The sequence below is a fragment of the Salmo trutta genome, unplaced genomic scaffold (genome assembly GCF_901001165.1).
Source record: "Salmo trutta unplaced genomic scaffold, fSalTru1.1, whole genome shotgun sequence".
In the NCBI taxonomy this organism is placed as follows: Eukaryota; Metazoa; Chordata; class Actinopteri; order Salmoniformes; family Salmonidae; genus Salmo; species Salmo trutta.
This window is the reverse complement of record NW_021822480.1, coordinates 501340-573428: the sequence shown is the minus strand read 5'-3', so window position 1 is coordinate 573428 and position 72089 is coordinate 501340. Positions and strand designations below refer to the sequence as shown.

General features: G+C 45.5%; 2 protein-coding genes and 1 long non-coding RNA gene across 3 annotated transcripts in view; all 3 read left to right on the top strand.

The window, feature by feature from the left end:
* Positions 1–3449, top strand: part of LOC115182392 (transmembrane protein 196-like) — a 4226-nt gene extending 777 nt beyond the window's left edge. Inside the window, exons 1-4 of the mRNA XM_029744017.1 lie at positions 1–28; positions 113–169; positions 1603–1857; positions 2457–3449. The exon at positions 1–28 is cut by the window's left edge and continues 777 nt beyond it. Of these exons, the coding sequence (XP_029599877.1) occupies positions 1–28; positions 113–169; positions 1603–1857; positions 2457–2543 (427 nt within the window). The 3' untranslated portion in view covers positions 2544–3449. The remainder of the gene's footprint in view (positions 29–112; positions 170–1602; positions 1858–2456) is intronic.
* A 30097-nt stretch (positions 3450–33546) lies between these two features.
* Positions 33547–35176, top strand: LOC115182388 (twist-related protein 2-like). Its single transcript, XM_029744005.1, has 2 exons — positions 33547–34258; positions 34595–35176. The coding sequence occupies exon 1, from the start codon at positions 33725–33727 to the stop codon at positions 34226–34228; it is 504 nt and encodes a 167-aa protein (XP_029599865.1). The 5' UTR covers positions 33547–33724; the 3' UTR covers positions 34229–34258; positions 34595–35176.
* A 3139-nt stretch (positions 35177–38315) lies between these two features.
* On the top strand, positions 38316–59025 carry LOC115182393 (uncharacterized). The gene is made up of 2 exons (XR_003873731.1): positions 38316–38761; positions 58264–59025. It is a non-coding gene; the product is annotated as an uncharacterized LOC115182393 (long non-coding RNA).
* The last annotated feature ends 13064 nt before the right edge of the window (positions 59026–72089 follow it).

Sequence of the window (72089 nt, the reverse complement as noted above, 5' to 3'; positions counted from 1 at the left end):
TGCCTCTCCTATATGGAGCGGAATTTGTGTAAGTCAAATAATTCGCTTTTGCAGTATTATTACCTCTATGGTTAATAGGAATGGGAGGGTATAACTTTTTATTTCCCCCCAGTTTCTCATCTGTGGACTATGTGGGATGGTGTGTGCAAAGAAGAGGTCAGGATTGATTGTAAGTTGATTTTATTATGATGTATTTAACGTGGGTACACTTTTAGAAAAACAAGTGCTATCTAGAACCTAAAAGGGTTATTTGGCTGTCCGCATAGGAGAACCATTTGACCGTTTGAAGAACCCTTTTTGGTTTCAGGTACAACCCCTTTGGTTCCAGGTATAACCCTTTCCACAGAGAGTTCTACCTGGAACCCAACATGTTTCTCCTATGAGGACAGCCACAGAACCATTTTTGGAACCTTTTTTTCGAAGTGCTTTTTTTCTAAGAATGTACAGTGCATGCAGTGCATTGTTGGTGTTAGAGCTTGCAAGAAAGTCATTTCATTGTACTTATGCTTGTGACTTTAAGACCCGCAACTTGAAACACACCTAGGGCCAGTGGTGTAAAATACTTAGGTAAAAATACTTGAAGGTACTACTAAAGTAGTTTTTTGGGGTATCTGTATACTTTACTATTTATATTTTTGACTACATTTACTTCACTACATTCCTAAAGAAAATGTCATTTTTACTTCTATTCATTTTCCCTAACACCCAAAGTACTTTTTACATTTTGAATGCTTAGCAGGATAGAAACATTTTCAAATTCATGCACTTATCAAGAGAACATCCCTGGTCATCCCCAGTGCCTCTGATCAGTTAGACTCACTAAACACACATACTGCGTTTGTAATGTCTGAGTGTTGGAGTGTGCCCCTGACTTTCTGTAAATAAAAGAAAAACAAGAAAATTGTGCGGTCTGGCTTGCCTAATATAAGGAATTTGAAATGATTTATACTTTTACTTTTGATACTTAAGTATATTTAAAACCAAATACTTTTAGACTTTTACTCAAGTAGTATTTTACTGGGTGACTTTCACTTTTACTTGAGTCATTTTCTAATAAGGTATCTTTACTTTTACTCAAGTTTGACATTTGGGTACTTTTTCCACCACTGCCTAGGGCCAGCTCCAGGCATAAGTAACATCACTTAGGGCCCCAGGCCGCTAGAGAACTCAGTCAGGATCTCAACTTACTGTTCACAGTTAACGTTACAATAGTAGAATACACAAGGTGCAAGTTCACCATTTGGTTGTGCATCAGCAGTTTTGCTCTTGTTTTGTCAGTCACTGACAGTCACTCAATTAGTCACGTCAGCGAAACATTTTTAGATTGGTAAATTAGTCTAGCCAGCCATCTAAACTTGTAGTAATAATGCCTGCATACCAACCAGGCATGCAGGGCACGTGCCCAGTGGCCCTGACCTGCAGGGGGGCCCCCATTGTTTTGTTAGTCACTCTCACTCAGATATCATTTACATGGCATAAGTCATGGCAAAATGTGTAGAACTGTAGGAAATTAACTTTAAAACTGCAAAACTGTCTCTCTACCCCATGGCAAAAAGTGTAGAATTGCAAAAAAATGTGCTTTAAAACTGTCTCTCTCTTCAGATGATCCTATTTTCAGCCTGCTGTATCTGTGGGTTGATCAGTGGGATCCTAAACTTCCAGTTTGTGCGTGTGGTGGCAAAGCGTCCTGATGCCTTGCCGTCCCTCTACCTGGCCATCATGGTGATGGCCTGCCTGGGCATCGGAGTGTCCATCCTGTTTACCTGGCTCACCTGTCGTCTGGCCAGCAGCGAACAGCAGAGGATGTACCTGGAGAGAGAGCTGTCCCTGCACCACTCCCATGAGATGAATGAAAAGGTGAGCTCAGATAAAACATGAACGGAAAAGTCAATAATAATCTAGAATTGGACAGAGTGAATGGTCTGTCATTTCTGTCACTATGTATTTCTAAAGCAGTGGTTGCCTACTCCGGTCCTCCAGTACCCACAACACTACACATTATTATTGTAGCCCGACAAGCACACCTCATTCAACTTGTCTACTAACTATCAGGCCCTCAATGAGTTGAATGGGGCATGTTTGTCCGGGGCTACAACAAACATGTGTCCTGATGTTGGTACTGGAGGACTGGAGTTGGGAACCACTGTTCTGAAGAGGGATATGAACGCACCACAGGAGGTTGGTGGAACCTTACTTGGGGAGGACGGGCTCATGGTAATGACTGGAGCAGAATGAGTGGAATGTTATCAAATGCATCAAACTCATGTTTTCCATGTGCTTGATGCCATTCCATCTACTCCGTTCCAGACATTATTATGAGCCGTCCTCCTCTCAGCAGCCTCCACTGAAGTGAACCTATTTTTATTCGCTCTGCATAAGAGTGTCTGCGAACTATAATGATGAAAAGTCCTAATTGAGAAGCTCATATAACCCTGCTGTACTACTGTTTATTCCAGGAGTTGGCTGAGAGATCTGAGAGAGCAGCCAGCATTCCCCAGATCTCCTTCAATGGAAAGTCCTCACCTCCATTGTCATTAGGCTGAAGCCCAGCTGTGTTACTGTATTCAAAGCAACATGGAGACAATGTTGGTTCCATACAACACCAACGGTTGCAGGGCACGTGATCTCTTGCAATTAACTGATACACAAAGGAATCAACTGAAGTTACGGCAACACTATGAGAAGGCGCTGTGAGATTTGACAAACGGCTTACCAGTGACGATGTAGGCTGAATGATGCACCTGGATAGTCCCCAGACATGGCTTTGGGGGACATGGAAACAGCAGATAGAGGGGACAAAGCTATGGCACATCCAAAGGCTCAAAAAGAACAACTAAACCACTTGAGATTGTCAGTGTTGAGACGGTGAAAGACATAACTGCTTCAGGGTTTGACTGGTCATAGAGATCATGTCATACAGTGGAAGTGGTTTCCAGTACTATTATTTATTTTAATGATTATTTATTATTTAAATATATGTTTGTTTATTCATAAGCATGCAAATATAATAACATCCCATCTGTGATAGGTTTTTACAATTTAGAGCATTATAATGAATTAAAGGTTTAATGATGGTGATGGATGATGACTACGATGGATGATGATGATGATGATGACTACAGTGGATGATGATGTTGATGGTGATGATGTTGATGGCTTTATTGTATCCATTAGGAAATTCATTCTATATGAATTAGTATATTTGGCAGCAGACCACCACCAGTAGGAGGCAGTAGTGATAGTTATATTCCCCACTAGAGGGAGCACTCCATCTTTTTAACTTATATTCTTACCAAACGGCACCCTATTACCTACATAGTGCACTACTTTTGACCAGAGCCCTGTGGTCAATAGTAGTGCACTATATAGGGAATTGGGACTCAGATGTTGAATCTTGTAGTAGAACATTTGAACAGCATAATAAATATGGAAGGTTATGGATAAATGAGCAGAGTGTTGCAGACAGATTGAAATTGCAGTCCTACTTCCTGTGTATCCCTGAGCAAAGCCCTTAACCTGAAAATATCCAGTCCTATTTATGGAAATGTTGTCCAGAGAAGATAAGCACAGCATGGAAGGACAAGGAAAAACATTCCATGAATTTACATTTATGTATTCTCTTACCGACTCCCTCATCCCTTGCAAAGTAAGAATACAGATTATGGGTTACATCCCAAATGGCACGCTATTCCCTACACAGTGCATTACTTTTGACCAGGGCCCATAGGGAGGGTGCCATTTGGAACACAGTGAGACTATATCCCAGGGAGCTGTGAGAACCACCAGAACTTCCTGTAAAGTGAAACCTGGTCCTTCCATGGCCACCCCTCCTCTCATAGGGACATTGGACAGGGTGAGACCTCCCAAACAAAGCTCCCCTCAAGGTCCTCACCCAGTTATTTGTACCATAAATCTGTTGCCACGGTGAACTACGTGGGGGTGTGGGAGACTGACTGCTAGGTTTTTACTCTTTCCCCTTTTTGGTGAAAAACCAAAATGCTGTTTCACCTGGCTCTAGTCCTGACTGGCTGACTGACCAACTGACTGACTGGCTGACTGACTGACTGTTTCACCTGGCTCTAGTCCTGACTGGCTGACTGACCAACTGACTGACTGGCTGACTGACTGACTGTTTCACCTGGCTCTAGTCCTGACTGGCTGACTGACCAACTGACTGACTGGCTGACTGACTGACTGTTTCGCCTGGCTCTAGTCCTGACTGGCTGACTGACCAACTGACTGACTGTTTCACCTGGCTCTAGTCCTGACTGGCTGACTGACCAACTGACTGACTGTTTCACCTGGCTCTAGTCCTGACTGGCTGACTGACCAACTGACTGACTGTTTCACCTGGCTCTAGTTCTGACTGGCTGACTGACTGACTGTTTCACCTGGCTCTAGTCCTGACTGGCTGACTGACCGACTGACTGACTGGCTGACTGACTGACTGTTTCACCTGGCTCTAGTCCTGACTGACTGACTGACCAACTGACTGACTGTTTCACCTGGCTCTAGTCCTGACTGGCTGACTGACCAACTGACTGACTGTTTCACCTGGCTCTAGTTCTGACTGGCTGACTGACTGACTGTTTCACCTGGCTCTAGTCCTGACTGACTGACTGTTTCACCTGGCTCTAGTCCCAGCCAGATAACTGACTGACTGTTTCACCTGGCTCTAGTCAAAAGCCAGATAACTAACTGACTGTTTCACCTGGCTCTAGGGCTGACTGTTTCGCCTGGCTCTAGTCCTGACCAGCTAACTGACTGGCTGATTGGTTGACTGGCTGACTGACGACTGACTAGCTGGCTGACTGGCTGACTAACTGACTGGCTGACTGACTAACTTACTGACTGGCTGACTGACTAAATAACTGACTGACTGACTAACCTGGCTGACCGACTGGCTGGCTAACTAACTGACTGGCTGGCTGACTGGCTAACTGACTGACAGACTAACTGACTGGCTGACTGGCTGACTGTTTGACCTGGCTCTAGTTCTGACTGGCTGACTGACTGACTGTTTCACCTGGCTCTAGTCCTGACTGGCTGACTGTTTCACCTGGCTCTACTCCCAGCCAGCCAGCTAACTGACTGACTGGTTGACTGGCTAACTAACTGACTGACTGGCTGACTGTTTCACCTGGCTCTACTCCCAGCCAGCTAACCGACTGACTGACCGACTGGCTGGCTGACTAACTGACCGGCTGACTGACTGGCTGAGTGACTGGCTGACTAATTGACTAACAGACTGGCTGACTGGCTGCCTGACTGGCTGCCTGACTGGCTGCCTGACTGGCTGCCTGACTGGCTGCCTGACTGGCTGCCTGACTGGCTGCCTGACTGGCTGCCTGACTGGCTGACTAACTGTCTGACTGACTGACTAACTGACTGGCTGACTGCCAATAATAACTTCTTCTATTATTCATTGGTATTTGTTTTTCCTTCATGAGAGACTTTAGGGGAAGAGCTCAGACCGACATATGCCATCTTTGATGTTTTCAGGGAATGATGAGTGAGTACTACAGTGATGGATCAGTGGATGTGTTCCAATGACACCCTATTCCCTTTATAGTGCTCTACTTGTGACCAGGACCCATAGGGCATATATAGGGAGCCATTTGAGATGCACACGATGTTGCCCCGGTGGAGAGGTCCATACTGTACTGTCTGTCTGTCTGCCTATGTGTCTGTCTGTTTCTGTCTGTCTGTGTGTCTGTCTGTTTCTGTCTGTCTGTCTGTCTGCCTATCTGTCTGTCTGTTTCTGTCTGTTTCTGTCTGTCTGCCTATGTGTCTGTCTGTCTGCCTGTGTGTCTGTCTGTTTCTGTCTGTCTGTCTGTTTCTGTCTGTCTGCCTATGTGTCTGTCTGTCTGCCTGTGTGTCTGTCTGTTTCTGTCTGTCTGCCTATGTGTCTGTCTGTTTCTGCCTGTCTGTCTGTCTGTCTGCCTATGTGTCTGTCTGTTTCTGTCTGTCTGCCTGTGTGTCTGTTTCTGTCTGTCTGTCTGCCTGTTTCTGTTTGTCTGCCTCTGTGTCTGTCTGTCTGCCTGTGTCTGTCTGACTCTGTCTATCTGTCTGTCTGACTATGTTTCTGTGTGTATGCCTGCCTGCCTGCCTGCCTGCCTGCCTGCCTGCCTGCCTCAGAAGGGAGTGTCTGATGATATATGACTGAAGGTTAATCCTGGAGCCACAGAAAGAGCCAGCCCCCACAATATTTGGGAGGTGATTTGTACACAGAGCAGACTGAGATAGAGTCCCAAATGGCACCCTATTCCCTACATAGTGCATGGTGCCCTATGGGTCCTGGTCAAAAGTAGTGCACTAAAAAGGGAATAGGGTGTCATTTGGGATGCATGCTGAGTGTGTGTGTGTGTGTGAGTGTTGTTCTTTCTGCACTGAATATCAATGTAGATTTTTTTTAGGTGAACAACAGACATCCCACAGGTTCAGCCACAAGTGTTCTGTGATCATACAGGTCTCATTTTACACTCCGTGCTTGACTTGGACTGAAATACGGGCCGCTACTCATTTTGGGTGCTGGTAGCGTTTATATTTAGGTGCAATACTTCTGAGGTAATATTCAACAGGAGGAAGAGGAACACAAGCAGAATAACATTAGAGGTGCCTGTACTCAGTTCCAGTGAGTTTCTGCCATAATCAAGTACTGTTTACACCTGATATTTACTTCTATCATCACTTATATACTGTACTGGACGTATATGTGGTATCATGTTGATTACATAACTCATGTTTTTTTGTCCTTTGGTTAATATTGTACTATCGACTGTAGTATTCTTTCAGTCGTGTGTGAGCGAACAGAAGATTTTGGACTGGGAATTAGACTGCAGTACACTGTCAATCCAAGGGGTGGCACTATCCTATTGTGAGTAAAACTATTTCCATCCAACATCCCCATACATCACAAGCTGCCCTTAATATACACAGCTGACCTGTGCTGTTTCCATTGTATACCACAGGGATTGATTGAGAAAGAGTCTATCCCATCATGACTTGTAGTCCAAGAAAAGGGCAGGGATTATTCATAAAGTAAAGGGCATGTACAGTACCAGTAAAACGTTTGGACACACCTACTCATTCCAGTGTCTTACCTTTATTTTTACAGAATCCTGTATTAACCAAGAAAGGGTTAAACAAATCCAAAATATATTTTAAATTTGAGAATCTTCACCCTTTGCCTTAATGAGAGCTTTGCACACGCTCTTGGCATTCTCTCAACCAGCTTCATGGAATTCATTTAAAATAACAGGTGTGCCTTGTTAAAAGTTAATTTGTGGAATTTCTTTCCTTAATGTGTTTGAGCCAATCAGTTGTGTTGTGACAAGGTAGGGGGGTATACAGAAGATAGCTCTATTTGGTAAAAGACCAAGTTCATATTATGGCAAGAACAGCTCAAATTAGCAAAGAGAAATGACAGTCCATCCTTAAATCAAATCAAATCAAAGTGTATTTGTCACGTGCGCCGAATACAACAGGTGTAGACCTTACAGTGAAATGCTTACTTACAGGCTCTAACCAATAGTGCAAAAAAGGTATTTGGTGAACAATAGGTAGGTAAAGAAATAAAACAACAGTAAAAAGGCAGGCTATATACAGTAGCGAGGCTATAAAAGTAGCAAGGCTACATAAAGACACCGGTTAGTCAGGCTGGTTGAGGTAGTATGTACATGTAGAAATGGTTAAAGTGACTATGCATATATGATGAACAGAGAGTAGCAGTAGCGTAAAAGAGGGATTGGCGGTGGTGGGTGGGACTCAATACAGATAGCCCGGTTAGCCAGTGTGCAGGAGCACTGGTTGGTCGGCCCAATTGAGGTAGTATGTACATGAATGTATAGTTAAAGTGACTATGCATATATGATAAACAGAGAGTAGCAGCAGCGTAAAAAGAGGGGTTGGGGGGGCACACAGTGCATATATATCCGGGTAGCCATTTGATTACCTGTTCAGGAGTCTTATGGCTTGGGGGTAAAAACTGTTGAGAAGCCTTTTTATCGTAGACTTGGCACTCCGGTACCGCTTGCCATGCGGTAGTAGAGAGAACATTCTATGACTGGGGTGGCTGGGCTCTTTGACAATTTCTAGGGCCTTCCTCTGACACCGGCTGGTGTAGAGGTCCTGGATGGCAGGCAGCTTAGCCCCAGTGATGTACTGGGCCGTACGCACTACCCTCTGTAGTGCCTTGCGGTCAGAGGCCGAGCAATTGCCGTACCAGGCAGTGATGCAACCAGTCAGGATGCTCTTGATATTGCAGCTATAGAACCTTTTGAGGATCTCAGGACCCATGCCAAGTCTTTTTAGTTTCCTGAGGGAGAATAGGCTTTGTCGTGCCCTCTTCACGACTGTCTTGGTGTGTTTGGACCATTCTAGTTTGTTGTTGATGTGGACACCAAGGAACTTGAAGCTCTCAACCTGCTCCACTACAGCCCCGTCAATGAGAATGGGGGCGTGCTCGGTCCTCCTTTTCCTGTAGTCTACAATCATCTCTTTAGTCTTGGTTACGTTGAGGGATAGGCTGTTATTCTGGCACCACCCAGCCAGGTCTCTGACCTCCTCCCTATAGGCTGTCACGTCGTTGTCGGTGATCAGGCCTACCACTGTTGTGTCATCTGCAAACTTAATAATGGTGTTGGAGTTGTGCCTGGCCATGCAGTCGTGGGTAAACAGGGAGTACAGGAGGGGACTGAGCACGCACCCCTGGGGAGCTCCAGTGTTGAGGATCAGCGTGGCAGATGTGTTGCTACCTAGCCTCACCACCTGGGGACAGCCCGTCAGGAAGTCCAGGATCCAGTTGCAGAGGGAGGTGTTTAGTCCCAGGAACCTTAGCTTAGTGATGCGCTTTGAGGGTACTATGGTGTTGAACGCTGAGCTGTAGTCAATGAATAGCATTCTCACATAAGTGTTCCTTTTGTCCAGGTGGGAAAGGGCAGTGTGGAGTGCAATAGAGATTGCATCATCGGTGGATCTGTTTCGGAGGTATGCAAATTGGAGTGGGTCTAGGGTTTCTGGGATAATGGTGTTGATGTGGGCCATTACCAACCTTTCAAAGCACTTCATGGCTACAGACGTTAGTGCTACGGGTCTGTAGTCATTTAGGCAGGTTGCCTTTGTGTTCTTGGGCACAGGGACTATGGTGGTCTGCTTGAAACATGTTGGTATTACAGACTCAATCAGGGACATGTTGAAAATGTCAGTGAAGACACCTGCCAGTTGGTCAGCACATGCCCGGAGCACACGTCCTGGTAATCCGTCTGGCCCCGCAGCCTTGTGTATGTTGACCTGTTTAAAGGTCTTACTCACGTCGGCTACGGAGAGCGTGATCACACAGTCGTCTGGAACAGCTGATGTTCTCATGCATGCCTCAGTGTTGCTTTCCTCGAAGCGAGCATAGAAGTGATTTAGCTTGTCTGGTAGGCTCGTGTCACTGGGCAGCTCGTGGCTGTGTTTCCCTTTGTAGTCTGTAATAGTTTGCAAGCCCTGCCACATAAGATGAGTGTCGGAGCCGGTGTAGTATGATTCAACCTTAGCCCTGTATTGACACTTTGCCTGTTTGATGGTTTGTCGCATGGCATAGCAGGATTTCTTGTAAGCTTCCGGGTTAGAGTCACGCACCTTGAAAGCGGCAGCTCTACCCTTTAGCTCAGTGCGAATGTTGCCTGTAATCCATGGCTTCTGGTTGGGGTATGTACGTACAGTCACTGTGGGGACGACGTCCTCGATGCACTTTTGATAAAGCCAATGACTGATGTGGTGTACTCCTCAATGCCATCTGAAGAATCCCGGAACATGTTCCAGTCTGTGATTGCAAAACAGTCCTGTAGTTTAGCATCTGCTTCATCTGACCACTTTTTTATAGACCGAGTCACTGGTGCTTCCTGCTTACATTTTTGCTTGTAAGCAGGAATCAGGAGGATAGAGTTGTGGTCGGATTTACCAAATGGAGGGCGAGGGAGAGCTTTGTACGCGTCTCTGTGTGTGGAGTACAGGTGATCTAGAATTTTTTTCCCTCTGGTTGCACATTTAACATTTGATGGAAATTTGGTAGAACTGATTTAAATTTACCTGCATTAAAGTCTCCGGCCACTAGGAGCGCCGCCTCTGGGTGAGTGGTTTCCTGTTTGCTTATTTCCTTATAGAGCTGACTGAGTGCTGAGTGCTATCTTAGTGCCAGCATTTGTCTGTGGTGGTAAATAAACAGCCACGAAAAGTATAGCTGAAAACTCTCTAGGCAAGTAGTGTGGCCTGCAATTTATCACAATATACTCTACTTCAGGTGAGCAAAATCTAGAGACTTCCTTAGATTTCGTGCACCAACTGTTGTTTACAAATATGCACAGACCGGCCCCCCTCGTCTTACCGGAGTGTGCTGTTCTATCTTGCCGGTGCAGCGTATATCCTGCTAGCTGAATATCCATGTCGTCATTCAGCCACGATTCCGTGAAACATAGGATATTACAGTTTTTGATGTCCCATTGGTAGGATATTCATAATCGTACCTTGTCTAGCCTGTTTGGGATAGGCGGGACACCTCGACAACATCCGGTGAAATGGCAGAGCGCCAAATTCAAATGAAATTACTATAAATATTAAACTTTCATGAAAGCACAAGTGTAATACATCAAAATAAAGCTTAACTTGTTGTTAATCCAGCCGCCATGTCAGATTTCAAAAAGGCTTTACGGCGAAAGCAAACCATGTGACTATCTGAGGACAGAGCCCAGCACACAAATGCATAACAAATCATTTTCAACCAGGGAGTTGCGACACGATAGTCAGAAATAGCGATATAATATATGCCTTACCTTTGAATATTTTCTTCTGTTGGCACTCCAAAAGGTCCCAGTTACATTACAAATGGTCCTTTTGTTCGATAAAGTCCTTCTTTATATCCATAAAAACTCAGTTTAGCTGGCGCGCTTCAGTCAATAATCCACTCGGTTTCCCCCCTTCAAAATGCATACAAAATGAATCCCAAACGTTACCAAGAAACTTATCCAAACAAGTCAATCAACATTTATAATCAAACCTTAGGTACCCTAATATGCAAATAAACTATACAATTTAAGAGGGAGAGTCGTTATTGTCTTTACCGGAGAAAAATACCAAAGAATGCGCTCTCATTCACACGCTTGGAAACACTACAGCCAAAATGGGAGCCACCTAGAAAAACTACAATTTCTGGCTCATTTTTCCAAAAACCAGCCTGAAACGCTTTCTAAAGACTTTTTACATCTAGTGGAAGCCATAGGAACTGAAATCGGGCAAGATTTCGCCCTATTATAAAAGTGGCAGCCATTGAAATCAGTGGTAGGATTAATTTTTTTGGGGGGGCGGATGGTTTGTCCTCGGGGTTTCACCTGCCATTTCAGTTCTGTTATACTCACAGACACTATTTTAACAGTTTTAGAAACTTTAGAGTGTTTTCCATCCAAATCTATCAAGTATATGCATATCCTAGCTTCTGGACCTGAGTAGCAGGCAGTTTACTTTGGGCATGCTTATCATCCGGACATCAAAATACCGCCCCCTATCCCAAAGAAGCTAGTTTATTGTCCAATGATTGCACGTTGGCGAGTAGTATTGACGATAACAACAGCTTTCCCACTCGCCTTTTTCGGGTCCTGACCAGGCATCCGGCTCTTTGTCCTCTGTAACTGTGTCGCTTCCTCTTGCAAATAACGGGGATGTTGGCCCTGTCGGGTGTTTGAAGAATGTCCTGTGCGTCTTGCTTGTTGAAGAAAAAATCTTTGTCTAGTCCGAGGTGAGTGATTGCTGTCTTGATATCCAGAAGCTCTTTTTTTTGCCGTAAGATACGGTTGCAGAAACATTATGTGCAAAATAAGTTACAAATTACTTTAAGACATGAAGGATAAGTCAATCAGGAAAGTGTAAAGAACTTTGAAAGTTTCTTCAAGTGCAGTCACATAAACCGTCAAGCACAATGATGAAACTGGCTCTCATGAGGACCGCCATAGGAAAAGAAGACCCAGAGTTACCTCTGCTGCAGAGGATAGAGTTAACTGCACTTCAGAAATTGCAGCCCAAATAAATGCTTCACAGAGTTCAAGTAACAGACACATCTCAACATCAACTGTTCAGAGGAGACTGCGTGAATCAGGCCTTCATGGTCGAATTGCTGCAAAGAAACCACTACTAAAGGACACCAATAAGAAGAAGATACTTGGTTGGGCCAAGAAACACAAGCAATGGACATTAGACCGGTGGAAATCTGTCCTTTGGTCTGATAAGTCCACATTTTAGATTTTTGGTTCCAATCTCCGTTTCTTTGTGAGACACAGAGTAGGTGAACGGATTATCTCTGCATATGTGGTTCCCACGTCAAGCATGGAGGAGGAGGTGTGATGTGTGGAGGTGCTTTTAATGACACACTTAAACAGCATGGCTACCACAATATTATGCAGTGATATGCCATCCCATCTGGTTTGCGCTTATCATTTGTTTTTCAACAGGCCAATGACCCAACACAGCTCCAGGCTGTGTAAGGGCTATTTGACCAAGAAGGAGAGTGATGGAGTGCTGCATCAGATGACCTGGCCTCCACAATCACCTGACCTCAACCCATTTGAGATGGTTTGGGATTAGTTGGACCACAGAGTGAAGGAAAAGCAGCCACAAAGTGCTCAGCATATGTGGGAACTCCTTCAAAACCTTTGGAAAAGCATTCCAGGTGAAGCTGGTTGAGAGAATGCCAAGAGTGTGTAGCGCTGTCATCAAGGCAATGGGTGGCTACTTTGAAGAATCTAAAATGCAAAATATGTTTTGATTTGTTTAACACTTTTTTGGTTACTACATGATTCCATATGTGTTATTTCATAGTTTTGATGTCTTCACTATTATTCTACAATGTAGAAAATAGTAAAAATTAAGAAAAACCCTTGAATGACTAGGTGACTGGTGTACTGTATGTTGTGGTATCAAAAGACGAGGAACTGATTGAAACATGCACTTTGTGTTCCTGTATATTCAGTCTGAATGAGCTCTTTATGTCTGTGTTGATAAAAAGGGGTTAAAGGCATGAGAACAGTATACCGTGTCTAATACCATGTTATTTTGGATTGTCCTTTGCTATTATTTTCTCTGTTTTCCTTTCTCTCCTAGTAATCCACTGCCTCTCCATTTGCTCGCTGTAAGAAGTTTTAATCTGCAAACTCATAGAGATTAATGGTTCTTTATAATCTTTTGGAATTTGTGGGTTTACTAGAGTCTAGACAAAAGTAAATGTTCACTTCAGCCAACCTGAAAAGAAGAACGTTGCCAGAGGGTGTAGTTCTGGTTTAAAGGGGCAATCTGGGATTGGTACATCCGTATTTCAACTTTTACATTAATGATGTATAGTCTTTGCTTTTGTATGAATCTGAGATTTTCCATTTAAGGGGTCTCTCTTATGAGTCCATTAACAGCCTGTAACTAACACCTCAAAAATTTAACAAACAAAAAAATGGACCTCCAAAACCCCTATCTATCCAATAACACACCCATAACATTGCAAGAAGACAGGATTCTGAGGTGTTCTGGGTTGTGTCTCAAATGGCACCCTATTCCCAATATAGTGTACTACTTTTGACAAGAGCCTTATGGGCCCTAGTCAAAAGTAGTGCACTATATAAGGAATAGGGTTCTTTGGGCCCTGGACAAAAGTAGTGCATTATATAGAGAATAGGGTGCCATGTGGGACACAGACCTGTTGTATACAGAGGGGTTCTGCTTGTTAGTATGTGTAACCAGAGTCCTTGGCCTCTCGAAGCCTGATTACCGTCTTTGAGCTTGAGTTTCAAAGGCTGACGTGTCTAAGAGACGTCCACAAATCACAGTTCTGAACAGAAGCATTCTTCTGTCCTCTGGGGTATACAGGGCTTCGTCTGGTTCCCCTCTGTGATATATGCTGAGGCCAAGAAGTCATGTAGCTATTAATTTATTAGCCCCTTGATTTATGTACACTATAAAAACACTGGTAGTGTCTGCCCCATCCCTCCATCCCTCCATCCCCCATCCCTCCATCCCTCTATTCCTCCATCCCTCTATCCATCCCCCATCCCCATCCCTCCATCCCTCCATCCCCCATCCCTCTATCCATCTATCCCCCATCCCTCCATCCCTCCATCCCCCATCCCTCCATCCCTCCATCCCCCATCCCTCTATACCTCCATCCCCCATCCCTCTATCCATCCCTCTATCCATCCCCCATCCCTCTATCCCTCTATCCATCTATCCCCCATCCCTCCATCCCTCCATCCCTCTATACCTCCATCCCCCATCCCTCGATCCATCCCTCTATCCCTCCATCCCTCTATTCCTCCATCCCCCATCCCTCTATCCCTCTATCCCTCCATCCCTCTATCCCTCCATCCCTCTATTCCTCCATCCCCCATCCCTCTATCCATCCCCCATCCCTCCATCCCTCTATCCCTCCATCACTCTATCCCTCTATCCCTCCATCCCTCTATTCCTCCATCCCCCATCCCTCTATCCATCCCCATCCCTCTATCCATCCCCATCCCTCTATCCATCCCTCCATCCCTCTATCCCTCTATTCCTCCATCCCCCATCCCTCTATCCATCCCCCATCCCTCTATCCCTCTATTCCTCCATCCCCCATCCCTCTATCCATCCCCCATCCCTCTATCCATCCCCCATCCCTCTATCCATCCCTCCATCCCTCCATCCCTCTATTCCTCCATCCCCCATCCCTCTATCCATCCCCATCCCTCTATCCATCCCTCCATCCCTCTATCCCTCTATTCCTCCATCCCCCATCCCTCTATCCATCCCCATCCCTCTATCCATCCCCATCCCTCTATCCATCCCTCCATCCCTCTATCCCTCTATTCCTCCATCCCCCATCCCTCTATCCATCCCCCATCCCTCCATCCCTCTCTCCATTCCTCTATCCCACCATCCCTCTCTCTATCCCTCATCCCTCTCTATCCCTCATCCCCCATCCCTCTCCCTCCATCCCTCTATCCCTCCATCCCTCTCTCTCCATCCCTCATCCCTCTCTCCATCCCTCTATCCCTCCATCCTCCATCCCCCATCGCTCTATCCATCCCTCTATCCATCCCCCATCCCTCTATCCCTCTATCCATCTATCCCCCATCCCTCCATCCCTCCATCCCTCTATACCTCCATCCCCCATCCCTCGATCCATCCCTCTATCCCTCCATCCCTCTATTCCTCCATCCCCCATCCCTCTATCCCTCTATCCCTCCATCCCTCTATCCCTCCATCCCTCTATTCCTCCATCCCCCATCCCTCTATCCATCCCCCATCCCTCCATCCCTCTATCCCTCCATCACTCTATCCCTCTATCCCTCCATCCCTCTATTCCTCCATCCCCCATCCCTCTATCCATCCCCATCCCTCTATCCATCCCCATCCCTCTATCCATCCCTCCATCCCTCTATCCCTCTATTCCTCCATCCCCCATCCCTCTATCCATCCCCCATCCCTCTATCCCTCTATTCCTCCATCCCCCATCCCTCTATCCATCCCCCATCCCTCTATCCATCCCCCATCCCTCTATCCATCCCTCCATCCCTCCATCCCTCTATTCCTCCATCCCCCATCCCTCTATCCATCCCCATCCCTCTATCCATCCCTCCATCCCTCTATCCCTCTATTCCTCCATCCCCCATCCCTCTATCCATCCCCATCCCTCTATCCATCCCCATCCCTCTATCCATCCCTCCATCCCTCTATCCCTCTATTCCTCCATCCCCCATCCCTCTATCCATCCCCCATCCCTCCATCCCTCTCTCCATTCCTCTATCCCACCATCCCTCTCTCTATCCCTCATCCCTCTCTCTCCATCCCTCATCCCTCTCTCCATCCCTCTATCCCTCCATCCTCCATCCCCCATCCCTCTATCCCTCCCCCATCCCCCATCCCTCTATCCCCCATCCCCCATCCCTCTCTCTATCCCTCTATCTCTCTATCCCTCCATCCCTCTCCCTCCATCCCTCTATCCTGCTCTCTCCATCCCTCCATCCCTCTATCCCTCTCTCTCCATCCCTCCATCCCTCTCTCTCCATCCCTCTCTCCTCCATCCCTCAATCTCTCCATCCCTCCCCACTCCTCCTCGGAGTACTCTAATAATTTGGTGACAGACGACGTGAAGGTAGAGAAAGTTCAACAATTAGACCAAATGAAAACAGTTCATGTATCACTCTGGTAGTTGAGTACTGTGGAAGGTAATGGATGAATGTTGAGACCAGCGCATGGAAGCAGACCTCTGACAGAGCAGAGTATAACACATGTACTGTGAACTATGTGTCTCTCAAATGGAACCCTATTCCTTATTTAGGGCACTACTTTTGACCAGGGCCTATTGGGATCTGAAGTGCACTTTATAGAGGATAGAGAGCCATTTGGAATGCAGCCTGTAGATGGTGTTTTTCTACAGTCATGGTTTCATTGAGTCACTTGTTGATCTGTCCTGAAACCAGCCTCTCTGACCCTAATCAGTCAGCTGTTATACACCAAAGACAGACCAGGAACGATTAAGAGAACATTTCAATTCCCTTAGTGTAACACGTAAATAAATGAGCGTTCCTACAGTGCCATAAAATTACAAAAAAGATTTGCCACTTATAATAATGAGTATTACTAATAATGAGTATTTCTAATAATGAGTATTATTAATTATGTGTATTACTAATAATGAGTACTACTACTAATGAGTACTACTAATAATGAGTATTACTAATAATGAGTATTACTAACAATGAGTATTTCTAATAGTGAGTATTTCAAATAGTGAGTATTACTAATTGTGAGTATTACTAATTGTGAGTATTACTAATTGTGAGTATTTCTAATAATGAGTATTTCTAATAATGAGTTTTTATAATAATCGGTATTACTAATAATGAGTATTTATAATAATGAGTATTACTAATAATGAGCATTACTAACAATGAGTATTACTAACAGTGAGTATTACTAATCATTGTTATTACTAACAATGAGTATTAATAATAATGAGTATTAGCAATAATGAGTATTTCTAATAATAAGTATTACCAATAATGAGTATTACTAATAATGAGTATTACTAATAATGAGTATTACTAATAATGAGTATTACTAATAGTGAGTATTATTATAATGAGTATTACTAATAATGAGTATTACTAATAATAAGAATTCATTATAATGAGTATTACTACACCACTGTGTACAAGACTTAGAACATACATTAGTATAAGAGGTGGTCATACGTTTGACAAGTTAGAGGTACTGTAAACAATATTGCGAAGGGAGCAGTGTCCCCCGCCCCCCAACCAACACCGCTGGGAATGGTGAAAATCTGCTGCTCCAGCTCTGCTGCTCCAGCTCTGCTGCTCCAGCTCTGCTGCTCCAGCTCTGTGACTCACTACAGGGAGAGGAAACGTGAAGTGTTTGGAAGTCTGTTTGTGAGTAATCGTTGTGGTTTGCTGGGTCATATCCACATCCTTGGACACTTCACTGTGCTTCTCTCACTCTCACTTTTTCCACCAGCCAGCCACCTACACACCACTTAAAGAGATTCCCTCACAGCATAGCCCTTTGATAAGGCGGAGGAGAGTCTAACAGCAGCCTCTAGACCAGAGGGCCACATCAGGATTTTGAAATTCAATGGAAGGCCGCACAGATTTTTTCCTTCACAGATTTGTTTGTCAAAATCGTGTTTGTCAAAAACCAGGAAAAAAAGGCAGTTATGTGATAATATATATGTCCAAAATAAGAATTTTCACACAAAAAACTCAACTGAATGAAAAAATGGGCTCGCGGGCCAGACAGGTTTTGCTGAGGTATCAACCTCGACTCTCTGTTCCCCTGTTAATGTTAGAACCAGAGGGATGGTTAGCTGGAGGAAGAGGAGGAGGAGGAGGGCAACGGTTCAATACTACTGACACAGCATGGATATATGGACACTGATGATTCAGGTCATAATGACGAGGACAGTAGACTAATGTATGTTTTGTCAGGTCATAATGATGAGGACAGTAGACTAATGTATGTTTTGTCAGGTCATAATGATGAGGACAGTAGACTAATGTATCTTTTCTTAGGTCATAATGATGAGGACAGTAGACTAATGTATGTTTTGTCTGGTCATAATGATGAGGACAGTAGACTAATGTACGTTTTGTCAGGTCATAATGATGAGGACAGTAGACTAATGTATGTTTTGTTAGGTCATAATGATGAGGACAGTAGACTAATGTATGTTTTGTCAGGTCATAATGATGAGGACAGTAGACTAATGTATGTTTTGTTAGGTCATAATGATGAGGACAGTAGACTAATGTATGTTTTGTTAGGTCATAATGATGAGGACAGTAGACTAATGTATGTTTTGTTAGGTCATAATGATGAGGACAGTAGACTAATGTATGTTTTGTCAGGTCATAATGATGAGGACAGTAGACTAATGTATGTTTTGTTAGGTCATAATGATGAGGACAGTAGACTAATGTATGTTTTGTTAGGTCATAATGATGAGGACAGTAGACTAATGTATGTTTTGTTAGGTCATAATGATGAGGACAGTAGACTAATGTACGTTTTGTCAGGTCATAATGATGAGGACTGTAGACTAATGTATGTTTTGTCAGGTCATAATGATGAGGACTGTAGACTAATGTATGTTTTGTTCGGTCATATTAATGCTTTGGAGTGGAAAGAGTGGATTATGTCTTTCACCAGTGCAGTGTATATACATAGTGGAACTGGAACCCACAGAAGGCAGAGTTTTCACAGTCCCTGCCCCAAATGGCACCCTATTCCCTTTAATGTGCACTTTTTTAGACTAGAGCAGCCTTACAGTATCCAGAGGGCTCTGGTCAAAAGTAGTACACGATATAGGGAATGGGACTACAATTTGCTCTTCTACTACTGCAGTCTGGAGCCACTCATTCTTCTTTACCTTCCCTGACCTCCAGAGTGGCCGTACAGGACCAGATGGTCTGCAGAGCCAGGGGCTGCAGGTGTCCACGTTTCACTAGAACACTGCTCTAATGTGTTCACCAGACACAGACCTTCACACTGCTCTGTGTTCCCCAGACCTCCACCCTGTTCTGTGTTCACCAGACCTCCACCCTGTTCTGTGTTCACCAGACCTCCACCCTGCTCTGTGTTCTCCAGACACAGACCTTCACACTGCTCTGTGTTCACCAGATCTCCACCCTGTTCTGTGTTCCCCACACCTCCACCCTGTTCTGTGTTCACCAGACCTCCACCCTGCTCTGTGTTCCCCAGACCTCCACCCTGTTCTGTGTTCACCAGATCTCCACCCTGTTCTGTGTTCACTAAACCCAGACCTCCACACTGGTCCGTGTTCACCAGACCTCCACCCTGTTCTGTGTTCACCAGACCTTCACCCTGTTCTGTGTTCACCAGACCTCTACACTGCTCTGTGTTCACCAGATCTCCACCCTGTTCTGTCTTCCCCAGACACAGACCTTCACACTGCTCTGTGTTCACCAGACCTCCACCCTGTTCTGTGTTCCCCAGACCTTCACACTGCTCTGTGTTCACTAGACCCAGACCTTCACACTGCTCTGTGTTCACCAGACCCAGACCTCCACACTGCTCTGTGTTCACCAGACCTCCACACTGCTCTGTGTTCACTAGACCCAGACCTCCACACTGGTCTGTGTTCACCAGACCCAGACCTTCACACTGCTCTGTGTTCACCAGACCCAGACCTTCACACTGCTCTGTGTTCACCAGACCCAGACCTCCACACTGCTCTGTGTTCACCAGACCCAGACCTCCACACTGCTCTGTGTTCACTAGACCCAGACCGTCACACTGCTCTGTGTTCACCAGACCCAGACCTTCACACTGCTCTGTGTTCACTAGACCCAGACCGTCACACTGCTCTGTGTTCACTATACCCAGACCTTCACACTGCTCTGTGTTCACTAGACCCAGACCTCCACACTGCTCTGTGTTCACCAGACCCAGACCTTCACACTGCTCTGTGTTCACTAGACTCAGACCTTCACACTGCTCTGTGTTCACTAGACCCAGACCTCCACTACTGTTTGATAATAGACGTAAGGACATAGTACATAGCTGGTGATGCACTTTGTTGGTTTGAAGGAGCATCTAAGAGTCCATGAAAAGCAGTATATAAAACCCATGTGTTGTTATTAAAACCTAATGGCCAGAGTTGTTGCTTCTTGAGTGGCCATGGCTTGAGGATCATGTCAAATGATGTGTACAGGTACAGAATCAATGTAATTCCTCTATTCATACTGTAAATGTGAAACAGTCTACATGTTAGCTGACTGTGTCCTTGTCCACAAATGCACCCTATTCCCTATGTAGTTCATTACTTTGGACAATGGCTCTGGCCTTGTGTACTAAATAGGGAACAGGGTGCATCCTGTATGACACACCTTAGAGATGCTGTCTAAGCTGGGTGGTCAGACAGGATCACTGGACCACTAGAGAGGCTGTCTAAGCTGGGTGGTCAGACAGGATCACTGGACCACTAGAGAGGCTGTCTAAGCTGGGTGGTCAGACAGGATCACTGGACCACTAGAGAGGCTGTCTAAGCTGGGTGGTCAGACAGGATCACTGGACCACTAGAGAGGCTGTCTAAGCTGGGTGGTCAGACAGGATCACTGGACCACAAGACCGCGACTCCACAGTCACCACATTAACGTGTTCCAATCAACAGCTCCTTAGAAACACATTGTGAAATGGACTTCATGAGTGTGAACTGAGGAGAGTGAAGATAAATCCCACATAGCGCTGTCCCTCGACTCCTCGCCGGTCACTAACGTCTGTCAGTCAACAGAGGGAGAATAAGGTAAGAGTGCCTCCCAAATGACACCCTATTCCCGGAATAAAGCTCCATTTGGGACGCCCTCGACAGGATGAGGGGGTCTGCGTTCCAAAAACAACACGGTGGGAGAGGAGAGAAGAGAAGAGAAGAGAGGAGAGGAGAGGAGAGGAGAGGAGAGGAGAGGAGAGGAGAGGAGAGGAGAGGAAGCCCATTGTGTCATGACAGATTGGTCTAACTTGGGGAGGAGGAGGTCACCTCTGACAAGTTTGGAAGAGCCGAGAGGAGATGAGAGGGGAGGGGAACTGGATTTTAGTTGGAGATGGAAACTTAGTCTGCGTACCAAATGGCGTCCTATTTACTACTATTAGTGCACTGTGTAAGGAATAGGGAATAGGACACTGTAGAGGATAGGGAATAGAGCACTATGTAGGGAATAGGGTGCCATTTGTGACACAGAGTGAAGATCACAGCAGCAGTTCAGGGGAGAAGTGGTGGTGTCACCGTCTCACATAATTAAGATGGACTGCTAGGATACATTTTTGGGATCTCTTTGATATTTCCCATGGTGTAAATGGTTCTATTTCTCATGGTGTAAATGGTTCTATTTCTCATGGTGTAAATGGTTCTATTTCCCATGGTGTAAATGGTTCTATTTCTCATGGTGTAAATGGTTCTATTTCTCATGGTGTAAATGGTTCTATTTCTCATGGTGTAAATGGTTCTATTTCTCATGGTGTAAATGGTTCTATTTCTCATGGTGTGAATGGTTCTATTTCTCATGGTGTAAATGGTTATATTTCCCATGGTGTAAATGGTTCTATTCCTCATGGTGTAAATGGTTCTATTTCTCATGGTGTAAATGGTTCTATTTCCCATGGTGTAAATGGTTCTATTTCTCATGGTGTAAATGGTTCTATTTCCCATGGTGTAAATGGTTCTATTTCCCATGGTGTAAATGGTTCTATTTCTCATGGTGTAAATGGTTCTATTTCTCATGGTGTAAATGGTTCTATTTCTCATGGTGTAAATGGTTCTATTTCCCATGGTGTAAATGGTTCTATTCCTCATGGTGTAAATGGTTCTATTTCTCATGGTGTAAATGGTTCTATTTCCCATGGTGTAAATGGTTCTATTTCTCATGGTGTAAATGGTTCTATTTCCCATGGTGTAAATGGTTCTATTTCCCATGGTGTAAATGGTTCTATTTCTCATGGTGTAAATGGTTCTATTTCTCATGGTGTAAATGGTTCTATTTCTCATGGTGTAAATGGTTCTATTTCTCATGGTGTAAATGGTTCTATTTCTCATGGTGTAAATGGTTCTATTTCCCATGGTGTAAATGGTTCTATTTCTCATGGTGTAAATGGTTCTATTTCTCATGGTGTAAATGGTTCTATTTCTCATGGTGTAAATGGTTCTATTTCTCATGGTGTGAATAGTTCTATTTCTCATGGTGTTTATGGTTGTTGGCTGAGAGCCACCTCACCCTCCTCAGATATACAGGAGGATGACTCCTCTCACTTAACTCCACATAATTCACAATACTTATCATGTTGACCTGAAAAACCAGGGAGGAATTCTCTCTCTCTTTGTGTGTGTCTGTCTGCTGACTGTCTGTCAATTCAATTCAATGGAAGGGCTTTATTGGCATGGGAAACATATGTTAACATTGCCATAGCATGTGAGGTAGATAACAAAAGTGAAATAAACAATACAAATTAACATTAAACATTACACTCACAAAAGTAAAAATACATAGACATTTCAAATGTCATATTATGTCCAAATAGTTCACTGTGTGCAAATAGTCTGTCTGTCTGTCTGTCTGTCTGTCTGTCTGTCTGTCTGTCTGTCTGTCTGTCTGTCTGTCTGTCTGTCTGTCTGTCTGTCTGTCTGTCTGTCTGTCTGTCTGTCTGTCTGTCTCTCTCTTCTTGTAGGAGCAGAACTACAGGTTAGGTGGGACACCATAATGTCTCTGAGTGGTGGGTCGGCCTCGGTCCCTCTCTTGTTTTTGGCCAAGAGCACCCCCTGCCCCCCCATGCATCCCCCTACCCATCTGTATCCCCCTGTCCACCATTCATCCTGGACTGCAGCTGCAGACACTCTGTGTGACCTCCTCTCCTCTCACAGAGCTCACATTGAGATACTCTTGAGTCCTCACCTCACAGTACTAGACAACAAATGAAATATGTAGTTCTTAAATGTAAAGCTTTATGGTACGGTAGCTATATGTTATGTTGCTATGGCTACAGCCTGCTATTACATGACATCATAACCAATATTGATGTAATGATTTCCTGCCCTGAAGTGACTGCTACAGAAACATCTAGCTACTTCACTCAAATAAGGTTTTCAGTCATCGCACAGTAAATAATCAGTAGCTCCTGTTGTGGTCTAAAATAGTTATCTGTAGTGAGTCTGTTTCCCTCCGTGGGTCAGTGCCTTGGCCTCCTGCAGGAGCCAGAGGATGGGAGGATGGCAAGGTGTGTGGGGTCTGCCTGGTGGCAGGCAGAGTGCTTCATGGGTAGCAGAAGGCTGAGCAGGATGGTTCAGTGGTCGAGAGGCCCTTGTTCTCTTAGAATGTTTCCCAAATGGCACCCTATTCCCTATGTAGTGCACTACTTTTGATCATGTTGGAAACTCACCACATTCACATTCCCATTCATCACATGCTATGGTCGAAAATATGAATGTTTCCAATGTTACCAAGCAAGTTTAGAGCAGGTGCAAGAATGGTTCATTGTTAACTCCTCACAATTGCCAGAAGGCACAAATAGTGACTATACTGCCTCGCTGTGTGTCCATGATGTAACGTGTAGCCCTAACCCGATCTGCCTTGTTTTCTCAAGCCATGTTTACTTTGTTGGGGAAAACATATAAACAAAGATTTCGAGGAAGAGGGTCATGTGCCCCTTCAAATCTATTGTCTCTGTGGAGAGAATCACTCAGGAATAATAAACATGGGCTGGAGAGGCAGCTTCAAACACCCCTAGGGGAAAGCCTTTGTGTGTGTGTGTGTGTGTGTGTGTGTGTGTGTGTGTGTGTGTGTGTGTGTGTGTGTGTGTGTGTGTGTGTGTGTGTGTGTGTGTGTGCGTGCATGTGTGAAATTCAAAATGTGTGTGCGTGACAGCGTGCATGACAGTCGGTATGTGTGTGAATTCCAAAGTGTGTGTACATGCATGTGCTTCAACATCTGCATTGCTGTTTGGGGTTTAAGGCTGGGTTTCTGTATAGCACTTTGTGACATCTGCTGATGTAAAAAAAAGGCTTTATAAAATAATTTCCTAAATAATTTGTGTGTGAGTGAATTCCAAAAATGTGTTTGTGTGAATTCCACAAGTGTGTGTGTGTGTGTGCGTGCGTGCGTGAGTGACTGTGCGTGTGTGTGTGTGTGTGTGTGTGTGTTCCAAAGTAAAAAGGGGAAAGCATACCGTGGGGATCCCAGCTCTTCCCAGACCTCCCCTCACCTCTGGCTTCCAAGCTGTGAAAACATGCTAGAGGATTGTTGGGGTTCGGTGGCCAATAAGGTGTTGATGTATGGTAGAGCTGTCTGAGATCCCAGTGAGCCATTATAAGCACAGGCTGCTGTCGATAGAGACTAGACATCTTCCTACTGCTCTACACAGATATGGTAGAGTCTATTCTACCAAAATCTATAAACCATGCAGATATGGTAGTCTATTCTACCAAGATCTACAAACCATACAGATATGGTAGAGTCTATTCTACCAAGATATATATAAACCATTGAGTAGATTCTAGTCTACCAAGATTTACAAACCGTACAGGTTCAGAGTAGATTCTAGTCTACCAAGATCTACTAACCATACAGGCATAGAGTAGATTCTAGTCTACCAAGATCTACAAACCATACAGGTTTAGAGTAGATTCTAGTCGACCAAGATCTACAAACCATACAGGCATAGAGTAGATTCTAGTCTACCAAGATCTACAAACCATACAGGTATAGTGTAGATTCTAGTCTACAAAGATCTACTAACCATACAGGCATAGAGTAGATTCTAGTCTACCAAGATCTACAAACCATACAGGTTTAGAGTAGATTCTAGTCGACCAAGATCTACAAACCATACAGGCATAGAGTAGATTCTAGTCTACCAAGATCTACAAACCATACAGGTATAGTGTAGATTCTATTCTACCAAGATCTACCAACCATAGAGTAGATTCTAGTCTACCAAGATCTACTAACCATACAGGTATAGTGTAGATTCTATTCTACCAAGATCTACCAACCATAGAGTAGATTCTAGTCTACCAAGATCTACTAACCATACAGGTACTATGCCATATGACTGATTGGTGACTGACTAGGTTGAGGTGTCTCTTTGTGTCCAATGCAGTAGGTACTCTGAGCCATGCCAGATCTGAGGGTCTTTTTCTTGGGCAGTCTGTCTGGGACTTCTTTAGAGTTCTGCTAAAGCGATACATAGCCAACCAAAATGATTAGCCTCTCCCAGCATCAAAGCCCTGTGTTTTTAAAAGGCTTCTTTAACAGCTTACTTCAGGAGCTCTGGCCCCGGCTCACATCCAGACTGGTTATAAAAGCCTTCATCTTCGCCTCGCTCCAATCTAAACCCCACATCCTCTCCTCTCTCCCCCGACCGACTGCCAGACTGGCCGCTATCAAACACCCAGATATGATGTCTGAGTTTCTCCTCGGAACGCCACGTTTTGAGACTATTGAGGTCATTTGGTTGAATGAATTTGAGGTGGAAAACTGCTGTCATCCAACACAAGAGCCTGACCTTGTTAGTCGGCGAGGCCCGAGGGGACTTTATCCTCCAAGCTCTGCCTGCCTCTTTGAAGACAAGGACCCTGTCTTTTCTCAACGCTAGCAGCTGATCCATCTTCCCTCTCTGGCGTCCCACTCGGTGTGGTCAACTTAATGGAGTGAACACAAATATCACTGGCAATTATGGGGAGATGTTTGTTATGGAGAGACCGTGCAGGGTTTGTTATTTCTACAGATATGTGAGTAGGTTGAGAGAGAGAGAGAGAGAGAGAGAGAGAGAGATGAGGCTCAGCAGATAGATTAATTACAGAGGAAAGGACACTAGTCCCTGTGGGCTGGCTGTGGTGGTGGAGGCTGGACCCGGTTCTGACTGCAGGCTGGAGGTCACCAGTCCTTGTGGATCTGACTCTGGCAGTGGAGCTTGGACCCGGTTCTGACTGCAGGCTGGATGGACCTGAGTGACCTGGTGGGGGGGGGGCTGTTAGTAATCCTCTGGGCTGGGTCACTCAGGACTGTCAAGTTGCATGAATCACCATTATACATTCAGACAATCACCCCTCCTACTCACCACTCATAAAGACAAAGAGTGGGTTTGTATCATGGTGGTGAGGGATGGGACACTCAGTTTGTGTTAGTCCTTTATGGAACCTGTAGTGAAGGAGACAGTTACATCCTGAAACCATTTTTACCACACAATCAAACATTTAGAAGGAAAACAATTAAGAAAAATGAATATAGAACTGTTAGATGTGCAAACCTCTTATCTTATCAAAACCCAGAATGCCCCTGTCGAACTTAAAGAGTTGGCTGGACAGACATATTGGGTCGGAGCTCATATCCACTTGCAAAGAATCACCACAAAGTCAGCAGTAATATTCAGAAAGAAAATACTATGAGCATACTTTAACCCTGAAGGGAGCAGCTTGAGTTTATGGAGCCTCATTCTGTGTAGCTGTTAGCAAAATAAGCATGACAGGACAGGACTTATCTTGGTCCCTATTCAGTGTCCTAATGACATGACTAACCTACTACCTCTCGTAATATCCACCACTGACAGATGCTATCTCATTTTAAAGGTTATTATGGCTCCTAAAGGCCTGTCTTTATTAAACATCAACACCAGACTGTCTGTGTGTCCTCTGATGACATCATATTCTCATGAAACAGCTGTGTTTTCTCAGAGTCACTTCTTCTGCCACGGTGAGGGGAACACTGAGGGGGAGATCTGCCAAAAAGACTCAAATAGATATGACCCTTTATACTAGTCCTATGGTTTTGTCCCGAATGGCACCCTATTCCCTATATTGTGCACTACTTTTGACCAGGGCCCATGGTACACTACATGTAAGGAACAGGGTGACATTTGGGACACATTCTATGATTTCCATGCAGTGGTTCAACATTTCATTACATTGTTGTGTAACTATGGGAGTTATATAATATGTTTCTGGTAAACTGGGGATTGTTGTAGCTGTACCAGGAACTGTCAGGGACCTTTAAACAACGGTTCTGTCACAATCAGGCATTATGGAGTCCTGGGTTAGACTACTGATCTGACTATCAATCAGGCATTATAGAGTCCTGGGTTAGACTACTGATCTGACTATCAATCAGGCATTATGGAGTCCTGGGTTAGACTACTGATCTGACTATCAATCAGGCATTATGGAGTCCTGGGTTAGACTACTGATCTGACTATCAATCAGGCATTATGGAGTCCTGGGTTAGACTACTGATCTGACTATCAATCAGGCATTATGGAGTCCTGGGTTAGACTACTGATCTGACTATCAATCAGGCATTATGGAGTCCTGGGTTAGACTACTGATCTGACTATCAATCAGGCATTATGGAGTCGTGGGTTAGACTACTGATCTGACTATCAATCAGGCATTATGGAGTCCTGGGTTAGACTACTGATCTGACTATCAATCAGGCATTATGGAGTCCTGGGTTAGATTACTGATCTGACTATCAATCAGGCATTATGGAGTCCTGGGTTAGACTACTGATCTGACTATCAATCAGGCATTATGGAGTCCTGGGTTAGACTACTGATCTGACTATCAATCAGGCATTATGGAGTCCTGGGTTAGACTACTGATCTGACTATCAATCAGGCATTATGGAGTCCTGGGTTAGACTACTGATCTGACTATCAATCAGGCATAATGGAGTCCTGGGTTAGACTACTGATCTGACTATCAATCAGGCATTATGGAGTCCTGGGTTAGACTACTGATCTGACTATCAATCAGGCATTATGGAGTCCTGGGTTAGACTACTGATCTGACTATCAATCAGGCATTATGGAGTCCTGGGTTAGACTACTGATCTGACTATCAATCAGGCATTATGGAGTCCTGGGTTAGACTACTGATCTGACTATCAATCAGGCATTATGGAGTCCTGGGTTAGACTACTGATCTGACTATCAATCAGGCATTATGGAGTCCTGGGTTAGACTACTGATCTGACTATCAATCAGGCATTATGGAGTCCTGGGTTTACTGATCTGACTATCAATCAGGCATTATGGAGTCCTGGGTTAGACTACTGATCTGACTATCAATCAGGCATTATGGAGTCCTGGGTTAGACTACTGATCTGACTATCAATCAGGCATTATGGAGTCCTGGGTTAGATTACTGATCTGACTATCAATCAGGCATTATGGAGTCCTGGGTTAGACTACTGATCTGACTATCAATCAGGCATTATGGAGTCCTGGGTTAGACTACTGATCTGACTATCAATCAGGCATTATGGAGTCCTGGGTTAGACTACTGATCTGACTATCAATCAGGCATTATGGAGTCCTGGGTTAGACTACTGATCTGACTATCAATCAGGCATAATGGAGTCCTGGGTTAGACTACTGATCTGACTATCAATCAGGCATTATGGAGTCCTGGGTTAGACTACTGATCTGACTATCAATCAGGCATTATGGAGTCCTGGGTTAGACTACTGATCTGACTATCAATCAGGCATTATGGAGTCCTGGGTTAGACTACTGATCTGACTATCAATCAGGCATTATGGAGTCCTGGGTTAGACTACTGATCTGACTATCAATCAGGCATTATGGAGTCCTGGGTTAGACTACTGATCTGACTATCAATCAGACATTATGGAGTCCTGGGTTAGACTACTGATCTGACTATCAATCAGGCATTATGGAGTCCTGGGTTAGACTACTGATCTGACTATCAATCAGGCATATGGAGTCCTGGGTTAGACTACTGATCTGACTATCAATCAGGCATTATGGAGTCCTGGGTTAGACTACTGATCTGACTATCAATCAGGCATTATGGAGTCCTGGGTTAGACTACTGATCTGACTATCAATCAGGCATTATGGAGTCCTGGGTTAGACTACTGATCTGACTATCAATCAGGCATTATGGAGTGTTAGACTATGATGTGTTAAATCATTTTATTTAGAATTTTAAAAAATACTTGTATTTTAACAGCAACAGTTTCAACCTAGACTTGTTTTCAACAATCATTTCTACAGTAAGATGTACAATAGGACTGAATTTGTCATCTTCATCTGTACTGTTACTTAGGGCTGCACTATCAGTATATAGCTAGCTTGCTTTGGGTAACGTTAGCTATTAGCTGAGTACGAGGGGATTGTTGGAAAGAGAAACTCGCATCTACTTCTATGAGAAATCGTGCTCCTTTATTTCTGCTTATCATCACCTGTTAGAGAATGACAACAATGCCTTGCTAGCTGACTTACTATTCCGCTGTAGAGGCACTGTTTCCTGAAGCATTCTGCCCTGTTCTGAAAGATCTCCCTGGGTTTACCGTCATGCTGTGGATGTTTGGTCAGGACGTGTTGTTTTCATTTGTTCGTTTTGAGAGAATCATTACTAAGCACTTCCCTGCACAAAACACATTGCGGGCGATCCTCGTTATTTCTCAAAGTTTGTACAAAACCAAGAGAGAGAAACTCATCGCTGTATATGCGTTTCATGACGATTGAGCTCAGTCAGAACTTGTGGCTAGTTTGAGTCCATTTGATGACAATGGTAAGTGATGGCGAGTGGGAATGACAAGTCAGTGGCTGACAGCACATCATCTGCTGCTGAACAACAGAGCTGCAGCGTGTGGGTCGCTGAGTGATCTTCACGAAAACGACGAAGCACACATCTTCCTCCCATTCGAGCAGCTGCCAAACAGCTGAGACACCGCTGCTAAACAGTGAGCGCAGTTGCACTTGGCCAAATCAATTCCAGTAATTAGTTAAATATTTATACATTTACTCTGACACGTCGATACACACTATTACCAGGTCCGCGACGCACTTTGGGTCGCGACCCATACTTTAAAAAATGCTGGGTTAAACTACTGCTGACTTCAAACCAGTTTATGTTGCTCTTATTTTTGTCCAGTTTACTGCTTTGTTAACATTGTAGGTGTTGGCACCTATTTATATCAACATCAAAGAAAAGCCCTCACCTTAAGCAAAACTGCGTAATATTATTGTCTGCCTCCTCACTGCAGAATGTGAGGTTTTCCATAATCAAGGTAATAGCGCGACATAATTTACTGTACACTGACTACTACATCAGGCTAAGTAATTCTGTTAGGATCAGCACCATGGACAGGGCTACACAGGCAGGTGAAGTCACCTGGTGAGGGGACCTGGTGCTCCTAAACTCTTCAAATCTACTGAAATATCACGGGTTGAATCTTTAGTCTCAGTGCTAAATCATTATGAAAACTTTATGATTCTGGAGAAAAAAATATTTATTGTAATGACCTGACTAGATCACAAAGGAACAATTGTCCAGATAGAGGTTTGAGTTTACGAATTTATGGTTTATTAACCCAACTTCACACAGGCTACTATTTGGCTGTAGCTCACGCCAAATAAATGAAGGATACTCTATAAAACAACAGTGACCTTCTCTTGTGAAGGCCAGATGTAAGAGAGAGAACAATGGCTAAACCTGGTCTTAACTTCCAATGCTCCATCCCCCTGCCCAACCCCCCTCCAAGCCACTCTGCCAACCACCAGGATGCCCGGCATCAGAACATTCCAGGCATTCCCAGGATTGGCAGATAGCTGGTTGATTGGCATGGCGGACGCCGCGAACACTGGGTACTGGTAAGTACAACACAACCAACTAATAGCCTAACACATAACACACAGCTGTCTGTGCGGGTCGCTACAATATTTTAGTGAACCTTTATTTTGACAGAGAGTCCCATTGGGACCCAGGCCTCTTTTTCAAATGAGCCCTTAAATTGTTGGCAAATCGCAATAAGATTTAAAGTCCAAATGTATGGATGTTCCTGGATACTGGTACTTCAGTTTGGCCCCTAACATGTCAAACAGATGAAATGAAATGATTGGTCAGGACAGGTCACAGTTAACCAACCTCTGTGTAAGTAAGGTATGCCCTAAGGTGTCTCCCTGTCTGTCCCCCAGTCAGAACAATGATTCACTCTGAGCCCTGGGCCCTGGCTGGACGCTGTTTTCAATGAATGGTCACTGGTGTTGTGACCTCTAACCCTGCCTGCCCTCCTGCTTCCTGCTCCCCTATTGGTGCTCCTGGGGATTCTAGAACCCAGAGAAGGTAATCCTCTTTCTATGACACAAGATGGATATTGTTTATTGTTTACCACCCCCACATCCTGGTAAATATTACTTACAGACAGAGAGGCCTTTTATATAGGGGAACTGTCCTCCAAGAGTTGCAGAATTTCCTCTGCACTTCAGTTTGCTCCTCAATTCACCTTGGTTAGAGGGCGAGGTAGCAGCAGTGTTAACCTTTTATATGGGAGCCCACATTTAGCCTAGGCTACAACTTTAACCACGACTAAGTATTCATACTGTATGTTACAAAATGTAATAAATGTGATTGACTTCATTCATATTTGATTGCAGTATTTATGAGATAGCTGTTTTTTGTTTAGATTTCTGTATTATGCTAAATTACTGTAAATGAGACATCACTTTTATAGCATGGGGGAATATCTTCCAATTAGAAACGCTGTAGAGCAGGGATCATCAAACTAGATTCAGCCAAGGGACGATTTTTGGTCGGGGGGCCGGAACATAATTACTAATCATAAGTAGACTGCAAATTGACCCCAAGAAGCCCAAACAGATATAATATTTCACTAAAATGTAATCATTTCAAACCTTGCTTACATTTGTATTGATCGTATGCGAGGAAATACTTGGGAACAGTATTTTATGTCCAACAATAATAAATAAATACAAATATGAATAAATAATTTTTTAAAACGTGCCAGTTGGGGAACCCTGGTCTAGAGACTATAGACTACAGGAGGGTAGCTCTCCAGGAACAGGGTTGGAGTTAAAACCTACAGGAGGGCAGCTCTCCAGGAACAGGGTTGGAGTTAAAACCTACAGGAGGGTACTCTCCAGGAACAGAGTTGGAGTTAAAACCTACAGGAGGGTAGCTCTCCAGGAACAGGGTTGGAGTTAAAACCTACAGGAGGGTAGCTCTCCAGGAACAGGGTTGTAGTTAAAACCTACAGGAGGGTTTCTCCAGGAACAGGGTTGGAGTTAAAACCTACAGGAGGGCAGCTCTCCAGGAACAGGGTTGGAGTTAAAACTACAGGAGGGTAACTCTCCAGGAACAGGGTTGGAGTTAAAACCTACAGGAGGGCAGCTCTCCAGGAACAGAGTTGGAGTTAAAACTACAGGAGGGTGACTCTCCAGGAACAGAGTTGGAGTTAAAACCTACAGGAGGGTAACTTTCCAGGAACAGGGTTGGAGTTAAAACCTACAGGAGGGTAACTTTCCAGGAACAGGGTTGGAGTTAAAACCTACAGGAGGGTAACTTTCCAGGAACAGGGTTGGAGTTAAAACCTACAGGAGGGTGACTCTCCAGGAACAGGGTTGGAGTTAAAACCTACAGGAGGGTAACTTTCCAGAAACAGGGTTGGAGTTAAAACCTACAGGAGGGTAACTCTCCAGGAACAGGGTTGGAGTTAAAACCTACAGGAGGGTAACTCTCCAGGAACAGGGTTGGAGAGCTCTGCTCTAGAGTCTAGAGATAAAGATAACGATAGAGGAATATGCCCTCTTGTGGACAATGTAGTTACAGTCTTCTCAAGAGAGCTTCAACAACACTGAAGAATTGTGGCTATAGAGGACTATGATATTGTTGGACTCAAACGCATCTCTAGTTTCCAGAATAAGGGGCTAAACGTAGTACTGCAGTAGCCTAGTCAACAGAAAGTATGGGCTAAGTCTCATATTAATACATACATACATGGATTCCAGATAAGGACACATTTCAATGCCCTTTAAAGAAAAAATATATCTGTATACTCTCATCCAGGATAATTCTCATCCAGGATAATTACCTCGAAAACTGTTTAGGCAAATGAAAGGTTGGGTCAGCAGAGGGTTTCCAGTTGTATGTTTACAGGTGGTGTGTGTGTGGTCAATTGGATACGCGCCACTTGTGCGCATGAATGAGCCAGCGTATAATGATGATGTTTATCCAAACTAGAGGAATATAAGAATAACGTTTAGATATTCATCGTTTGGCTCCATATCGTGTTACTGTTGTACTTTAGTGTTTAATTTCATCTTGAATTACAACATGGTGCATGGCATACGTTGAGTTAAAAGCTAGATTGTTTGTTGTGCATAAAAACAAATATTGCATTCAACGCTTAACCTTATTTATGTTTTACCTAATAGTGTCATTACACATAAGCCTATTAAACGAGATTCAAATCAAACAAAATGTGTAGCTTTGATAAACCTGTCCAATTTATATTCTAGGCTATACAATACCAATCCCGCCATTGATGAAGTACGCTTTCAGCGGTCTGCGACTTTGTTTTCAGCAGACCATGCAGCGAGAGGAGTTCCTCATAGTTCCTCGCTCGCGCCCACCCCTCTTTACACGTAATATAGTTTATTGGCCAATCCTCTCTCTCTCCAAATCTTTACGCCATACAGGCTATAAGAACTCCGTAACTTTCTCAAGTATCAGAAAACATTTCTTGTCTCGGGATCCCATGTATGGATACTTTATTATTGGTGTCTTCAAAGGCGGTGAATCGAAGGCGCAACTGGAATTAACCGTTAACTTGATGCGAGGATCATTCGGACTGACTGTCGCTTGTCTGTCTTCTAACTGAGCGGTGATGTCTGAGGAAATGACCGGGGAAGAGTCGAGCTCCCCAGGCTCTCCACTAGACAGTCTCAGCAACAGTGAGGGGGAACTGGATAGGCAACCGAAGAGATGTGGGAGGAAAAGGACATCAAGCAGGAAAAACGGGGAGGATTCAGATAGCCCTACCCCTGGGAAAAGAGGGAAAAAGTCAAGCAGCAGCAGTCCACATTCTTTCGAAGACCTACAGACGCAACGAGTCATGGCGAACGTGCGCGAGCGGCAGAGGACGCAGTCACTCAACGAAGCTTTCTCGTCTTTGCGGAAAATTATCCCCACTTTGCCCTCAGACAAACTGAGCAAAATACAAACCTTAAAACTTGCTGCCAGGTACATCGATTTCCTGTACCAAGTTCTGCAGAGCGATGAATTGGACTCCAAAATGGCAAGTTGTAGTTATGTGGCTCATGAGAGATTAAGCTATGCGTTTTCTGTATGGAGGATGGAGGGCGCTTGGTCCATGTCAGCATCTCACTAGCTCACGGCCGAAGAGCTGTAGTCCAAAATGGTATGCTCTGTTTTCCAACTCATTGTCTTACTTTTTAAGACCGTACTACATAGCAACCATTTCAGTTGATGTTCGTTGTACAAAAATGGCTAAATACAAAAACAATCACTTTAGGCCTATGGGCCTACTACATTTGACTATAGCCTATTTGGGCTATTGTTTTTTTTTAACAGTATCAGCTTAAATAGTGTTCTACTTTAATAGACTATTGTACTTTCCTGGATCTGTGAGTCATACTGCAGACACAAACAAGTCTAGGTTGCTGTGTTTTGTTGAACTTTTTCGTAGTCTGGCGTTAATAATTAATCGTCTTTTTATAAATGTTCTGATCTGCAGGTGACAGCTGATTCTGCTTATCAATATGACAACGGGGCAATTCTGGAGAATAATGCTGGAAACACACAGAGCTGCGGGTTATGGGAGCAAACTTTGACAACTATTTAAAACCAGAGGACAGGACGTGGGGAGAGCACTTTGCCTGGGAAAGGCCCGCTTTTGGACGACCTGGATCTGCATTCAAGTGCTAGGCTACTACACTACTACATTCTGATATACGTTCTTTTTTTTTATTGTTGACGACGAATGTTACTTGGAAATGTATGTTTTTATGCATGTCTTTGACTCTGTGGACCGTATTCTGTGGAGGTTAAAGGGCAGCATCGACGCATTTGTCTCAGTTTCCGTGTGAGACTTTCGATGAGGACTGACTGCGGTATTATAGGCTAATGGGTTGAAATAATGTGTCGCCAACCTGTGCAAAAAGAATTGAGCTTATTCTTTTTAGAATACATTTATTTATTTATTGATGACACATGTTACATGAGGAATAGATCTTATGTCTGAAATGCATTCCTATTTTTATTATTGTTGTGTAAATAATTGTATATTTTCCGCAATAAAGTAAATGATAAAACAAAATGATTGCCCTTTTTACTTCATTAATTAAGTTTTGGTTACTTCATTAATTAAGTTTTAACCAAACAAATATGGTATGAGTATACAAATCAAAATGTCGTAGGATCGAACAACTGTCAAATACTTTAGTAAGTCCCTCTTTTGATGCAAACATGCAATGTTATGCAGCAGAGTTATCTGATGGGCTACCAGTTAGGCTACTTCGACTTTTATTCTGACACAAAGAGTTAATAAATTGTCAGTAAGTCTTCACATTGAAGGGAATGTTTATAATGTGTCCTGCTCCAATCCACAAGTGGGCCATGCTTAACATTCACATTTACGACAACAACTTTCGCAGAGATCATTCAGTAAGAGGGGTGTATGAAATGTGTTAAAACTGTCCACCTGGGAAACGTTTCACGGTTGTTTTTGGCGTGGTCTTATAATCAACATAATCACGCTTCATCTTAAACCAACATACTCCTGAAATGCCTCCGAATATCGTATTTCTCTCGACCCAATGGGACTGAGGGTTATGAAAGACTAAATAATCATAATATTTATTATGTTTGTTTTGTAGTAATGAACGGACATTGTTGGAATGATGTATTATTCATATTGTTATTATTATTATGAACAATATTATTATTATCCTATTTGTAAAATAAACCAGACTACTACTTTAATTATTATTGTATAGTAGTAGGCAAACTTTGCCGTTTATAATTGTGTAGCAACACTTTGTGCATCACTAAAGCCTATAGTGTTGACATTTGCTAATATTACATGTGCCTGATGAATGAGGTTATTCCATGTTCCTGATGAAGGAGATTATTCCATGTTCCTGATGAAGGAGGTTATTCTATGTTCCTGATAAATGAGGTTATTCCATGTTCCTGATAAATGAGTTTATTCCATGTTCCTGATAAATGAGGTTATTCCATGTTCCTGATAAATGAGGTTATTCCATGTTCCTGATAAATGAGGTTATTCCATGTTCTTGATGAATGAGGTTATTCCATGTTCCTGATAAATTAGGTTATTCCATGTTCCTGATTAATGAGGTCATTCCATGTTCCTGATAAATGAGGTTATTCGATGTTCCTGATAAATTAGGTTATTCCATGTTCCTGATAAATGAGGTCATTCCATGTTCCTGATAAATGAGGTTATTCCATTTTCCTGATAAATTAGGTTATTTTATTTTCCTGATAAATGAGGTTATTTCATGTTCCTGATAAATGAGATTCTTCCATTTCCTGACAAATTAGGTTATTCTACGTTCCTGATAAAGGAGGTTATTCCACGTTCCTGATAAATGAGGTTATTCAGTGTTCCTGATAAATGAGGTTATTCTATGTTCCTGATAAAGGAAAATATTCTGTTTTCCTATGCGGTTATTCTGTTTTCCTGTTAAATTAGGTTATACCATGTTCCTGATAAATTAGGTTATTCCACGTTCCTGTTAATGAGATTATTCCATGTTCCTGATAAATTAGATTATTCTGTGTTCCTGATAAGTGAGGCTATTCCATGTTCCTGATAAATGAAGTTACTCCATTTCCTGATAAATGAGGTTATTCAGTCTTCCTGATAAATGAGATTATTCAGTCTTCCTGATAAATGAGGTTATTCAGTCTTCCTGATAAATGAGATTATTCAGTCTTCCTGATAAATGAGGTTATTCAGTCTTCCTGATAAATGAGGTTATTCAGTCTTCCTGATAAATGAGGTTATTCAGTCTTCCTGATAAATGAGGTTATTCAGTCTTCCTGATAAATGAGGTTATTCAGTCTTCCTGATAAATGAGGTTATTCAGTCTTCCTGATAAATGAGGTTATTCAGTCTTCCTGATAAATGAGGTTATTCAGTCTTCCTGATAAATGAGGTTATTCAGTCTTCCTGATAAATGAGGTTATTCAGTCTTCCTGATAAATGAGGTTATTCAGTCTTCCTGATAAATGAGGTTATTCAGACTTCCTGATAAATGAGGTTATTCAGTCTTCCTGATAAATGAGGTTATTATTCAGTCTTCCTGATAAATGAGGTTGCAATTCGACATGATTGATCAGTTGCGTGAACTTTAATGAGAAATGGAGAATAGTTTTGCAAAAGCTGAAACATACTAAATTAATATAGACCTATTCAATTGTGATATATATTGATATGCGATTCATAACAGCTTAAATCATGATATTGAATATAGCCTAGTATGTAGCCTAGACGATGTAGCAGGCCTATTGTAATTGACTGTCTGTATTTTCTTAGGCTACTTCTAATCTATTCACAAACAGTCATGTTACTTTGCTAAATGTAATAGGCTACTGATGCGAGACAGAGTAAAATATTAAGCTTAAGTTAACAAATATTGTTGGTGTGTTTTATTTTCTGTCTGTGGCTTTCATATAAACATAAACTATTTAATAAGTCGAACTGATGAGCGCACGTTATTTCCCATATGGCGGGCTATAATAGCAAGCGTTTAGGCTAAAGCTCCTGCAAACCGCCTGTAAATCAAAGCACGTCCAATGAATTGATCCCCATAACTTTGTCCCTATATTCTTCACCGATTTATTTGACGTGAACGGGTGTTGATTGATTATTAGCATTAGAATGTATTAAAGGCCATGTGCATCAGTTGTAGATGCTGTGAAAACATGTCCCTTTAAAGCAAATAACGCAGAATAACTGATTGTCAATCGTCGATCGCAGGCGTGTTCCCTCAGAATACATGTTCAATCAAAGTATTGCATAGCCTGCAGTTACTGCCCCTGGACGCTTAATCTGTCCATCCGTTTGTTGAATCTGGAAAAGCATTTTGGACTCTTCAACCCTCCTGAAGTCGTTTCATTCAAAGCACGTGTCCGTTTGAAGGTGTGCAATTGGCTTGTGAGGCATGTATGGAATTCCCAGATGTCTATGAAATTCAAGGCGACTTTGGTAGGCCCTGTAGGCTAGTGGGAGGTGGTGGAGTATACAGCCAGCATATGTGAAAGTGTCCTATACACAGCTTGATTTTATGGACACAGTCACTGCAGAATCACAAGAAAAGTTCCAAAACGCAAAATAGAGTTATGTGCAAACTAAAAACCTGAATGCAAAAGATAAACCTAGTCCTTAGCCTACCTAAGAACACAACTTGCTTATATGAACATCCAAGCTGTTCCCGTTGACAAGCAAAATAGCTTAATTTGAAGTCAACAAACTCTCTCCAACTCAGAAATGTAATACAACTAAGAGCAAGTATACGTTCCTGTGTTTGCGGAGAGGAGTTGGCAACTGACACGATGCAGAGAGAGGCACCGAATGAAACCTATTTTGAACAGATGTTAGTATTTTACAAAAGTCACGTGAAATGAACAGATGTTCTTGTGGAACAGGGACTCGCCTTAGTTCGAGAGCATTCCTCGACAGAAAGGCTTCGAAATAAGATCGGAGAGAAGCAATAGCGTTCTATTCCCAACAAAAAACGACTAAGCACATCGTGTGGGTGATAATAGACTACCACGGGCCTCACCTGAGATGGAACCTCGGCCTAGTCCCATAGGAAATCTAGCAAACTAAAATGGACGGTTCCAACCGCGCAGGAATTTGCTGGAGATGGGGGTAAGAGAATATAGCATTTTTTATATGAGCTGGAAGAAGGCCTACAGCAATCGACGTCATTGTTATTAACCAGTATTATGTAAGTTGTTTTGATAATGGCAGGATGCAATACCGTAGCCTAGTGGTTGTTGTAAAGACGCCAAATAACGTCTGATAGTTATTGAAACGCGCGTATCTATTGAGATATTGAATATAATATAGGCCAGGCCTGTGTGGAATTGTACCTTGGTACAAAAGGTTAGTCTGATATGGGCCTTCAATCCGACCTGCAGTGAGTTTCCTGCTCTTCGTTGACTGATAAACCTTAGCCAATACTTTGCACAGTTTCTTTTCTTAGAAAATCGGGATGCAAAACGCAACCTTTTTGTTAGAAAATGGGGATGTAAAATGTTCGATGACAAATATGTGGTTTTGAAAAGGACAAGAAAATAAAATCAATCTATCATAAATCAATATAATATAGCCTATTGTCTGTGTTGACCAATAACTGAATGTTTTCTATAAGGGTTGAAGTAATTGTGATGTTCCTAATAAGCAAATTATAGGCCTACGGAATGTATCATTTAAATGCAATGTAAGAATGAAATAACGTGTTTTTAAAAGAAAAATCTGAAATAATCCCTCATCCCTGTAGTCTCGGTTTATATCACTGGGTGCAAATATCTGCATCAGAAAATGAGTGTTGAATAAGTAACTGCATACATTGGTAACAGCTGTTCTTTATCTCCAGAATGCATTCCTTCCTTCGAGGATATATGGCAGTCTGATACTGTCTGTACTATTCTATATTCAGTTCATTCGTTTCTTAACAATTGGCCCATGGTAAATTACATAAAATAATATTTTGGCCTAAAATACATTTGATCAAATTGTTATTTATAATTATACACTATTTATTATAATGAATATTAGGATTGTTATTATTATTATCATTATTAATATTATTATATACTTGACACCCAAATGGGGCGAGGGGTGCCTGAGTTGTGATATAGCAGGGGACTAGGGTTGGACTAGGACAAGTGGACAGTTTAAAGAATGGCTGTGACATGCATGAGAACAGGTGGAGTACAGACCTATTCTACCACAGGACGCTTTCCTAATAGCACACAATCCTTTCATAAATAGCATAAACTACTATTCCAATAACGCTATTTTCAATGGCTAAATATGTACACTACCATTATAATTGTTGTGAAACATATAAACATTCTCAATGGCCAAGTCGTTCCGGGCCGCATCAAAACCTTCCGTGGTGAAGGCCTAGACAAGTCGTTCTGGGCCGCATCAAAACCTTCCGTGGTGAAGGCCTAGACAAGTCGTTCTGGGCCGCATCAAAACCTTCCGTGGTGAAGGCCTAGACAAGTCGTTCTGGGCCGCATCAAAACCTTCCGTGGTGAAGGCCTAGACAAGTCGTTCTGGGCCGCATCAAAACCTTCCGTGGTGAAGGCCTAGACAAGTCGTTCTGGGCCGCATCAAAACCTTCGCAGGTGAAGGCCTAGACAGGTCGTTCTGGGCCGCATCAAAACCTTCCGTGGTGAAGGCCTAGACAAGTCGTTCTGGGCCGCATCAAAACCTTCCGTGGTGAAGGCCTACTTGTATTTTTCCTTTTTCTTTATGATTGTTATACCGTTCTGTTGTGAATGTTGTATTATATGTTTTCTATAATTTAATGAATAGTTAATGCAATAAGCATTGCTGTAACATGAAGTGAGTCGGTAGATGCAACTTGATCATAATATTGACAGATGGTTGAAAGCATAGTGACAACACATTGGAAATTCAACTAACTTTTGGGTGTATTTTTGAGTGGGTGAATAAAGGTTGTAATCTCATCAACGTCTCAACCAAATATTACCCCACTGTCCACGATGAAACGACGTGGCGTGCCCAGTGGGGTAATATTTGGTTGAGACGTTGATGAGATTACAACCTTTATTCACCCACTCAAAAATACACCCAAAAGTTAGTTGAATTTCCAATGTGTTGTCACTATGCTTTCAACCATCTAAACGTACAAAATCATTTTAGGCCCAAGCCACCCCCTGTACCCGGACTTTAACTACTCCCCTCTGGGTGCAGGTACAGGGCACCTCTCAGCAGGAAAACACAACTAGACAATCATTTGTGCCAGGTGTGATATCCCTCCTAAATAGCTCGGGCTAATGTTCCTATTGACTCAGTAAGGCCAGCAGGCTAGTCTTTAAAAAAATAATATTGGTATGTAACTGTTATGAAAGTTGTATTGTCAATTTTGTTTTGTATTTAAATGCCACTTTAAACGTGTACATGACAGTGCAACACCATTTCCCCATGGGGACAATAAAGTCAGTCAGGACGTAAGGACGGACAACGAAGTTCCAATCGAAAACAGTGTCAGATGTTTTGGTTGAATTGTCAACCAAATGTCTATGCACTTAAAAATGTTTTAAAGCACAGCAAAATTAAAATGGGAATTCAATGTCAAATATTTTGTTTATTTATTCAGCATTAATGTGTTATCACTGTGTTTAATTCATATATTAGCACAACCGAATGACCGAGATTGCAGTTGAGATTACATTAAAAGTACATGGCGCAAGTGATCAATGCCGTTAGAGATTCTGCGCAGATTATTACAGTAATTGTGAAGCTCTCCACAGACCTGCGATGATCTATGCATGCTATCTTGAACATGCACGCTTTATATGATTACGCAAGTAGACATGTATAGTTACAGTAACCTCAATGTGGCCAAGGATGTGTTACTCATTTTAAGGTTGAATGTTACATTAGTTTGTAAAATAGCCTTAACTTAATATTACAAATGTAATATTGAATTGTCTTTGGTTGACAACGCAACCAGATAGCAACATTTAAAGGCGATGTATCTAGTGCTTGGACAGTTCCATCTGAACCACTGGCTTCTTCACATTCTTTAACTTGGATTTTTGGTTGAGTTAGAGAGGTGAATCCAACATACAGTGTAATTTGTTAACGTGTGGACAAATGAATATGCAATTTGTTGTATTTCAAAAGTGATATTGATTAGTCTTTGGTTGTCAACACAACCAAATATCAACATATGAGATATGTACATTCTGCTTGGATAGTTTCATCTGGGCCATTGACTTAGTCTGGCTGTAATTACAGTTGTCTACAATTAATAATTGATATGTTGTATTCACGTCTCCATTTCATCCAAAAATCTAATTTAAAGAATAGGACTAAATCAAAGAAAATCAAACTTTAAATGCACTTTAAAAAGTTTGATTTGATTTAGGCCTATTCTTTAACTTAGATGTTGGTTAAAACCCTGGATGGGAGACCAAAGGGTAGCTGTAGATAGATACATCCATTCTCCACTAGGAGGTGCTGGCCAGAGGAGTTAAGTTGAACATCTGACGTTGTTTTAAAGGTACATGTTCATTACATATTTTATCCAAGGTTTGTCTATGTTGAAGTTTGTTTACCATGATGACATAGTCCTGTAGTTGAAATTTCACCCTTAAAACAACAGTTCATTACTTTTTTCAAATTCAACGTATTTTCCACGTAGATTCCACATCACAATACCTTGACAAATTACGTTGAAACAACATTGATTCAACCAGTTTGTGACCAGTGGGAAACTTCAATTTCCACTACACCCTCGCTGATTATTCAGCAATAATATGTAAAGTGATAATATGATTGAAAAATATGATTGATTGACGAATTTAACAATTTAGATTGCATGGAAATATCTGACAGAATACATTGCGATGACGAATACACTATGGATATATTGCAGGGCAATGGACTTGACGATATTTTGTTTGGTGGATTTAACTGTGGGCCACAGGTGCAGACTGCAGAGCTAAGACCTAGTGGCATCCCAATTAGAAACATGTGCAGACTGCAGAGCTGAGACCTAGTGGCATCCCAATAGGAAACATGTGCAGACTGCAGAGCTGAGACCTAGTGGCATCCCAATTAGAAACATGTGCAGACTGCAGAGCTGAGACCTAGTGGCATCCCAATAGGAAACATGTGCAGACTGCAGAGCTAAGACCTAGTGGCATCCCAATTAGAAACATGTGCAGACTGCAGAGCTGAGACCTAGTGGCATCCCAATAGGAAACATGTGCAGACTGCAGAGCTAAGACCTAGTGGCATCCCGATAAGAAACATGTGCAGACTGCAGAGCTAAGACCTAGTGGCATCCCAATTAGAAACAGGTGCAGACTGCAGAGCTAAGACCTAGTGGCATCCCAATAGGAAACATGTGCAGACTGCAGAGCTAAGACCTAGTGGCATCCCGATAAGAAACATGTGCAGACTGCAGAGCTAAGACCTAGTGGCATCCCGATAAGAAACAGGTGCAGACTGCAGAGCTAAGACCTAGTGGCATCCCGATAAGAAACAGGTGCAGACTGCAGAGCTAAGACCTAGTGGCATCCCAATTAGAAACATGTGCAGACTGCAGAGCTGAGACCTAGTGGCATCCCGATAAGAAACATGTGCAGACTGCAGAGCTAAGACCTAGTGGCATCCCGATAAGAAACATGTGCAGACTGCAGAGCTAAGACCTAGTGGCATCCCAACAGGAAACATGTGCAGACTGCAGAGCTAAGACCTAGTGGCATCCCGATAAGAAACAGGTGCAGACTGCAGAGCTAAGACCTAGTGGCATCCCGATAAGAAACATGTGCAGACTGCAGAGCTAAGACCTAGTGGCATCCCGATAAGAAACATGTGCAGACTGCAGAGCTAAGACCTAGTGGCATCCCGATTAGAAACATGTGCAGACTGCAGAGCTAAGACCTAGTGGCATCCCGATAAGAAACATGTGCAGACTGCAGAGCTAAGACCTAGTGGCATCCCGATTAGAAACATGTGCAGACTGCAGAGCTAAGACCTAGTGTCATCCCAATAGGAATCATGTGCAGACTGCAGAGCTAAGACCTAGTGGCATCCCAATAGGAAACATGTGCAGACTGCAGAGCTAAGACCTAGTGGCATCCCAATAAGAAACATGTGCAGACTGCAGAGCTAAGACCTAGTGGCATCCCAATAGGAATCATGTGCAGACTGCAGAGCTAAGACCTAGTGGCATCCCAATAGGAAACATGTGCAGACTGCAGAGCTAAGACCTAGTGGCATCCCAATAAGAAACAGGTGCAGACTGCAGAGCTAAGACCTAGTGGCATCCCGATAAGAAACAGGTGCAGACTGCAGAGCTAAGACCTAGTGGCATCCCAATAAGAAACAGGTGCAGACTGCAGAGCTAAGACCTAGTGGCATCCCGATAAGAAACATGTGCAGACTGCAGAGCTAAGACCTAGTGGCATCCCAATAGGAAACATGTGCAGACTGCAGAGCTAAGACCTAGTGGCATCCCGATAAGAAACAGGTGCAGACTGCAGAGCTAAGACCTAGTGGCATCCCGATAAGAAACAGGTGCAGACTGCAGAGCTAAGACCTACTGGCATCCCAATAGGAAACATGTGAAGACTGCAGAGCTAAGACCTAGTGGCATCCCGATAAGAAACAGGTGCAGACTGCAGAGCTAAGACCTAGTGGCATCCCGATAAGAAACAGGTGCAGACTGCAGAGCTAAGACCTAGTGGCATCCCGATAAGAAACAGGTGCAGACTGCAGAGCTAAGACCTAGTGGCATCCCAATAGGAAACATGTGCAGACTGCAGAGCTAAGACCTAGTGGCATCCCGATAAGAAACATGTGCAGACTGCAGAGCTAAGACCTAGTGGCATCCCAATAGGAAACATGTGCAGACTGCAGAGCTAAGACCTAGTGGCATCCCGATAAGAAACAGGTACAGACTGCAGAGCTAAGACCTAGTGGCATCCCGATAAGAAACATGTGCAGACTGCAGAGCTAAGACCTAGTGGCATCCCGATAAGAAACAGGTGCAGACTGCAGAGCTAAGACCTAGTGGCATCCCAATAGGAAACAGGTGCAGACTGCAAAGCACTCCAACTATGTGAGGATTCAACAAAGGAGCGGTGCAGGCCAGACCAGGGCTGGAGATACGATCAAAGATACAGTATTTCAATCCAGACAAGGCTTTGGTAGACAGGAGACCAACACACACACACACACACACACACACCCTGAGGTTGTAAGTCTGCTGATTGTTTTAATACTTGAAAATCTATGAATAATTAATGAATGAAACCCCTCATATTCAGTCCAGATGTGCTGATCTACAAGATAAATATCTAAAATTGCAACAATTAATTTGGTGTTGTCCACATATAGTTGCTATACACCAGCTTACATTGACACATCCTCAGTGTCAGAGAGATCACCTCAGGGTGTCTGAAAAAGAAAGGACCAGTCCCATTGGTGCCTGAACTCTTAGCTGTATATTATGGAAGGTAAGACAGAGACACAAAGCTAAAAGGCTGGCCATAATTATTATTACAGACAAAGTGAGACTCATCCAGCAGAAATGAAGAGTAAGGCCCCTGGCTGCATCCCAAATGGCACCCTATTGCCTATATAGTGCACCCCTTTTACCTATGGGTCCTGGTCAAAAGTATTGCACTATATAGGGAATAGAGGGCCATTTGAGACTCACACCATCTCCCCTGTAGCTCTGTACTGTTCTAGAATGTAAGGGAAGGGCTTGTTGAATCTGTTTAGCTTTGCTGTTGTCGGAACAGTGTTGATGCATGCCAAATGTCTCCCTATTGCCGTTATAGTGTATTATTTTGGACCTGGTTAAAAGTTGTGCACGATATAGGGAATAGTGTTCCATTTGAGATGCAACCTCTAGCTGCCTTGTGCTTTACAGTGAAAAACCCTGAGAGCTGTGTGGCAAGGCAAGATGTCTATGAGGTTTACTAAGTGGAATAAGCTCTGACATGGCATGAGTTGTTTCTGTATTTATTCACTTACTTACATGCATTTACCAGGTAAGGTGTTTGAAAACATGTAGTTATCAAATCAAAGTTTATTTGCCACGTGCGCTGAACACAACAGGTGTAGACCTTACAGTGAAATGCGTACTTACAGGCTCTAACCAATAATGCAAAAAAAGGTATTAGGTGAACAATAGGTAGGTAAAGAAATAAAACAACAGTAAAAAGGCAGGCTATATACAGTAGCGAGGCTATAACAGTAGCGAGGCTATAAAAGTAGCGAGGCTACATACAGACACCGGTTAGTCAGGCTGGTTGAGGTAGTATGTACATGTAGATATGGTTAAAGTGACTATGCATATATGATGAACAGAGAGTAGCAGTAGCGTAAAAGAGAGGTTGGCGGGTGGTGGGTGGGACACAATGCAGCTAGCCTGGTTAGCCAATGTGCGGGAGCACTGGTTGGTCGGCCCAATTGAGGTAGTATGTACATGAATGTATAGTTAAAGTGACTATGCATATATGATAAACAGAGAGTAGCAGCAGCGTAAAAAGAGGGGTTGGGGGGGCACACAATGCAAATAGTCCGGGTAGCCATTTGATTACCTGTTCAGGAGTCTTATGGCTTGGGGGTAAAAACTGTTGAGAAGTCTTTTTGTCCTAGACTTGGCACTCCGGTACCACTTGCCATGCGGTAGTAGAGAGAACAGTCCATGACTGGGGTGGCTGGGGTCTTTGACAATTTTTAGGGCCTTCCTCTGACACCGCCTGGTGTAGAGGTCCTGGATGGCAGGCAGCTTAGCCCCAGTGATGTACTGGGCCGTACGCACTACCCTCTGTAGTGACTTGCGGTCAGAGGCCGAGCAATTGCCGTACCAGGCAGTGATGCAACCAGTCAGGATGCTCTCGATGTTGCAGCTGTAGAACCTTTTGAGGATCTCAGGACCCATGCCAAATATTTTTAGTTTCCTGAGGGTGAATAGGCTTTGTCGTGCCCTCTTCACGATTGTCTTGGTGTGTTTGGACCATTCTAGTTTGTTGTTGATGTGGACACCAAGGAACTTGAAGCTCTCAACCTGCTCCACTGCAGCCCCGTTGATGAGAATGGGGGCGTGCTCGGTCCTCCTTTTCCTGTAGTCCACAATAATCTCCTTAGTCTTGGTTACGTTGAGGGATAGGTTGTTATACTGGCACCACCCGGCCAGGTCTCTGACTTCCTCCCTATAGGCTGTCACGTCATTGTCAGTGATCAGGCCTACCACTGTTGTGTCGTCTGCAAACTTAATGATGGTGTTGGAGTCATGCCTGGCCATTCAGTTGTGGGTGTACAGGGAGTACGGGAGGGGACTGAGCACGCACCCCTGTGGAGCTCCAGTGTTGAGGATCAGCGTGGCAGATGTGTTGCTACCTACCCTCACCACCTGGGGTGGCCCGTCAGGAAGTCCAGAATCCAGTTGCGGAGGGAGGTGTTTAGTCCCAGGATCCTTAGCTTAGTGATGAGCTTTGAGGGTACTATGGTGTTGAACGCTGAGCTGTAGTCAATGAAGAGTGTCATGAGCGATGAGCGACATGAGTTACAACAACAACTTGGGGAGGAGGGTAGGACAAGGATTGAATGAGCCCATTGGAAGCTGGAAATGAGTAGAGGTGCACATCCACAGTACACTAAATGTACGATTTTAGCACTGAGACTAAAGCTTATATCTTTATTGTTTCATTCACCTGGAGAATGTTTGAAAGTAGTAGTCATTTTGATAAGAAGGCGTATTCAGGAAAGCAGTGATGTACAATACTACAGATGGGGATGACTGAACCTTTCCATTCCTGAAGAGATGGACAAAGTAATGCCTGACTGGATGACCAATGAAAAATCTATTCTGTCTTTTCCTCCAAGGCCTTTTCATGTTTGATTTACAGATGTCAGATCATTGTTTCAGTGTAACTGAAACCATATTGAGTCAGTTCCAAATGGCCCCATATTACCATATACTGTAGTGCACTACTTTTGACCAGGGCTCATAGTGCTCGTGTCAAAAGTAGTGCACTGTGTAGGGAATTGGGTGTAATTTATTGACCGAGCTCCCATATCATCTCAGCCTTGGAGGAAAGCTTGTTTTCATTAGCATTGCCCTTGGATTTGTGAATGGATGTATAGCTGGAGAGGGAGAGAGAGCTGCTTTTCTCTCAGGTGGGTTGGTGAGAGAGTTAATCAAAAGGGGATCATGGCGCTCTCCCAGAAGCTTGGCTGGTGCCTAATTGTGAATTCAGACAAACAAAAGGTGTGATGGGTTTGCACTCAAATCCATGTCGCATGAAGCTTACTTCATTTAAAAAAATATTTATCAATGCATTACAAATAATGTGCATGGACATTTTGGCTTTGTAGCCTTCATCAGTGTGAAGAGAGGAAATGAAACAGTTAGACTTGTCTTTTTATAAGTCATATGTCCTTACAATTCAATCAAAGAATACAGAAATGTTTAGAGAAATGTTCCAGTCATCTCTGTTGACTTTTCCTCAAAAAGCCTAATTTGATCATCTATTTCTGGAACATTTCTCTCCTGCCTTTTATATGACTTTCAGGTAGGTCTCAAATAACCAATACAATCTAGTTTGGCAGTCAATGTATAAAGTTATGGTAAATTAAATACTTTCTTGCTACACTTTGCATTGGTTAGTTTAATGAGCTATGTTGAGAGAGAATCGACTAAAGCAAGATTTGCATACTTAATTTGCTGGTCAGAGGAAAGGCCAATTCATTTGGCCCCTCATTTGAATCTGAAGGCACACAGTATGTTTGAGTTGGCAAATGACAGATTCCAGCTCAACAATTCACTAAGAATAAAACGTCTGAATAAAATCATAACAGGTCAGTGTTTCATCACAATGAATGGTACATTGGTAATCCAAAGTGACTGAGTAATTGAAACGTGGCATCAGATTGCGTCCAGAGCCCTGAGTTCTCCCTTCATAGCTGTCCAGAGAACAGGCTAAATGACTGGTTCACCACTGCACCTTGTGTTTACGCTAGCTGTGTGTGCCGTGTGCCACCCAGGCTGCAGACAAGACACGGATCAGGGTGCTTTCTGGGGAATACACAATGATGTCACAGACAGGAAATGGCTGGGAATGACTTGGCACCTTGAGGTAGCTGGCTCGTCCCCCATTGGCTCAGAGGCCATCCTGGAATAATAAACAAGCAATCAGGAGGCAGCACGAGAGTACACAATGGCACTGCAGACGTTCATGGATGATAAATGCTGATTTTTCATTTAAGGGGGATGATTATTTGTGTTCTCCGGTTGTCCGTAACTACAGGGCCCCTCATAGGAGGCATAAACACACATATGAAGGGAAAAGCGGTTTCAGCCTCAAACACAATGATTTAAAATGTTCCTGTTTATGTCCAATCATGATTAATATAGGCTGCTATATATTTAACCAGAGTTACAGTTTTGAGAGCGTAGCAGAAATCTTATTTTCTGAGGAAGCAGAGAGAAACACCTCCTTGGTAAATGTAAACTGTTTGGCTCTCAAAACTGTTTCAGTCTTTTGGCTGTGTTATCATACCACCTTCACATCCAGCCAGGCTCCGCACAAGGCCCCTAGTCCTACAACACATTTGGCTATGGTTTGAATCATGTTTCCAATGCATTTGTCGTCAAATCAGATCATGTCACATGTGCACTATATTTTAAGAATTTAAAGGAAGTCACTTTAGGGAAATGGAAAGGGGGATACCTACTCAGTTGTACAACTGAATGCCTTCAACTGAAATGTGTCTTCCGCATTTAACCTAACCCTTCTGAATCAGAGAGGTGCGGGGGGCTGCCTTAATCGACATCCACGTCTTCGGCGCCCGGGGAACAGTGGGTTAACTGCCTTGCTCAGTGGCAGAACAACAGATTTTTACCTTTAACATGGGCCTGTGATGTATCTTACTGAACAAGTGCCTCAGGGTCGGCCATTAGAATGTCAAATGGGGTGCCTACCGTACAGGAATATTAGTTTGTTAATGAGGTAGTTTCAACCGTACAGTAATATTAGTTTGTTAGTGAGGTAGTTTCTTCCATACAGTAATATTAGTTTGTTAGTGAGGTAGTTTCTTCCATACAGTAATATTAGTTTGTTAGTGAGGTAGTTTCTTCCATACAGTAATATTAGTTTGTTAGTGAGGTAGTTTCTTCCATACAGTAATATTAGTTTGTTAGTGAGGTAGTTTCTTCCATACAGTAATATTAGTTTGTTAGTGAGGTAGTTTCTTCCATACAGTAATATTAGTTTGTTAGTGAGGTAGTTTCTTCCATACAGTAATATTAGTTTGTTAGTGAGGTAGTTTCTTCCATACAGTAATATTAGTTTGTTAGTGAGGTAGTTTCTTCCATACAGTAATATTCGTTTGTTAGTGAGGTAGTTTCTTCCATACAGTAATATTAGTTTGTTAGTGAGGTAGTTTCTTCCATACAGTAATATTAGTTTGTTAGTGAGGTAGTTTCTTCCATACAGTAATATTAGTTTGTTAGTGAGGTAGTTTCTTCCATACAGTAATATTAGTTTGTTAGTGAGGTAGTTTCTACCACACAGTAATATTAGTTTGTTAGTGAGGTAGTTTCTTCCATACAGTAATATTAGTTTGTTAGTGAGGTAGTTTCTACCACACAGTAATATTAGTTTGTTAGTGTCACGACTTCCGCCGAAGTTGGTGCCTCTCCTTGTTCGGGCGGCGTTCGGCGGTCGACGTCACCGGCTTTCTAGCCTCCACCAATCTACATTTCTTTTTCCATTTGTTTTGTCTGTATTGTACACACCTGGTTCCCATTTCGTTTTAATTATTTCCATATTTAGCCCTCTGGAGCCATCATGGTTTTGTGCGTGTGTATTGTTGTCAGTTGTTTCATTTATGTGATTCTGGATTATCGTTCTCCTTGTTGGAGGATTATTTTTGAGTAAAGTTACTATTATTACTCATCTCTGTGTCCTGCGCCTGACTCCGCCTTACCCACATCACCTAGACTCTGTCAGAAACACGCACCTTCAATGGAGTCAGCAGGTGCACACAGCCCTCCTCTACCTATGGAGGAGCGCGTCCAGCAGCACGCGACTATGTTGCAAAGTCTCGGCACAGCCATGGATCGCGTGCTGCAAACCATGGAGCGATGGGAGAGAGGGGTTTTTCCAGCAATCCCATCATCATCACCCCAGCTCCCACAACAACCCACACCGCTGTCCACCCCTCCTTCATCTGGATCCAGTGGGATCCGGCTCGCGCTCCAGAGGGTATACGATGGAACGGCTACTCCAGCTTAGGCTCTACCTGGCAACCGTTCACCCAGCTCCTTCGGGACGCGAGAGTGTAAACGCCCTCATCTCCTGTCTGACTGGTAGAGCACTGAAATGGGCCAACGCAGCCTGGGGAAGGGAAGGACCGACGTTGGACAATTATGAGGATTTTACAAGCGGGGGAACGCTTGTATCATCTCAGACAGGGGATGAGGAGCGCACAAGACTTCGCTATGGACTTCCGAACTCTGGCCGCCGGCGCGGGATGGAATGAGCGGGCCCTGATCGACCACTACATGTGTGGTCTACGTGAGGACGTTCGTAGTGTGCTAGCCTGCAGGGACGCCAACCTTACCTTTGACCAGCTGGTAGACCTATCCATCAGACTGGATAACCTGTTGGCCTCCTGCGGACGTCCGGATCGGGGTTCGTCAGTTCCATCTCCCAGCACCTCAGATCCGATGCCGATGGAGCTAGGAGGTGCTGCTATGAGGGGGACCGGAGGGGGGAGGGGGCACTCCCTGCACCACCTGTGGCCGCAGAGGGCACACTGCTGGTCGGTGCTGGGGAGGTTCTCCAGAGAGTCGAGGCAGCAGGCAGGGCACTGGTGGATCATCCCAGGTAAGTAGGCACCCGACTCACCCAGAGCTTCCTGTTTCGCACATGTGTGTATGTGTAGAATTTCCTGAGTTTTCCCCGCATTCCCAGCATAAGGCGCTAGTAGATTCAGGTGCAGCTGGGAACTTTATTGATCATTCATTTGCAATTAGATTAGGGATCCCTATTGATGTGCCCTTCCCTGTACATGCCTTAGATAGTCATCCTTTAGGGTCAGGACTGATCAGGGAGGTCACAGCTCCACTATGTATGATAACACAGGGGGATCATAAGGAGAGAATTAGTCTCTTTCTGATCGATTCACCTGCGTTTCCTGTGGTTGGCTGATCATGACCCCACTATTTCGTGGAAACAGGGGGCTCTCAAGGGATGGTCACGTCAGTGCTCGGGGAAGTGTGTAGGTGTTTCCATGGGTGCAACTACGGTGGAGAATTCAAACCAGGTCTCCACCATGCACATCCCCCCTGAATATGCCGATTTGGCTCTCGCCTTCTGTAAAAAGAAGGTGACTCAATTACCACCCCATCGACGGGGGGATTGTGCGATAAATCTCAGGGTAGACGCAGCACTTCCCAGGAGTCATGTGTATCCTTTGTCACAGGAGGAGGCGGCGGCTATGGAAACATATGTCTCCGAATCTCTGGGACAGGGATACATTCGGCCTTCCACTTCACCTGCCTCCTCGAGTTTCTTTTTTGTGAAGAAGAAGGATGGAGGTTTACGCCCGTGTATTGACTATCGAGGTATAAATCAGATCACAGTGAAGTACAGTTACCCGCTGCCTCTCATAACCAGTGTGACAGAGTCATTGCACGGTGCGCGCTTCTTCACAAAATTGAATCTCAGGAGCGCTTACAACCTGGTGCATATCCGGGAGGGGGATGAGTGGAAGACGGCATTTAGTACCACCTCTGGGTACTATGAGTCCCTTGTCATGCCGTACGGGTTGATGAATGCTCCATCAGTCTTTCAATCCTTTGAAGATTAGATTTTCAGGGACCTGCACGGGCAGGGTGTAGTGGTGTATATTGCCGACATTCTAATATACTCCGCTACACGTGCCGAGCATGTGTCCATGGTGCGCAAGGTGCTTGGTCGACTGGTGGAGCATGACCTGTACATCAAGGCTGAGAAATGTCTGTTCTTCCAACAGTCCGTCTCCTTACTAGGGTACCGCCTGTCCGCGACAGGGGTGGAGATGGAGAAGGACCACATTTCAGCCGTGCGTAATTGGCCAACTCCCACCACGGTAAAGGAGGTGCAGCAGTTTTTAGAGTTTGCCAACTACTACCGGAGGTTTATCCGGGGCTTTGGTCAGGTAGCGGCTCCCATTACCTCTTTTCTAAAGGGGGGACTGGTGCGACTGCAGTGGTCAGCTGGAGCGGACAGGGCCTTTGGTCACCTGAAGGCTCTGTTTACCTCGGCTCCCGTGCTGGCTCATCCTGATCCCTCTTTGGCATTTATAGGTGAGGTGGACGTGTCCGAGGCTGGGATAGGAGCTGTGCTGTCTCAGTGCCCGGGTACGCCACCAAAGCTCCGCCCCTGTGCTTTTTTTTGAAGAAGCACAGGTGTGGGTGATCGGGAGCTGTTGGCTGTTGTCAGGGCTCTGAAGGCGTGGAGGCATTGGCTTGAGGGGGCTAAACACCCTTTCCTCATTTGGACTGACCACCGCAATCTGGAGTACATCTGGGCGGCGAGGAGACTGAACCCTCGTCAGGCAAGGTGGGCCATGTTTTTCACCCCTTTTGTTTTCACCCTTTCCTACAGACCAGGTTCCCAGAACGCTAAGGCAGATGCACTGTCCTGGATGTATGACACAAAGGAGCGGTCCACGGATCCCACTCCCATACTTCCGGCTTCATGCCTGGTGGCACCGGTGGTATGGGAGGTGGTCGCGGACATCGAGTGGGCGTTACGTACAGAGCCCACTCCCAACCAGTGTCCAGTTGGGCATCTGTACGTTCCGTCTGATGTCCGCGATCGTTTGATCTGTTGGGTTCACACATCACCCTCGTCTGGTCATCCTGGCATCGGTCAGTAAGTGCGCTGTCTTAGTGAGAAGTACTGGTGGCCCACTTTAGCTAAGGACGTGAGGGTTTATGTTTCCTCCTGCTCGGTGTGCGCCCAGTGCAAGGCACCTAGACACCTGCCCAGAGGGAAATTACAACCCCTACCCGTTCCACAACGGCCGTGGTCACACCTATCGGTGGATTTCATGACGGATCTTCCTCCGTCACAGTGAAACACCACAATCCTGGTTGTTGTGGATCGGTTTTCTAAGTCCTGCCATCTCCTTCCTTTGCCCGGTCTCCCTACGGCTCTACAGACTGCGGAGGCCCTGTTCACCCACGTCTTCCGGCACTACGGGGTGCCTGAGGATATAGTTTCTGATCGGGGTCCCCAGTTCACGTCTAGGGTCTGGAGGGTGTTTATGGAACACCTGGGGGTCTCGGTCAGCCTCACCTCAGGTTTTCACCCCGAGAGTAACGGGCAGGTGGAGAGAGTTAACCAGGATGTGGGTAGGTTTCTGCAGTCCTATTGCCAGGACCGGCCGGGGGAGTGGGCGGCTTTCATCCCCTGGGCAGAGATGACCCAAAACTCCCTCTGCCTCTCCTCCACTAACCTATCTCCTTTTCAATGTGTTCTGGGTTATCAGCCGGTCCTGGCACTGTTCCATCAGAGCCAGATTGAAGCACCTGCGGGGGACGAATGGTTTCCGCGCTCGGAAGAAACATGGGACGCTGCCCATGCGCGCCTGCAACGGGCCATCAAGCGGCAGAAGGCGAGCGCCAACCACCACCGCAGATAGGCCCCGGTGTATGCACCGGGGAATCAGGTCTGGCTCTCGACCCGAAACCTACCCCTTCGCCTGCCCTGCCGGAAGCTGGGTCCGCGGTTTGTGGGGCCATTTAAAGTCCTGAGGAGACTGAACAAGGTTTGTTATAGGTTACAGCTCCCCCTGATTACCGTATTAACCCCTCGTTCCATGTGTTTCTCCTCAGGCCAGTGGTGGCTGGCCCGCTCCAGCAGTCTGAGGTGCGGGAGGTTCCTCCACCCCCTCTGGACATCGAGGGGGCCCCAGCGTATACTGTGCGAGCCATTATGGACTCAAGGCGTCGGGCGAGGGGCCTTCAGTACCTCGTGGAGTGGGAGGGGTACGGTCCGGAGGAGAGATGCTGGGTGCCGGTGGAGGACATCCTGGATCCTTCCTTACTGCAGGAATTTCACCGTCTCCGCCCGGATCGTCCTGCGCTTCGTCCTCCGGGTCGTCCCCGAGGCCGGTGTCAGCTCGCTGCTGGAGCCGCGCGTCAAGGGGGGTACTGTCACGACTTCCGCCGAAGTTGGTGCCTCTCCTTGTTCGGGCGGTGTTCAGCGGTCGACGTCACCGGCTTTCTAGCCTCCACCGATCTACATTTCTTTTTCCAATTGTTTTGTCTGTATTGTACACACCTGGTTCCCATTTCGTGTGAATTATTTCCCTATTTAACCCTCTGGAGCCATCATGGTTTTGTGCGTGTTTATTGTTGTCAGTTGTCTCGTTTATGTGATTCTGGATTATCGTTCTCCTTGTTGGAGGATTATTTTTGAGTAAAGTTACTATTATTACTCATCTCTGTGTCCTGCGCCTGACTCCGCTTTACCCACATCACCTAGACTCTGACAGTTAGTGAGGTAGTTTCTACAGTACAGTAATATTAGTTTGTTAGTGAGGTAGGTTCAACCATACAGTAATATTAGTTTGTTAGTGAGGTAGGTAGTTTCTATCGTACAGTAGTATTAGTTTGTTAGTGAGGTAGTTTCTACCATACAGTAATATTAGTTTGTCAGTGAGGTAGTTTTTATCGTACAGTAGTATTAGTTTATCAGTCAGGTAGTTTCTACCGTACAGTAGTATTCGTTTGTTAGTGAGGTAGTTTCAACCTTACAGTAGTATTAGTTTGTTAGTGAGGTAGCTTCTACCGTAGAGTAATATCAGTTTGTTGGCGAGGTAGTTTCTACCGTATAGTAATATTAGTTTCCTGGCCACCTCTCTTCCTGTCCTGCTATAGCCCTGTTCTGGCCCCCTCTCTTCCTGTCCTGCTTTAGCCCGGCCCTGTCCTGGCCTGGGGGTAATTAGCTAGTGTAATGACAGCGGCCATGGCCCCCCTATCCCTTAGGTTCCGCTCTCTCTTTCTCTCCCCGGGTGCTAATCCCCCTGCCTTCATTAACCTGCCGGCCCAGCATCCCCCACAACACAGCACACAGTGATACTCATGTCACCCTGATAACTGATGTGTTGTAACAGCATTACAATGATCTCCTTCTTCCGTCCTCCTAACATGTCAGGGAACTTTAATTGCGAGCTAATTTGGAACCAATCTCAACAAATGGGGGAGTATTAGAGGAAGCGGAGAAAATTGAGGCAGGCAAGAGCTGAGCTGCAGCATCTTGGTCTTATGCAGAGGCTTGTTTGAGAGTTATAAATGCAAGGATGTTGTTTGAGTGATGATGGAAAATAGTCAATGGTATGTTTTTTATTTTATTTATTTAACCAGGCAAGTCAGTTAAGATAAAATTCTCATTTACAATGATGGCCTACCCCAGCCAAACCCTAACCCGGACGATGCTGGGCCAATTGTGCGCCGCTCTATGGGACTTCAAATAACGGGCAGTTGTGATACAGCCCGGAATTGAACCAGGGTCTGTTGTGACGCCTCTAGCACTTAGAAGCAGTGCATTAAAAAAACGCCTGAAGGTACCACGTTCATCTGTACAAACAATAGTACGCAAGTAGAAACACCATGGGACCACGCAGCCGTCATACCGCTTAGGAATGAGAAGTGTTCTGTCTCCTAGAGATGAACGTACTTTGGTGCGAAAAGTGCAAATCAATCCCAGAACAACAGCAAAGGACCTTGTGAAGATGCTGGAGGAAACAGGTACAAAGTATCTATATACACAGTAAAAGGAGTCCTATATTGACATAACCTGAAAGGCCGCTCAGCAAGGAAGAAGCCACTGCTCCAAAACCGTCATAAAAAAGCCTGACTACGGTTTGCAACTGCACATGGGGACAAAGATCATACTTTTTGGAGAAATGTCCTCTCGTTTGATGAAACAAAAATAGAACTGTTTGGCCATAATGACCATCGTTATGTTTGGAGGAAAAAGGGGGAGGCTTGCAAGCCGAAGAACACCATCCCAACCGTGAAGCACGGGGGTGGCAGCATCATGTTGTGGGGGTGCTTTGCTGCAGGAGGGACTGGTGCACTTCACAAAATAGATGGCATCATGAGGAAGGGAAATTATGTGGATATATTGAAGCAACATCTCAAGACATTGATCAGGAAGTTAAAGCTTGGTCGCAAATGGGTCTTCCAAATGGACAATAACCCCAAGCATACTTCCAAAGTTGTGGAAAAATGGCTTAAGGACAACAACGTCAAGGTATTGGAGTGGCCATCACAAAGCCCTGACCTCAATCCCATAGAAATTTGTGGGCAGAACTGAAAAAGCGTGTGTGAGCAAGGAGGCCTACAAACCTGACTCAGTTACACCAGCTCTGTTAGGAGGAATGGGCCAAAATTCACCCAACTTATTGTGGGACGCTTCTGGAAGGCTACCCGAAACGTTTGACCCAAGTTAAACAATTTAAAGGGAATGCTACCAAATACCAATTGAGTGTATGTAAACTTCTGACCCACTGGGAATGTGATGAAAGAAATAAAAGCTGAAATAAATCATTATCTCTACAATTATTCTGACATTTCACATTCTTAAAATAAAGTGGTGATCCTAACTGACCTAAGACAGGGAATTTTTACTTGGATTAAATGTCAGGAATTGTGAAAAATGGAGTTTAAATGTATTTGGCTAAAGTGTATGTAAACTTCCGACTTCAACTGTATGTATGTATGTGTGTGTGTGTGTGTGTGTGTGTGTGTGTGTGTGTGTGTGTGTGTGTGTGTGTGTGTGTGTGTGTGTGTGTGTGTGTGTGTGTGTGTGTGTGTGTGTGTGTGGTGTGTGTACAGTTGAAGTCGAAGTCCACAACTTTGGAAGTCTGCTTGGGGTCATTGTTCATTTGGAAGACCCATTTGCAAAAAAATAATTCTGAGGTCTTGGCTGATTTCTTTTGATTTTCCCATGATGTCAAGCAAAGAGGCACTGAGTTTGAAGGTAGGCCTTGAAATACAACCACAGGTACACCTCCAATTTACTCAAATTATGTCAATTACCCTATCAGAAGCTTCTAAAGCCATGACATCATTTTCTGGAATTTTCCAAGCTGTTTAAAGGCACAGTCAACTTAGTGTATGTAAACCTCTGACCCACTGGAATTGTGATACAGTGAATTATAAGTGAAATAATCTGTCTGTAAACAATTGTTGGTAAAATTACTTGTGTCATGCACAAAGTAGATGTCCTAAACGACTTGCCAAAATGATAGTTTGTTTACAAGAAATGTGTGGAGTGGTTGAAAAACAGGTTTTAATGACTTCAACTGTATGTATGTATGTATGTATGTATGTATGTATGTATGTATGTATGTATGTATGTATGTATGTATGTATGTATGTATGTATGTATGTATGTATATATATTTAGATTTGCAAAAAAATTGGTGATTGGAAGTGTCTTCCAGTGTAGTTCTTACCATTATTTTTGGGGGGACGTTTTAGCTTTTGTTCTTTGTTTTGAGTGGTCGTTAGGGCGACAAGCCAGGCTTTAGTGTTCTAGTATCTATGAGTCACCAGCATCTCTGTCCTCATTTCCCAGCAGGGGCGTTTGTGAAGCAGGTCGTCAACAGGCTGACTCATCACACATGGCCCCAGAACCGTGTCCCTCTGCCAAGATGACACTGCACAGGATATAGTCCTCATCATCAGCCACCTGGTCAGGTGACCCTGACAATAACAACAACAACAAGAAACAAACAAAAGTTGATTGGATGGTGTAAGAGCTATGATCCTGACTGCAAGTTTCCATTGTGGTCCGACTGAATCTACCAATGGATGTCCTGGTGTATCTGCTTCTGGACTAAACAGGGCTGGAGAGGACCACAGTTCCTCACAACAAATAGGCCCACATCAATGAACTTCTCCAGATGAGACCGTGTGGAATACTGATGTGATACTCATACATGCAAAATGCTACTACAGGATAGAATAACATGGAGAACTTTATGACACAAACAACAGTCATACTGAAGCTAACATGGACAAGTTTGCAATGATGCAATATTTAGGAATTGATATCCACAAAATAATGGGTGGATGATCACTAGTTACAAAAGTGAAATTGCACACACTTTCTTTTTAGGAGTATATTTATAGATGTTATGTTTTACAAGTATTTTTTGGATTATGGTGTAGTTTGTAAATACCCATTTTTGCTTTTCTTGTATTTATTTAGAGAAAATCTATGTTGGCACATTTTATTGCGAATATTAATGTTTGGTGCTTGATGAGAAGTTATCTTCAAAAAGTTTTGTAACAATATTTGGTTTTACAATATTAAAGACATTGAAGGCTGTTTTAACTACTGAACATCTATGTACGATGACCGGATAACTGTATCATCTATATTAGATTGAAATGTTTGTGAAACTAATCCGGGGGTCACAGAAGTTGAGAGTTGAAAGTGTTCAGTCTCGTTAAACAACCCAAAACCTCTTAGACATAATACCACAATGTCATGTGTCTGTACCCTGATCCCTGCAGGAAACCCATCTGCCTCTCAAATTGCACCCTATTCCCTTTATTGTGCACTACATACCTTTTCCCTATGTAGTGGCCCATAGCGTTCCGGTCAAAATAGTGTACTATATAGGGAATAGGGTGCCATTTGGGACGCTGACCCGTTACGAGGACCCTGGTATCTCCCTGCTTTAACGTTGCAGGACGACATAAAGCTTGACTTATCTCCCTCGCCAATCACCGTGTCACCAGGGTGCTGGCTCCGTCCTGCTGGAAGGAACAGCCTTGCTGTTTGTAAACCTGTGTGATAAATCAAGTTCAAAGCAGAGGGTTGCACGCTGACAGATCTCACCTTACACCCTGACAGATATCACCTTACACCCTGACAGATCTCACCTTACACCCTGACAGATATCACCTTACACCCTGACAGACCTCACCTTACACCCTGACAGATATCACCTTACACCCTGACAGATCTCACCTTACACCCTGACAGATCTCACCTTACACCCTGACAGATCTCACCTTACACCCTGACAGATATCACCTTACACCCTGACAGATCTCACCTTACACCCTGACAGATATCACCTTACACCCTGACAGATCTCACCTTACACCCTGACAGATCTCACCTTACACCCTGACAGATATCACCTTACACCCTGACAGATATCACCTTACACCCTGACAGATATCACCTTACACCCTGACAGATCTCACCTTACACCCTGACAGATATCACCTTACACCCTGACAGATATCACCTTACACCCTGACAGATATCACCTTACACCCTGACAGATATCACCTTACACCCTGACAGATATCACCTTACAACCCTGACAGATATCACCTTACACCCTGACAGATATCACACCCTGACAGATATCACCTTACACCCTGACAGATATCACCTTACACCCTGACAGATCTCACCTTACACCCTGACAGATCTCACCTTACACCCTGACAGATATCACCTTACACCCTGACAGATATCACCTTACACCCTGACAGATATCACCTTACACCCTGACAGATATCACCTTACACCCTGACAGATATCACCTTACACCCTGACAGATATCACCTTACACCCTGACAGATATCACCTTACACCCTGACAGATATCACCTTACACCCTGACAGATCTCACCTTACACCCTGACAGATCTCACCTTACACCCTGACAGATATCACCTTACACCCTGACAGATATCACCTTACACCCTGACAGATATCACCTTACACCCTGACAGATATCACCTTACACCCTGACAGATCTCACCTTACACCCTGACAGATCTCACCTTATACCCTGACAGATATCACCTTACACCCTGACAGATATCACCTTACACCCTGACAGATATCACCTTACACCCTGACATATATCACCTTACACCCTGACAGATATCACCTTACACCCTGACAGATATCACCTTACACCCTGACAGATCTCACCTTACACCCTGACAGATCTCACCTTACACCCTGACAGATCTCACCTTACACCCTGACAGATATCACCTTACACCCTGACAGATATCATCTTACACCCTGACAGATATCACCTTACACCCTGACAGATCTCACCTTACACCATGACAGATCTCACCTTACACCCTGACAGATCTCACCTTACACCCTGACAGATCTCACCTTACACCCTGACAGATATCACCTTACACCCTGACAGATATCATCTTACACCCTGACAGATATCACCTTAACACCCTGACAGATCTCACCTTACAACCCTGACAGATATCACCTTACACCCTGACATATATCACCTTACACCCTGACAGATATCACCTTACACCCTGACAGATATCACCTTACACCCTGACAGATCTCACCTTACACCATGACAGATCTCACCTTACACCCTGACAGATCTCACCTTACACCCTGACAGATCTCACCTTACACCATGACAGATCTCACCTTACACCCTGACAGATATCACCTTACACCCTGACAGATCTCACCTTACACCATGACAGATCTCACCTTACACCCTGACAGATCTCACCTTACACCCTGGCCCAGTTCACTTTCAATCTCACTTGTTCAGTTGTCTTATTATTACATCTTGGCTGTTTGCGTTTGCTAGTCTCATACCTGTCATGGATAGCATTCACTATTCAAATGTGTTGAGGCAACATCACACATAGAACCCTCCCCCACCCCCCACCCCATCCACCACCATTCCAGTAAATTACAGAAATCAGATTAGAGTAATGTTATATGAAACACTAACCAAGAAGAGTTTGTGTGTATCCCAAATGGAAACCTATTTCATTTATAGTGTACTACTTTTGACCAGAGCCCAATGGGTCCTAGGCCCTTGGTCTAAGTAATGCAGTATATAGGGAATAGGGTGACATTTGGGAAACAGACTTAGATTCCTGAGGAGTGAGTCCACGTGACATGAAGCCACACTTGGATAAACAGTTTCACCCTTCCCTTATTAATTCTACTGACCTTGGTGTCACCGTGGATGAATGTTTTATGAAGGTCTGGAGTTTCAACGGAGGCTAGAGGAGTAGCAATAAGATCTATTAAACGTTCTGGTACTGTAGGACTGAAATAATGGCTGTTTATGGCTATCAGTGTACAGTGTGAATATTCCGTTTGCGGAATATTTAAATAAAGCCTGTAATAAAATTTAAAAAAGGCTACCTATAATTAAATTGTAACCCCAAAAAATATTTTGCTACTATGTGGTTAGTGGCGTGTGTATGTAGATTGTGTATTGTCTCCCATATGAATCTTCTCTTTGTGCCAGACTGGGTTCAAGTGACTTCTGTTTCTTTTTTTCTTTTTTTTCTGTATTTATTTATCTTTTGTATGTATGTATGTATGTATGTATGTATGTATGTATGTATGTATGTATGTATGTATGTATGTATGTGTATGTATGTATATGTATGTATGTATATATACAGTATGTATGTATGTATGTATGTATGTATGTATGTATGTATGTATGTATGTATGTATGTATGCATGTATGCATGTATGTATGTATGTGTATGTATGTATGTATGTATGTATGTATGTATGTATATATACAGTGTGTATGTATGTATGTATGTATGTATGTATGTATGTATGTATGTATGTGTATATATATATATATATATATATATTATATATATATATATATATATATATAATGTATGTATATTATTTTACTGCTCTGGGGATGTAATTTACTATTATGTAGTGATTTTTAGCTTACCTTTTTTTCACTCTTTATGTGATGCACAATGCAGAGAACACCGGAAGAAGAATTATAATTTAATTACCATAGCGAATTGTTGTAATTTATTTGTTTATGTGTCAATTAATCCCATAAGTGATGAGTTGCCAATTGACGATTTGACACGAAAATAAAAATGTCATTAATTCATTCATTCATCAGGAGAAATGTCTCAAAGCATTGGTAATGAATTACCTCCAAGTTCCTTTGAGTTGCTCTATTAATTTACAGTATAATCTAATCTATTTTATTATATTTTAATCAAATCCTATTCTATAGACCATTCTCCATAATGCATTTTAACCCATCTTGTCAATTTACCCTTTGATGGTGTATCCTGGGTCTAATCTTCCGCTGGTTGAACCAACAGCAGCAGCAGTAGTATCCTGGGTCTAATGTTCCGCTGGTTGAATCAACAGCAACAGCAGTAGTATCCTGGGTCTAATGTTCTACTGGTTGAACCAACAGCAGCAGCAGTAGTATCCTGGGTCTAATGTTCCGCTGGTTGAATCAACAGCAACAGCAGTAGTATCCTGGGTCTAATGTTCTACTGGTTGAACCAACAGCAGCAGCAGTAGTATCCTGGGTCTAATGTTCTGCTGGTTGAATCAACAGCAACAGCAGTAGTATCCTGGGTCTAATGTTCTACTGGTTGAACCAACTGCAGCAGCAGTAGTATCCTGAGTCTAATGTTCCGCTGGTTGAACCAACAGCAACAGCAGTAGTATCCTGGGTCTAATGTTCTACTGGTTGAACCAACAGCAACAGCAGTAGTATCCTGGGTCTAATGTTCCGCTGGTTGAACCAACAGCAGCAGCAGTAGTATCCTGAGTCTAATGTTCCGCTGGTTGAACCAACAGCAGCAGCAGTAGTACATCTAATGTTCTACTGGTTGAATCAACAGCAGCAGCAGTAGTATCCTGGGTCTAATGTTCCGCTGGTTGAACCAACAGCAACAGCAGTAGTATCATGGGTCTAATGTTCTGCTGGTGGAACCAACAGCAGCAGCAGTAGTATCCTGGGTCTAATGTTCTGCTGGTTGTACCAACAGCAACAGCATTAGTATCCTGGGTCTAATGTTCTGTTGGTTGAACCAACAGCAGCAGCAGTAGTATCCTGGGTCTAATGTTCCACTGGTTGAACCAACAGCAGCAGCAGTAGTATCCTGGGTCTAATGTTCCACTGGTTGAACCAACAGCAGCAGCAGTAGTATCCTGGGTCTAATCTTCCGCTGGTTGAACCAACAGCAACAGCAGTAGTATCCTGGGTCTAATCTTCCGCTGGTTGAACCAACAGCAGCAGCAGTAGTATACTGGGTCTAATGTTCCACTGGTTGTACCAACAGCAGCAGCAGTAGTATCCTGAGTCTAATGTTCCACTGGTTTAACCAACAGCAGCAGCAGTAGTATCCTGGGTCTAATCTTCCGCTGGTTGAACCAACAGCAACAGCAGTAGTATCCTGGGTCTAATGTTCTGCTGGTTGAACCAACAGCGGCAGCGGTAGTATCCTGGGTTGAATGTTCCGCTGGTTGAATCAACAGCAACAGCAACAGCAGTAGTATCCTGGGTCTAATGTTCTGCTGGTTGATCCAACAGCAGCAGCAGTAGTATCCTGGGTCTAATGTTCTACTGGTTGAACCAACAGCAGCAGCAGTAGTATCCTGGGTCTAATGTTCTGCTGGTTGATCCAACAGCAACAGCAGTAGTATCCTGGATCTAATCTTCCACTGGTTGAACCAACAGCAGCAGCAGTAGTACGTCTAATGTTCTACTAGTTGAACCAACAGCAGCAGTAGTAGTATCCTGGGTCTAATGTTCTGCTGGTTGTACCAACAGCAGCAGCGGTAGTATCCTGGGTTGAATTTTCTGCTGGTTGAATCAACAGCAACAGCAGTAGTATCCTGGGTCTAATGTTCTGCTGGTTGAACCAACAGCAGCAGCAGTAGTATCCTGGGTCTAATGTTCCGCTGGTTCAACCAACAGCAGCAGCAGTAGTATCCTGGGTCTAATGTTCCGCTGGTTGTACCAACAGCAGCAGCAATAGTATCCTGGGTCTAATGTTCTGCTGGTTGAACCAACAGCAGCAGCAGTAGTATCCTGGGTCTAATGTTCCACTGGTTGGGAACTAAACAGTGTGGTACGACTGATTGTCTAGATTAGGTTGCGGAGAGAGATAGGGGACAGATATTTGGACCAGTTTTCTACAGCAAGAAAATAATCCTGCAGCAACATGAAATGTGAATTATTATGTGAATTCTAATTAATGGACTTTTATTGTTAGTGGTTGATATATTTTCTGTTAGGGCAAATCAAGTCTGACATTTCAAAACGGAAATTACAAACTTTAGAAGCCTTTTTAACCTTAAAATACACGTTTGCATTTCCTGCTGTGCAGGAAGATATGCAGGAAAATTATCAGCAACAAAAGACTGATCAAATTAAGATCCTACATCTGTAGGGTACCACAGCATTACGCAGCCATTACACGAGCAGAAGTAAACATGCAATTATGACTCTGTTTCTGTGTCACACAGCATTAACTCTCGATGGGCTATGTCTGAAAATACTGGAAGTGGAAGTTGTATGGGAAAACAGTGCTGTTACTCATTTCTAGTATATTACTCAGTTCTGGGTCAATTATTTAATGTTTTACATTAGATGAAAAAGCAGTTTTATGGGTAAGTGTTATTGAGAGGTTTGCTCATACTAGAGCCCCTCAGTGGTTTTGAGAAGTAAATGATTGTGAATAGGTCTCATCTCTGTATTTCCCTTAATTAGTTTGTCATTTGGGTTAAATGACGTGCAGATCTTTGATGTAGCCAAAATAAACCTGACAATCAAAGAAAGTGGATGTGTGATTGTTGTTATAAGGGTATGTTTCATGTAGGACCCCTTTGTTCCCCTTCTCAGAGTAAGTGGACCAGGCCCTTTTAAGAGATGTTTGACATCATGCATGTCACCTGTAATATATAACACAACATACTCTGTTTTTGATTGATGTTTGATTGAGGTGAATTCAGACTAAAAATATACAATGACTTACAGATAATAATTTGTCAACAGCAAAAATCTCCCATTGACATCAGTGTAGTTGAGTAACTACAGACGAAAAACAAACATCCAAAACTGTTGATGTTATCAAAGTTCTACTTTGTACCCAATTATTTCCTTTCATTTTCCCACATCACGCATAAAATACAAACTTTCTCTCTTCTCATTAGTGTTGTGTTTGTACTATATGATACCTAGTGAACGTCTCAAAGTGAAATTATTTGGGGTTCCATTGCGTGACCTTTGACATGTGCCCCAGAAGGGAGGCGAATGCCCAGCAAAACATATAATGGCTCCTTTCCTGTGTTGTAAAGTTTGGCAGTAAAGTGTGGTAATTAGGGTAGTCATGGCAACCAAGCCCAGCAGGCCACCAGTGCGGCATCAGAGCTCAACTGGACTACCAGGCCTGGTGGTGTAGTCAGCCCAGCCACTCCTGGTCCTGGGCCTGGTGGTCTAGTCAGCCCAGCCACTCCTGGTCCTGGGCCTGGTGGTCTAGTCAGCCCAGCCACCCCTAGTCCTGGGCCTGGTGGTGTAGTCAGCCCAGCCACTCCTGGTCCTGGGCCTGGTGGTGTAGTCAGCCCAGCCACCCCTAGTCCTGGGCCTGGTGGTGTAGTCAACCCAGCCACTCCTGGGCCTGGTGGTCTAGTCAGCCCAGCCACTCCTGGTCCTGGGCCTGGTGGTCTAGTCAGCCCAGCCACTCCTGGTCCTGGGCCTGGTGGTGTAGTCAGCCCAGCCACCCCTAGTCCTGGGTCTGGTGGTGTAGTCAGCCCAGCCAGACCTAGTCCTGGTTCTGGTGGTGTAGTCAGCCCAGCCACTCCTAGTCCTAGGTCTGGTGGTGTAGTCAGCCCAGCCCAGCCACCCCTAGTCCTGGGTCTGGTGGTGTAGTCAGCCCAGCCACCCCTAGTCCTGGGCCTCGTGGTGTAGTCAGCCCAGCCACCCCTAGTCCTGGGTCTGGTGGTGTAGTCAGCCCAGTCACCCCTAGTCCTGGGTCTGGTGGTGTAGTCAGCCCAGCCACCCCTAGTCCTGGGTCTGGTGGTGTAGTCAGCCCAGCCACCCCTAGTACTGGGTCTGGTGGTGTAGTCAGCCCAGCCACCCCTAGTCCTGGGCCTCGTGGTGTAGTCAGCCCAGCCAGCCCTAGTCCTGGGTCTGGTGGTGTAGTCAGCCCAGCCACCCCTAGTCCTGGGTCTGGTGGTGTAGTCAGCCCAGCCACCCCTAGTCCTGGGCCTCGTGGTGTAGTCAGCCCAGCCACCCCTAGTCCTGGGCCTGGTGGTGTAGTCAACCCAGCCACTCCTGGTCCTGGGCCTGGTGGTCTAGTCAGCCCAGCCACCCCTAGTCCTGGGCCTGGTGGTCTAGTCAGCCCAGCCACTCCTGGTCCTGGGCCTGGTGGTCTAGTCAGCCCAGCCACTCCTGGTCCTGGGCCTGGTGGTCTAGTCAGCCCAGCCACTCCTGGTCCTGGGCCTGGTGGTGTAGTCAGCCCAGCCACCCCTAGTCCTGGGTCTGGTGGTGTAGTCAGCCCAGCCAGCCCTAGTCCTGGGTCTGGTGGTGTAGTCAGCCCAGCCACTCCTAGTCCTAGGTCTGGTGGTGTAGTCAGCCCAGCCCAGCCACCCCTAGTCCTGGGTCTGGTGGTGTAGTCAGCCCAGCCACCCCTAGTCCTGGGCCTCGTGGTGTAGTCAGCCCAGCCACCCCTAGTCCTGGGTCTGGTGGTGTAGTCAGCCCAGTCACCCCTAGTCCTGGGTCTGGTGGTGTAGTCAGCCCAGCCACCCCTAGTCCTGGGTCTGGTGGTGTAGTCAGCCCAGCCACCCCTAGTCCTGGGTCTGGTGGTGTAGTCAGCCCAGCCACCCCTAGTCCTGGGTCTGGTGGTGTAGTCAGCCCAGCCACTCCTAGTCCTGGGCCTCGTGGTGTAGTCAGCCCAGCCACCCCTAGTCCTGGGTCTGGTGGTGTAGTCAGCCCAGCCCAGCCACCCCTAGTCCTGGGTCTGGTGGTGTAGTCAGCCCAGCCACCCCTAGTCCTGGGCCTCGTGGTGTAGTCAGCCCAGCCACCCCTAGTCCTGGGTCTGGTGGTGTAGTCAGCCCAGTCACCCCTAGTCCTGGGTCTGGTGGTGTAGTTAGCCCAGCCACCCCTAGTCCTGGGTCTGGTGGTGTAGTCAGCCCAGCCACCCCTAGTCCTGGGTCTGGTGGTGTAGTCAGCCCAGCCACCCCTAGTCCTGGGCCTCGTGGTGTAGTCAGCCCAGCCAGCCCTAGTCCTGGGTCTGGTGGTATAGTCAGCCCAGCCACCCCTAGTCCTGGGTCTGGTGGTGTAGTCAGCCCATCCACTCCTTGTCCTGGGTCTGGTGGTGTAGTCAGCCCAGCCACCCCTAGTCCTGGGTCTGGTGGTGTAGCCAGCCCAGCCACCCCTAGTCCTGGGCCTCGTGGTGAAGTCAGCCCAGCCAGCCCTAGTCCTGGGTCTGGTGGTCTAGTCAGCCCAGCCACCCCTAGTCCTGGGTCTGGTGGTGTAGTCAGCCCAGCCACTCCTGGTCCTGGGTCTGGTGGTGTAGTCAGCCCAGCCACCCCTAGTCCTGGGTCTGGTGGTGTAGTCAGCCCAGCCACTCCTGGTCCTGGTTCTGGTGGTGTAGTCAGCCCAGCCACCCCTAGTCCTGGGTCTGGTGGTGTAGTCAGCCCAGCCACCCCTATTTCTGGGTCTGGTGGTGTAGTCAGCCCAGCCACCCCTAGTCCTGGGCCTGGTGGTGTAGTCAGCCCAGCCACCCCTAGTCCTGGGCCTGGTGGTGTAGTCAGCCAAGCCACCCTTAGTCCTGGGCCTGGTGGTGTAGTCAGCCCAGCCACTCCTGGTCCTGGGCCTGGTGGTGTAGTCAGCCCAGCCACCCCTAGTACTGGGTCTGGTGGTGTAGTCAGCCCAGCCACCCCTAGTCCTGGGCCTCGTGGTGTAGTCAGCCCAGCCAGCCCTAGTCCTGGGTCTGGTGGTGTAGTCAGCCCAGCCACCCCTAGTCCTGGGTCTGGTGGTGTAGTCAGCCCAGCCACCCCTAGTCCTGGGCCTCGTGGTGTAGTCAGCCCAGCCACCCCTAGTCCTGGGCCTGGTGGTGTAGTCAACCCAGCCACTCCTGGTCCTGGGCCTGGTGGTCTAGTCAGCCCAGCCACCCCTAGTCCTGGGCCTGGTGGTCTAGTCAGCCCAGCCACTCCTGGTCCTGGGCCTGGTGGTCTAGTCAGCCCAGCCACTCCTGGTCCTGGGCCTGGTGGTCTAGTCAGCCCAGCCACTCCTGGTCCTGGGCCTGGTGGTGTAGTCAGCCCAGCCACCCCTAGTCCTGGGTCTGGTGGTGTAGTCAGCCCAGCCAGCCCTAGTCCTGGGTCTGGTGGTGTAGTCAGCCCAGCCACTCCTAGTCCTAGGTCTGGTGGTGTAGTCAGCCCAGCCCAGCCACCCCTAGTCCTGGGTCTGGTGGTGTAGTCAGCCCAGCCACCCCTAGTCCTGGGCCTCGTGGTGTAGTCAGCCCAGCCACCCTTAGTCCTGGGCCTCGTGGTGTAGTCAGCCCAGCCACCCCTAGTCCTGGGTCTGGTGGTGTAGTCAGCCCAGTCACCCCTAGTCCTGGGTCTGGTGGTGTAGTCAGCCCAGCCACCCCTAGTCCTCGGTCTGGTGGTGTAGTCAGCCCAGCCACCCCTAGTCCTGGGTCTGGTGGTGTAGTCAGTCCAGCCACCCCTAGTCCTGGGTCTGGTGGTGTAGTCAGCCCAGCCACTCCTAGTCCTGGGCCTCGTGGTGTAGTCAGCCCAGCCACCCCTAGTCCTGGGTCTGGTGGTGTAGTCAGCCCAGCCCAGCCACCCCTAGTCCTGGGTCTGGTGGTGTAGTCAGCCCAGCCACCCCTAGTCCTGGGCCTCGTGGTGTAGTCAGCCCAGCCACCCCTAGTCCTGGGTCTGGTGGTGTAGTCAGCCCAGCCACCCCTAGTCCTGGGTCTGGTGGTGTAGTCAGCCCAGCCACCCCTAGTCCTGGGTCTGGTGGTGTAGTCAGCCCAGCCACCCCTAGTCCTGGGCCTCGTGGTGTAGTCAGCCCAGCCAGCCCTAGTCCTGGGTCTGGTGGTATAGTCAGCCCAGCCACCCCTAGTCCTGGGTCTGGTGGTGTAGTCAGCCCATCCACTCCTTGTCCTGGGTCTGGTGGTGTAGTCAGCCCAGCCACCCCTAGTCCTGGGTCTGGTGGTGTAGCCAGCCCAGCCACCCCTAGTCCTGGGCCTCGTGGTGAAGTCAGCCCAGCCAGCCCTAGTCCTGGGTCTGGTGGTCTAGTCAGCCCAGCCACCCCTAGTCCTGGGTCTGGTGGTGTAGTCAGCCCAGCCACTCCTGGTCCTGGTTCTGGTGGTGTAGTCAGCCCAGCCACCCCTAGTCCTGGGTCTGGTGGTGTAGTCAGCCCAGCCACTCCTGGTCCTGGTTCTGGTGGTGTAGTCAGCCCAGCCACCCCTAGTCCTGGGTCTGGTGGTGTAGTCAGCCCAGCCACCCCTATTTCTGGGTCTGGTGGTGTAGTCAGCCCAGCCACCCCTAGTCCTGGGCCTGGTGGTGTAGTATGCCCAGCCACCCCTAGTCCTGGGCCTGGTGGTGTAGTCAGCCAAGCCACCCTTAGTCCTGGGCCTGGTGGTGTAGTCAGCCCAGCCACTCCTGGTCCTGGGCCTGGTGGTGTAGTCAGCCAAGCCACCCTTAGTCCTGGGCCTGGTGGTCTAGTCAGCCCAGCCACTCCTGGTCCTGGGCGTGGTGGTCTAGTCATCCCAGCCACTCCTGGTCCTGGGCCTGGTGGTGTAGTCAGCCCAGCCACCCCTAGTCCTGGGTCTGGTGGTGTAGTCAGCCCAGCCAGCCCTAGTCCTGGGTCTGGTGGTGTAGTCAGCCCAGCCACTCCTAGTCCTAGGTCTGGTGGTGTAGTCAGCCCAGCCCAGCCACCCCTAGTCCTGGGTCTGGTGGTGTAGTCAGCCCAGCCACCCCTAGTCCTGGGCCTCGTGGTGTAGTCAGCCCAGCCACCCCTAGTCCTGGGCCTCGTGGTGTAGTCAGCCCAGCCACCCCTAGTCCTGGGTCTGGTGGTGTAGTCAGCCCAGTCACCCCTAGTCCTGGGTCTGGTGGTGTAGTCAGCCCAGCCACCCCTAGTCCTCGGTCTGGTGGTGTAGTCAGCCCAGCCACCCCTAGTCCTGGGTCTGGTGGTGTAGTCAGCCCAGCCACCCCTAGTCCTGGGTCTGGTGGTGTAGTCAGCCCAGCCACTCCTAGTCCTGGGCCTCGTGGTGTAGTCAGCCCAGCCACCCCTAGTCCTGGGTCTGGTGGTGTAGTCAGCCCAGCCCAGCCACCCCTAGTCCTGGGTCTGGTGGTGTAGTCAGCCCAGCCACCCCTAGTCCTGGGCCTCGTGGTGTAGTCAGCCCAGCCACCCCTAGTCCTGGGTCTGGTGGTGTAGTCAGCCCATTCACCCCTAGTCCTGGGTCTGGTGGTGTAGTTAGCCCAGCCACCCCTAGTCCTGGGTCTGGTGGTGTAGTCAGCCCAGCCACCCCTAGTCCTGGGTCTGGTGGTGTAGTCAGCCCAGCCACCCCTAGTCCTGGGCCTCGTGGTGTAGTCAGCCCAGCCAGCCCTAGTCCTGGGTCTGGTGGTATAGTCAATCCAGCCACCCCTAGTCCTGGGTCTGGTGGTGTAGTCAGCCCATCCACTCCTTGTCCTGGGTCTGGTGGTGTAGTCAGCCCAGCCACCCCTAGTCCTGGGTCTGGTGGTGTAGCCAGCCCAGCCACCCCTAGTCCTGGGCCTCGTGGTGAAGTCAGCCCAGCCAGCCCTAGTCCTGGGTCTGGTGGTCTAGTCAGCCCAGCCACCCCTAGTCCTGGGTCTGGTGGTGTAGTCAGCCCAGCCACTCCTGGTCCTGGGTCTGGTGGTGTAGTCAGCCCAGCCACCCCTAGTCCTGGGTCTGGTGGTGTAGTCAGCCCAGCCACTCCTGGTCCTGGTTTTGGTGGTGTAGTCAGCCCAGCCACCCCTAGTCCTGGGTCTGGTGGTGTAGTCAGCCCAGCCACCCCTAGTCCTGGGTCTGGTGGTGTAGTCAGCCCAGCCACCCCTAGTCCTGGGCCTGGTGGTGTAGTCAGCCCAGCCACCCCTAGTCCTGGGCCTGGTGGTGTAGTCAGCCAAGCCACCCTTAGTCCTGGGCCTGGTGGTGTAGTCAGCCCAGCCACTCCTGGTCCTGGGCCTGGTGGTGTAGTCAGCCAAGCCACCCTTAGTCCTGGGCCTGGTGGTGTAGTCAGCCCAGCCACTCCTGGTCCTGGGTCTGGTGGTGTAGTCAGCCCAGCCACCCCTAGTCCTGGGTCTGGTGGTGTAGTCAGCCCAGCCACCCCTAGTCCGGGGCCTCGTGGTGTAGTCAGCCCAGTCACCCCTAGTCCTGGGCCTCGTGGTGTAGTCAGCCCAGCCACCCCTAGTCCTGGGTCTGGTGGTGTAGTCAGCCCAGCCACCCCTAGTCCTAGGTCTGGTGGTGTAGTCAGCCCAGTCACCCCTAGTCCTGGGCCTCGTGGTGTAATCAGCCCAGTCACCCCTAGTCCTGGGTCTGGTGGTGTAGTCAGCCCAGCCACCCCTAGTCCTGGGCCTCGTGGTGTAGTCAGCCCA

Bases quoted from the DNA above. Each gene is read 5' to 3' on its own strand.
- LOC115182388 (XM_029744005.1), top strand. From the start codon at position 33,725: ATGTCTGAGGAAATGACCGGGGAAGAGTCGAGCTCCCCAGGCTCTCCA.